Raw genomic sequence first — 70927 nt, forward strand, 5'->3', positions numbered from 1 at the left:
GCAAGGCCATCAGTTGTCATGAAAGGAATGGGTGGGGGTGGCCCTCAGGCATTGGGCCTGTGAGCAGGGCAAGTTCAGTCTTGCAGTGGCCGAGGTGATGTTTTAGCTGGACTCAGTGACCTGCAGGAAGGCTACTTCGGTGGTTTGGAACCATTCTCATGGCATGTGAACACACAGGGCCAGCCCACTCACAGGGTCTTGGTTCAGTAGGTCTGGGGTGGGGCCTGATAGTTTCTATCTAACAAGCTCTCGGGGGTACTGAGCCTGTGGTTTCCTGGTGGTTGGACCTTCTCCAAATGGGTGGAGGATCAAGATAGGTGTGGGTCAGGAATTCAGAGAAACACAAGGAGTGGCAGGGAAGACAGGCGCTGGTGGCTCAGGGTCTGTGTGCAGGGCTCCCCCAGCCTCTTCCTGTTTAACACTGCCTCGTCTCAGACTGCTTCCCTGACTGTTCTGCTCTGATTTCCACCTGGGTCCAGTTTGCTTGCAGCCCCACGCCCCTTCCATAATAACCTGTACATTCCTTTTTGGAGCTTGGAACAGTTTGAATTACGTTTTGGTCTGGCCCCACGAGAATGTCCGCTCCAAGCAGGCAGGGGCTGTGTCCGTTTCATTCACCACCGACGCTCAGGGCAGGGCCCGACAAAGACGTGTGGACTGAACAAGTGAACAGAAGAGAGTGGAGCTCCCCTGGGAAGTAGAAGATAGGACTGGATTGGAGAATCTAGAGTTCGACGAGGGACATCTTTGGCCCAGACAGTGGCCAGCCTGTGTGAGCACGGCCTGCTGGCCTCCCTGATCCGGGCCGGCACCATCCTCCCATCAGCCCTGGGAGCACCTCTGCAGCCTCCGCCCAGCTAAGCTGATCTTCCCACCTGTGCCTGGCCGCCTCCTTCCCTCTCAATGCCTCTTGCACATCAGGCGCGGAGCTCTCCCTTTCAGGGGCTTCCATTTAAGGCTGCATGTCTCACCTACAGCTCCGTGACTGCTTGGGCCTGTGCTGCCTCCTATGCGGTCTCCCAGGCTCCAGGAGGGTGGTCAGATGGTTTTGATTCTTGGTCTCCAATGTCTAGGAGATAGAAGTACATCCCCCTCAGCCTGGCATTTTCCGCCTGAGCAGCCTCCCGGCCCAAACCAGGCTGGTCACTTCTGTGCCCCACTGAATCTAAGACACAGCATTACTTTATGGGCCGCTAACTAAACTATGACGAGCCGTCGCCTATGAGACTCTGACTTCTTTAGCCTGAAATGCCAGCCAGGGGTCTGTACCCACTGTTCATCCATCCTTCAAGGTCCAACTCGATGCATCACCTCCCCCAAGCAGTCTCCTTCCTCTGAACTCACACCGCTCAGTCTTAGTGTGTGCACCATTTCCTGCCTGCTATTACAGGGGCTTGGGGACGTGCCCTAACTGCATTATTCTGTGTTTCTTAGGGGCAAAGACCGTGTTTTATTTATGTTTATACCCCCTGCCCCATCAGCCCGGCGTCTTTCCTCCATCAGAGGTGATCTTCCCAAGATACAAACTGCCCAGCGTGGCAACACCTCCACTGTATTCCAGTCTCCCCTGCTGCCTCCCCATCCTTGCACAAAAGTAGAGAAGAAAGCAGAACTCTTTAAGATTATAGATATGTCATTAGTCTGAGAAGAAATCAGGTTCTGCAAGCAGAATATCACCAGAAAATAGAAAAAAAAAAAAAAACAAAAAAAACCCCAGAATTAGTAGTATGTGTGCTACGCCCTTTGGGACCTGGCCTGAAGGATTCTGTGAGTGTGAGCTGCAGGCAAGTGGCCCTTTCTGCATCATCTCATGGAGTTTCCATCCAAACTCTTTTGGCTGACTGTCACCCAGCTTTTGTCTTATGTCTACGCCACTGGGCCGGATCACCCCCTTGCCACTAAAAACGACAACAGAACTCTGTTGATAAAGAGAGAAATGTTTTATGAAAACACAATGCAGGCAGGTGCACCAATGGTTCCTGAAAGAGAACTTGGAAGCCTAAGGAGTTGAAAAACCAGCAGTCTTTTTTTTTTTAATCCCAGGCACTGGGGGGGATTACAGTCATTGAAGCTTTAAGTTTTTGCTCTAAACTCAGTGTCGATATGAAATGTACATTTGAAATCCCGCCCGTGTTTACAATGTCTGCTTCCTTCTAGAGTATTTTTTTTTTTTTTTTTGAGACAGAGTATCACTTTGTTGTCCGGGCTAGAGTGAGTGCCCTGGCGTCAGCCTAGCTCACAGCAACCTCAAACTCCTGGGCTTAAGCGATCCTCCTGCCTCAGCCTCCCGAGTAGCTGGGACTACAGGCATGCGCCACCATGCCCGGCTATTTTTTTCTATATATATTTTAGTTGGCCAGATAATTTCTTTCTATTTTTTTAGTAGAGACGGGGTCTCACTCTTGCTCAGGCTGGTCTCGAACTCCTGACCTTGAGCGATCCACCCACCTTGGCCTCCCAGAGTGCTAGGATTACAGGCGTGAGCCACCGCGCCCGGCCCCTTCTAGGGTATTTTTAAGACTTAGTTGCTTGAACAGGTACGGTGGCTTCGCTCTAGTATCGGTTTGCATGGAGATGGTTCTTCATCCCCGTTATCAAATGGCTTGTTTCTTCCTACCGCTTCCTCAAGGTCACTGGAATGAAATGGGTGACTGCAAAGGTGGTCTTTGTGATGAGGAACACAGAAAAGAGGGGACTGGGGGAGAGAACAAAAAGTCAAAAAAAAAAAAAAATGAAGCTGCCTGCTTTAAGAAACCCAAATGCAATCCTGTCAATGAGGAAATGCCGTGGCAGGGTGTGCTCCCATCTAACTAGGAGGAGCTTTCTGAGCATAAGCTCAGAAGAAACGCACTTGAAGGATGTTAGTTCATTGGTCCACAGGGGCACAGTTATTGGCTGGCGAACATGGTGAGGGCGCCCAGTCTCCAGGTGCCTCACTTGACCTTCCGGAGGTGGTGAAAGCTCTGCACGGTCCTCTCCACGGCGTCATCCATGGTGACCAGGGGCCGGTAGCCCATGGCCTTTTTGGCTCTCTCGCAGCTGTAGTAGTGGAATGTCCCAGCTAGCGCAACCCGCATCGGGGTGAAGGTGGGCTGGATCCGGATGACCGGACTAAGCACCACCACCAGCAGGGACAGCAGGAAGGCCAGGCAGTAGGCCAGCCAGTAGGGGATGTGGTACTTGGGGGCCTCGTAGTTGAGGCCCGTCAGGATGCGGGACAGGAATGTCCAGAAAGGGATGGGTTCGTCATTGGTGATGTGAAATGCCTGGTGAGAGAACAAGAGAGAACAAGAAGTTAGAAACGCAAGCTGTAGGCTCAGCCCAGAGATCCAGAATGAATGCTTTGGGAAGCTAGCAGCCATCCCTGCCTGCCTGCTCCAGCTCTTCTGCAAGGCAGCTCAAAAGTGAGGTGTACGTGAAGCCTGTGCAGACCGCACCCTCATGTGCCTCACTTCTGCAGCGTGTCACGTGGTCTGCCCCCCACTCTGCAATTGGGCAGTGTCAGCGCGTAGAGAGGGAAGGTGATGAGAGTTTTATCTATGGGCCGGGATTTGAAGTGAGGCTTAGACTGCACTCAGGAAGGTACATTTGTTAATTTAATAATTGTTAGTCACGGTAAAACTCACCTTCTTATCTCGGGGTGTAACGAATGGGTCATATAACATTTCTCGGATGTGCTGTGTTTGTTCTAAATCAGAGGCCAAAAGCCCCCACTCTCAACCACTGTGACAGTTATGAGTAGGGAAATGGCAGAGGCCCAGGGGAATAAAAGAGGACCCAGCAGCGAGGGGGGTCCAAAGCAAGGGATGAGAAATGAAGAGGATGGGGCCTTTGGAGGGGGAGGAAAGGGTGACGGGGACCCACATGTCCACCCTGCTGCAGAGACGGCCACCATCCCAGCCCTGTTCTGCCCACCAGCAGCCAAACGCCAACAGATTCCAATACATCACTCCTCTGGAGGGTGAGAGGCGACAGGGGAAATGGAGACCTGAGGAACAAGTGGGAACGAGGGTGAGCCACGGGATCCTGCCCCAAGTAGCCACAGCGACACGTGGGCGGCCAGGTCATGGTCGAGGGAAAGTTGTGTCCTGAACCTGTTCAATCCCAGCTCATTGGCTCCCAGATGCTGGCTGCCCCGAGTGCTGTGACACTACAGAGATACCATACTTCCCATTAGAGGGGCTCCACCTCAGCACAACACGGTCCTAAAGTGGAGCCTCCATGATGCAGGATCATAGGGGCAATTTGCCCGCGAATCCATAGCAGGGAAGAGAAACCTGAAGGGAGGCACCCATGCAGAGGCAGGGCGTGGCGGGCCATCTGCCCCAAGCTGGGGAAACGGGCGCCTTACCTTCCCGCCCAGGGCTGTGTCTCGGGAGAGGTGCTCTGCAGCCAGGATATGTCCATGGACCACGTTCTCCACGAAGGTGAAGTCCACCAAGTTCTCCCCGTTTCTGCAGGTGCACAAGGAACAACTCAATTCATGCTGGGGGCGCTCAGCTGTAAGCCCAGCGGAGACCCTGCACGTGGGCCCGGGCCACTCCCATGTCTCAGCATTTGAGACACTAACTGCAGAATGGCTGCCACCTGCCTTGGCAACGCCAGCCGCCGGCACACATGGACGCCTGTACTGGTTAAAGATGTGCACTGGGCCAGGACTTCTGGGGCCCCCAGGGGTAGTGGAATATCTAAGGGCCAACCAGTGAATCTGAAAGCTTGGTGTCGCGCCCAGTCCATCCTAGCGTGGCCAACACTGGTGCTGTTTGCTCTGGCTCTGACGTGGGCAGCAGCTCTTCAACCCCTTCCCACGATACACTGGGCCAATGCCTTTCTCTGCCTCACATTTTCCAACCAGTCGCTTCGCAGTCTCTCAAAGTGGCAATGAGGCTGAGTACGGAATGGGAAGGTCAGGCGCAGGGCAAAGACAGGGAAAGAAAGGGAGGAGAAGGAAGAAGGAAATGAAGGAAGAGAAGGCGTATTTGGGGTATTTGGGAGACGGCTGCATTCTGTGGTCACCTGCAGAGGCTCCTCTCCCTGCGCTTTCCTCAAGGAGGAACGTAAAGCCCCCACCTGTCTTCCTAGATGCAAGAGCTGAGCCCTTTACCCCAGGCCAATCACTTTCCCTCTGAGCTTCGGTTTCCTCATTTCCAAACAGGGACATAAATATTCTCCCAGCCTATCTGAGAGGGCGTACTGGGTTGGATAGTGTCCTACCAAAACTCAGGTTCCCCTGGAACCTGTGAATGTGACCTCATTTGGAAATAGGTCTCTGCTGATGGACTTAATAAAGCTGAGGTCATACTGGAGTAAGGCGGGCTCTAAATCCCACGACTGATGTCCTTATAAGACGGGAATTTGGACACAGAAATCAAGGCGCGCCAAGGATCGCCAGCAAACTGTGGAAGCCACAGCAGGCCTGGAACAGCTTCTCCCTCAGCATCTCCAGAAGGAGCTAACCCTGCCAACGTCTTCACTTTGGACCTCTGGCGTCCAGAAGTGTGGGAGAATCAATTTCTATTGCTTTCAGCACTATGTGTGTGCTAATTTGTTATGGCGGCTGCAGGAAATGTATACAGACCACAGTGAAGAAGGTCACTGCTATGGTCTGAATGTTTGTGTCCCTAGACATGCACATGCTAAAAGCTAATCTCCAATGCAACGGCATTGAGATGTGGGGCCCCTGGGAGGTGATTAGGTCATGGAGGCTCTTCCCTCATGAATGGGATTAGTGCTCTGATAAAGAGGCCCACGGGAGCCTGTTTGCCCTTCCACTGTGTGAGGACACGTACCAGGTGCCACCAATGAGGAATGGGCCCTCACCCGACGCCCAATCTGCTAAAGCCTTGATCTTGGACTTCCTAGATGTTTTGCTCCAGAACTGTGAGCAAAACATTTCTGTGGTTTATAAATGACCCAGTCTCAGGTATTTTGTTATAGCAGCACAAATGGGCTGAGACAGTCCCATCACAAAAGAGCTACAAAGCTGCGTGGCTACTTGCAAGGTGCTCTGTGATGGTGCAGGGATCGGGGAGGGCTGGGGAAGAGCCACTGTGGGCTGACTTACCCGATCATAAACTTCATCTTGCCATTCCTGGCTGCCTCGATGAGGATGGGGACCAACTGGGGGTCCCTTGGGCCAAAAATGCCATGAGGGCGGATGGCTGTGGTGAAGAAATTCTTCTCAGGGTCATTGGCGCCCAGCACCACCTAGAGGAGAGAAGGAGCAGTTCGCTGCAAACCTGTCGGCCTGAGCCAGGACAGTTCCTCACTGGGTGAGCAGCACCTGCGGTGGGGGACAGACGACAGTGGTATACTTCTGGGCTACCTCTCTATCCCACCCACCCCCCACCCACATCTGAAAACGCAGGAGGGACAGCCGGGTGCAGACCAGTACGATCCAACAGAAAGGCCTGGGTGTGGGTCCAACGGCTAAAAGGTGCAAACCCAGCCAGAAGACGAGCCTCGGCAGCGGTCTGCGGCAAAGATCAGAGGGCTCCGGTTACCGAGTTAGTCGTGAGCCTCCCGTGAGCTGCTGCCACCAAAGGGGTCCTGACTTGAGCTGTGCGTGTGGCTGCATGTCCCCACCAGGCCTGGGCTGCTCCAGGAAAGGACTCTGACCAAGTCCAGTGGGCCAGAAGGAGGTCTGAGAAGGGAAGGGGCTGAAGACCAGGCCCCTGGAGAGGCAGGGCAGCGGCTGGGCAGCGCCGGAGGCGAGCTGGCACGTGCAAAGGGCCGGAGCAGGCGCTCCAGCAGCCGCAGCTCTTATTCCCGTTACCATTGTCACAAAGGCACGAAAGATGTCCTCTGCGTGGCTTGCTGCACAAACTAAAACTCAAGAGCCTGAAAACAGATTTGCCTCAAAGTAACAAAACAAAGGATTTGGGTATCATCAGTAAAAATGTGGATCATAAAGGCGCCGACTCTGAGACAGGGACGCCATGTCGGTTGCTTCAGCAAGGTGAGTCTAGTCACTGCCATATCATGTCTTCGAGGCTTTCTACTCTAAGGTGGCAAAATGCTTGTACATGTTACGGTCCCAGCAATTGTAAGTTAATCGATGACTGAGTCTGTAATAATCAGAGCTGCCTAACAATGGAGAAGCGGCTCTGTCAACACATTCCCAGAGCTGCCCCTCCTCTGGTCCCCACGCTGATAGAGGAAATGACTAAATAAGCCTTCAAATGACCGATACCAAGGCTCGTCTCTATGACTAAAGGGAAGAGAGTTGAACTTACATTTCCTTTATTATCAGGAAAGTGGTTTTAAAGCCAGCAGTGGGTGCTGACCTTGGCCGAAGGGAGGCTGCAGGTGACTGACTAGCAGGGTCATTTGCAAGCTTCGCTTATTTCCAGTTGAGCACCCAAACGTCGGTGAAAGCAAGACACTGGTGGTTGGAGCCAAGGCTGTCATCTGGAGCTCCTGAGCCTACATGGGCTCAGCCCCGGTGCAGTCCTGGGCACCTTGGGTGAGAGCGCACAGGGTCTCCATGGTAACTGAACATCTTGCAGGGCCCAGTGGAGACTTTAGTGCTCCTTGGACCAAGTCTGAGCATAGCCTGGAGATAGACAGGACTCTGGCTCGCCAAAGGCCAGGCCTCTGCCCCCTGGTCTGGGGCGGCCCTCGTGCCTCCCTATGGACCGGTTCTGCTGGGACTTTCTGAGCTGAAGTTATAGCAAACAGTCAAGAGGCAGCCGGTTCTCAGGCAGCACAGGGGGGCACGTGCCAGTCGGGTGCTCAGCTCCAGTTCAATAAGTACTGGCTTTGAAAGAAAACCTCAGTGAGTACAATATGCTGTAAACAGCTGGGAGAGGTAAACTCAGCTACCCAGCTAAGGCAAGTTGTCTGGGGCTCAGGAGACCCCTGGCCTGCAGGTTAGGATGGCCTCAGGGCAGCGTCCTCCACCAGGAGCTAGCAGCTGTCAGCCGCAGCCCTGCAGCCTGAAGGCTCAGAGGCTATCGCTCAACTCACCAGGTGTCCCCTGATGTAGCTGGTTTGCCAAGTGGAAAAGAACTTTTCCTTAAAATAAAGCAAGATCCTTCCATTGTTTGGTTTTTTAAAAAAAGAAGCAGGCAAGAGTGCCATGAGGAAGGTGCACACAGCCCGAGTCCTGCCTGCACACTTGTGGTCGGCGCTCAATTCCCACAGCAGGCGAGGAAGCTCGTGTGGCAAAAAGCGCGGGCTCTAGAGAGAGACTGCCTGGGGCAGCCACCTGCTAGGTGCACGGCCTCAGGAAGGTTCTGAATCTCTCTGTGCACAAGTCCTCATCTGAAATCTGGTGGCGGTGGGATTGTCGTGACGTTTAAACATGGAAAATCCCCTTGGAGAATATTCAGAAGTATCTGGCCACATGAAGCTATTCTGATATTACTGTTAAAATTTAATTTTACCCACAATGTTTACTTCCTAATTACACACTTAGGTCTCAGAATGCTAACTTCATAAGCTCACAAAGGTTTTCCTTAAGAATCTAAACCCGTCAGACGTCCCCACACTGAAACAGCTCTAAGTACATACTCTCTCCTGTAAGATCTTAGTCTCTGTGTAGTAGTCAATGGGTTTTACGGCATAGGGGAGGTCTTCGGTTCCATTCTTGATGTCGACGCCCTCAAAGACGACACTGGCACTACTGGTTAAAATGAGTTTCTGGCAGAGGAAGATCAAAAAAATACCAGTCAGGCATTATTGCTGTTCAAACAGTCTGATGAGCCTGTGTGAAAGAGAATCACGTGGCAGCTCTTTGCTACCCATGCATTCGAGGCCCTCCCTGCACAAATTATCTGCTGCAATGCCTCTGCCTTTCATGCCTTCTTAAAGTAATCCAAAGATCACCATCTTTTGCAGCTGTGTGGATTCCAGACACGTTATGGTCTTACATTCTAAAACAGCAGATCTCACATTTTTTTCTATCCTATCACATGTGCGGGACAGAACAGACCCCCGTTATGCATGGTATCTCACCGCAAGAATGATTTTCCATGGGGGCAAGGTGGCCCACAAACTTCTAGAGGGAGGTCAGTTTGAAAAAGATCACCGGTTGTTCTGATACTGACTGTGTGAACACATGCATGCGTACTCGCATGCACGCACCTGCTTAAGAAATGCTATTCTTGGCCGGGCGCGGTGGCTCACGCCTGTAATCCTAGCACTCTGGGAGGCCGAGGCGGGTGGATCTCTCAAGGTCAGGAGTTTGAGACCAGCCTGAGCAAGAGCGAGACCCCGTCTCTACTAAAAAATAGAAAGAAATTATATGGACAACTAAAATATATATATACAAAAAATTAGCCGGGCATGGTGGCGCATGCCTGTAGTCCCAGCTACTCGGGAGGCTGAGGCAGTAGGATCGCTTAAGCCCAGGAGTTTGAGGTTGCTGTGAGCTAGACTGATGCCACGGCACTCACTCTAGCCCGGGCAACAGAGTGAGACTCTGTCTCAAAAAAAAAAAAAAAAAAAAAAAAAAAAAAAAAAAAAAAAAAAAAAAAGAAATGCTATTCTTAAAGGAAGATGCTCTCTTCTGAGGGTCCCCAGCACCCAGCCTTCTGCTTAAGGGCAGCTCATCTAACACTGGACACTACTGGCTTGAATCACGTCTCTACCACTTTTATTCAACATTGTACTAGAAGTCCTAGCCAGAGCGGTAAGATAAGACAACCAAAAATTTATAATGATTTCAAAAGAAACCAAAGTGCCCTCACTTGCAGATGATAGAAATGTCTACACAGAAAATATGAGAGCAGCAAAGGTGTTGAATTAAAAATCAATATACAAAAATTAACTGTATTCTTATACATTAGCAACAATTTACAATATAATATAAAAGTTATTAAATAACAAAAAAATGAGGTAAATAGGAATAAATTTAACAAGAGATGTATACAACCTTTATGAAGTGAAGTATAAAGCTCTATCGAAAGACACTAAAGAGAGAGATAAATGGAAAGAGCCCATATTTATGGAACGGAAGGCTCAATATTGGGAAGATGTCAATTCTTTCCAAAAGTGCCTACAAGTTCAATGCAATTACAATAACAGTCTTAACAGCCGTTATGAAAGAACCCAACAGGCTGATTCTAAAACCTGTGTGGAAGAACTTGGCTCAGAATAGCCAAGTGGATTTTGAAAAAGTTGCTCGGTGGGTGACTTGTCCTATGGGATACTGAGACCTATCCTAAGGCTATATTAATGAGGGCAGAGCTTCCCGGCACGGACACAAAGAGGCTAATGGACCAGAGGAGAGAGCCTGGGGACAGGCCTATGGAGGATATGAACACCCAAGACATGCTGTGGGTGGCGTTGGACAGTGGGGAAAGGATGGGTGAGGCAATAAATGGTGCTGAACTGGTTATCTATATGGAAAATAATTAGATCTCTACTTCACACCATATGTAACCATAAATTCCTGGTGGATTAAAGATTTAAATGTGGAAAGTAGCACTGTAAACTTTTGAGGAAAAAAATACTTTAGAGAATCTTTTGATCTCACTGTTGGAACACGTTCCTTAGATATAACACAGAGATCATTTCCTACACCCGTACCCACTAAGCCAATCTGCCCTTTCAGGGAATGAACCAGAGCCACACATACCAAGCTCAAAAACATAACGTTGGGGGAAAAAATGCAAGTTACAGGAGGATACATTCAATAAGATACCATTTTTATAGGGTTTATAACATGCGGCTGCACGTGGAGCAAATAGAAATGATAAAACCAAATTCAGAATATTGTTGCCCACGGCCAAAGGAGGGTAATGGCATCGAGGATGGGCACACGGGGCCTTCGCCTCCACTGGTAACATCACTTCTTCAACGCTGCGATGAGTGTCAGGGTGCTGTATTATTCCTGAATCTTTTTTGTATGCCATTCAGATCTTCCATTTAACAAAGAACAACAGTGTACTTCCCAGAGCTCCAGCTACACCAGCATGGTGGAGTCCAGACAGTGTGGGATTTCGCATCAGCAAATCTACTTCAAGTCCCACCTCTTCCATTTACTAGCAAAGAGATCTCACTAGCCAATGAGGAGCAGATTAGGTGATAATTGCAGCAGCAGCAAAGTGTCCTGTCAACTGCCAAGTGTAGGGTCACTATTATTATAAGTGATCCTTTCCAGGACATGGAGCCCAGAAGACCTCCTGCCCCTCCCATCCCTACTGGGGCAGCTGATGCCGGGGACTGGCCAACAGGACTCCCCTCCCCCGGCTCACTTCAGGCTTTTCTGTGGCATGTGTCACTGTGAGGGTCAGGGTGCTGGGCTGCGAGGGAGCTGTTTCACACAGTGGCTGGCATCCTATAAAGAACTAGAATTTCTAACAATGCAGCAAGCTAAGGCATGGTAGAAATTTGCATCCCCTCGGGCCTGAGTTATAACATGCTTCTACTGGCTAAAAGTAAACAGTTTGATTTTTCTTTTAAGACATAAGCAAGGTCTGGAAAACAGCGTGGTAGTTCCTCAAAAGGTTGCATACAGCATTACTGTATGATCCAGCAATCCCACTTCTGGGTATATCCCCAAAAGAACTGGAAGCAGGAACTGGAACAGGTATCTGTACACCATGTTCACAGCAGCATGGTTCACAACAGCCAAAAGGTAAAAATGACAGCAATGTCCCCTGATATGTGCATGGATAAGCAAAACATGGTCCATCCATACAACGGAAAGGACAGGAAGGAAATTCCGACACACACTGTGACATTGATAAACCCTGAAACATTATGCCCAGTGAAATAAGCCAGACACAAAAGGACAAATACTGTAGGATTCCACTTATATGTGGGGCCTCCAATCGTCAAATTCATAGAGGCAGAAAGTAGAATGTGGTTGCCAGGGGCTGGGGAGAAGGGGCACTGGGGAGTTGTTTAATGGGTACAGAGGTTCTGTTAGGGAAGAAGAAAAAGTCCTGGAGGTGGAGGGTGGTGATGGTTGCAGGACACTGTGAATGTACTTAATGCCACTGAACTGTACGCTTAAAAATGGTTAGGATGGTAAATTTTATGTGATGTATATTTTATCACAATAAAAAACTAAAAGCAAATGTCTAAATTCTGTAGCTCTTTAACCAAAGACTAACAGCCTTAGGGTCCTTAGATGGTCTATTTGTATGCATTATAATTCAAACTGGCCTTGGCGAGCAGACCTTCACGATACCCAGCGACTTCTAGAGCTTCATTTCCAAGATCTTCACAACGCTTTAAGAAGTAATCCTGGCTAGGCCCAGGAAGACTACAAGAAGAACCACGGCCTTCTGGCCCTGAGAAAGGGCCATCAGTGTTCCTGACAGCACTTACCCCAGCTTTCCCCTTACCTGAACCCCAGCCTCTTTGCAAGTTTCAATGACATTCTTGGTGCCAATGTAATTCACTCTATAAAAGAGTTCCTTGTTGTTACTGGCTGGTGGGGGTGATGCACAGTGGAAAACTGTGCTTACGCCTTTCAGAGCTGGGTACAGGTCCTGGAAAAGCAAACAAAGACAAAATAGTCACTCCTGCTCGGGCGGGTCGACGACCGTCTCACATTCTCACTGTCCAGCCTGGGGCTTGCGGGTTTCCTGTCCTTTTATAATTCTACAATCAACATGCAAACACATTCTTATAAAAGATTCAACAATATAGAAGTCTATGGCATAGAAACCAAGTTGTCTCTTTAATCACCCCTTCCCCATTAACCAGTCCCCGATCAAAAGGGGTCTGGGGCACAAGAAGCCTGTGCGATCCAGACAGCAGCAACACCGCTCTGGGTGTTCGGGGCACCTGGGGGTAAAACACCTGGGGAAGGTGAGCGCATAGACAGAAATTATGAATGCTATGAAAGCGTTCCACACCATTAAAGACAGTGTAAACAGCCAACACACCAGCATATTCCTTCCTGGGAAACTAGACATGATACGGCAACCTGAAAGGGATCGTCCAATAGGTCTAACTTACTGCTAAAAGGAACCAGAGCTCCTGCGGGAAATGGCTGATTGCAGATCTGGGGCAGAAAATACACAGGATGAGCCAGGAATACCTTGTGGTACCCAAAAGTCAGGAAGCCAGCCAAGACTACCAAGGTCACATGAAAAGGACTCAAGGGCCAACCTGAAAAGGCTCCCACTGGCCAAAGAAGGACAAGACAGTTTGATTACCAGTAAGAAAAATAAAGGGAAAGAATCAAGCATTTAATCTGCACAAGGTACAAAGATTTGAGCCACTAAATGAGGAGGAAATGATAGCATGTCACCATTTTGCCAAACCTTAAGTAAACAGAATATGCTTTGTGGTGGTCACCAAAAGAAAGACAACCGTGAATTATGTGCTTAGATTCACTAACTAATATTTTGCCACAAAGTCCTCTCTCTACATACACAGAGACATGATTTTTTCTGAAACCATTTGAGAGGAAGTTGCAGACATTGTGCTGCTTTGCCTCCAACCTCTTCACCAGGCATCTCCTACATAACCACAAAACAATGACCACACTCAAGAAATTCGACAGATGTGACATTCTTATCAAGTAATTAGTCTATATTCAAATATCTGCAATTATCCCAACGATGTCTTTTATAGCCATTTTTATTTTTGGTTCCAAGACACAATCATGGATCACACACAATATCTAGTGCTCATGTCTCTTCCATCTCTTTTAATCTGGAACAATTCCCCATCTTTTCTTTTTTGTCTTTTATAACTGCCATTTTTTTCAAGGCTTCAGGTCGGTTATTTTATAGACTGTCCCTCAATTTGGATTAGTCTGTTTACTCACTACTAGATTCAGGCTTAATAGTTTTGGCAGGAATGCTGCACTGGGGGTTAGAAGGTATCCTTCTCAGGGCATTACCCTAAGAGGCACGCGTTTGTCCCGCTGCTGGTGATGTTAAATTGGATCACTTGGTGAAGGTGATGGCTGCCAGATTCTAGCCATCAAACAGGTACCTTTTTCCTGTTGTAATTAATAAGTAATCTGCAGGGTGATAATTCTACAGATCAATTTCAGCATTCATTGATGGTCCTTGCCTGGAACACTAACAATGCACTAGTTTCAAAATGGTGACATTCTAATTATAGCATGGCTTTTACATCTATTAGCTGACATTCCTCTGTAAAGTACAGCTGCTGCTTCTTCTGACACCAATTTTTCTTTTCAGTATTTCCATGGTCCCATGTATTCTTTTATTCAATGCATTACAACCTACTATTGTTATCCCTTTTGAGGTTCCAAATGTCCTAAATTTGACCAGTGGAGGCTCTTCCCTTGGCTCCTGTGTTCTTTTGACATGTCATCATTAATTTGGTCCTAAGAAAATGCTCCAGGCTCATTTTGTATCACCCTTGCCCCAGAGTGCTAGAATAGGCTATTTTCCCAAGGAGCCCTAGTTCCTTTAATGGGAAATGCTAGTAGAAACCAAAGTCTGGGCACTAGGCACGCTTATTACTATTGGGGTACCAGCCCATGTTGCCCCAGAGGTAAAAACTGATCCAAATTCAGATCAAGTCTTTAGTCCAACAGAATATAATAAAGCCACAGATATGACTTTAAATTTCGTAGTAACTACATTAAAAAGTAAGAAGAAACAGGTAAAATTAGAATAACTTTAATATATTTTATTTAATGTATCTAAAGTATCATTTCAACATATAATCAATATAAAATTATTAACGAAATATTTACATGCTTTCTTTCTGCACTCAGTCTTTGGAATCTGATGTAGGAGGGAGTGAGGCCATACAAGTCTTAGGGGCACACCACTCGGGGCCTCGTGGGTGATTATACAGGCCCCTGCTGTTTGCTCTACACAGGACCGGACACCAAGGGAGGCTTCTATACAAGGAGCAGCGTGGTCTGATTTATGCGTCAGAAGGGCCCCTCTAACATCTAGGTGAGAGGTGATGGTGGCTTGGACCTGAGTAGCAGCAATGGAAGAAGTGAGAAGTTGCTGGATTAGGGACCTATTTTGAGAGTGGAGTCAACAAGACTTGCTGGTGGATGGGATGGAGAGTACGGGAGAGAAAGGAATCAGGGATGAATCTAAGACTTTTGGCCAATGCAACTGGAAGGACAGAGTGGGTTGTTTATGGAGATGGAAAAGACTTTAGCAGGAGTAGGTTTGCTGTGGTGGGGGAACGACTTGCGGCAGGAAACCAGGAGCTCAGTTTGGGACATGGCAAGCTTGAAATGTCTGCAGGTATCCAAATAGGGCCATCCAGCAGGCAGCTGATATATATAAGGCCAAGGAGCTATGGGTTGGAGATATGACACCGGGAGCTTGTCAGCTTCTAGACAGTGATTGATCCATGAGATACTCGAAGCCTGTGGCCATGAAAAAGGCAAGAGGCAGCAGGCTCGTGTGCTCCTCCCCAGCCCTGTTCAGCCGCCCAGAGATGCACAGGGAAGAGAGGTCCTGATTTAACCAGGGCTGGGGTCACAATGTGACATACAACGTGATGGGGACTTCTTTGTGTTACCTGGGCCAGGGTCTAGTCCCCACTGATCCCAGCAAATACCTGTCTAGGCATTGCTGTAGAGGAGTTTTGTAGCTGTGGTTGGCATGTTCAATCAGCCGGTTTAAAGTAAGGAGATCACCCTTGATAATCTGGATGGGCTGTATCCAATCAGTTGCAAGGCCTTAAGAGCGAAACTGAGGTTTCTGTAAGGAGAAGTTCTAGGACTGCAGTGTCCACTCCTGCCTGAGTTTCTGGTCTGCCCTACAAATTTCAGACTTGCCGAGCCCGCCTCCATGATCATGTTAACCAATTGCTTGAATTAAATCGCAGTTTCTCTCTTGTTCTCCCTCTCTCCCTGTCTCTCTGCTCCCTCCTCCATATACTCCTCTACTGGCTGTTCCTCTAGAGAACCCTGAAGGATACATACAACAGAAGATAAAGGGCAAGGGGTGACGACCGTACAAGACAGCAAGTGGCCCCCAGAAGCAAAGGCAGTGAGGCACGAATGGGGCCACCGAGAGTAGGTGTGGCTGGGTGTCTGGGTGGGGCAGAGAACTGGCACAGCGCAGGCACTAGAGGGCGTGAGCTGGAAAGACAGGAGGTGGCGCTCAGAGTGGAATGCCTGCAATTAAGACAGAGGAGAAGACACATTTACTGGTGATGGCAAGGTGCAGGTCTAGGGAATGACAACGGAGGACAGGACAAGGTCATTGGGTGAGAGGCAGCCAGGGCTGAGAGGGGCAAGGGTGTACGTAGGGTCATCTGTGTGAATGCTGTTGACGAGGCTGACATTGGCCAGGAGATGAATCACTGAGGAACGAAGTACAGTCAGTCACCCAGGAGAGGGAGCAAGTGGCTGTGGATGGCTGCCACGAGGAAGGCTGCTGGGGTTTGTGCACTCTGATGGTATCATCTTCAACGTTGGACAGGGCTTAGGGCAGAGTACGGGAGAATGCTCTGGGGGTAGCAATGACGAGCAAGGAAGATGTCTACGCCATCTCCAGCCCCACAGGTGTGAGCGGTGTGAGAAAGGAAACAGCTAGAGAAATAATGGCCTTAAAACTTGAACCACAAAAACAAGACCAAAAACTGTACAGCAAATGGCACCAAAGGCAAGAGTAAGAGCCCAGCGACAGGCTGAGGGGAACCATCTGCAATACGTGCAAACATGCAAAATGCTGGCATTCCAGATAGGTCAATAAGGAAAACAAGGTAACCCCAAAGATAAATGGGCAAAGGACGCATGCAAGCAAGTCACACAGGAGGAAACCTGAATACCCACCAGGAAGGGCACAGTGGCCAGTCATCTGGTCAGGGAGGACACATGACTCCGATCATCACTGAGGTACCATTTCATACTCTTCAGAATGGCAACACCAAAAAGTCTAATTATGCCCAGCGTTGGCAAGGATGGGGAGCCATGGGGATTCTACCACACTGCTCATGTGAATGCAAAACTCACACGGCGGCTTCGTCCAGCCGTTTGGCAAAACCTAATAAGATTCAAAATACTAACACCCTTGCAATATGGATGAAGCTTGAAAACATTAGGTTGAGTGAAGAAGCCAGTCACAGAAGTCCAATCCACAGAGACAGAAAGCAGATCACTGGTTGCCAGGGGCTGGGAAGGGAGGAGAAGGAATGGGGCCCCAAGGGGGGCAGGATTTCCTTCTGGTGGGGGATGAAAATGTTCTGGAATTAGATAGTGGGAGATGACTGCCCAACTTTATGGGTATAGTAGTAAAAACCACTGAATTACATACTTTAACATGTGAAATTTATGGTATATGAATTATATCTTAATAAAAACACCCTGTGGCCCAGCACTTGCTCTTTTGGGTGTCTACCCTGGAGCAGCAGTCGGAACACTACAGCTTTTTTGGTAAAGTTTGATTGGCACATGGCCATGCACATTCTTCATGCGTTGACCATGGCTGCTTTCACGGCAGAACTGGGAGTTGCAACAGAGACAACAGTTAGTCATTCTGAGTAGTAAGAATGTGGTGTGTGCTAAACTGTCCGGTAACTTTCAAATTTTTCAAAACAAAACAATTTTCTCGAACAACATATTGGCTGTCCTCTAAGCACAGGAAGTGCCATGGTTTCCCTCTGGGGACCTGTGTGAAATCAGCAAGGCTGCCTGGTCCATTACCTGTTGGCTGCAGAGGTCACCCAGAAAGAACTGTACCCGGGGATTATCAAACCCTTGCCGGATATCGAATACATTGACAGCATAGCCTCTTGCCAGCAACTGCTCCACCATGTGCTGCCCCAGGAATCCAGAGCCTCCGATCACTGTGCATTTCTTAGCCTGTGGAAAGAGGGAGGGTGGGGAGGACCGGAAGTTATAAGGAGCCCACTTACACATGCCGAGCCACTGCAATGGCAGATACATTTGTTTTGCTCGTAACTCTTCCAGAGCCAAGCTGGAAGCTTTATGTAATTCTGCTGTTCTATCACTAATGCAGCCTCCTCTCCTGGGATCAGTAAGGAGGGAAGAGAGAACAGATGATACTGAGATAGACATTGCTTGGATTTGATGACAAGAACCATGTTTTGTAGTGAAAGAAAATTAAACCACCGATGATCAAAACCGGACACTTGGAAAAAACAAACAAACAAAAAACCCAAAAGTGATACCTTCTTGGTCCCAATATTTGATCCCTGGGCACTTCTCTAAGGCCAAAAAAGGAAAAAGGGGGAAAAAAAAAACCCAGCCATTTGATAGTTTCCACTTAAAACATCAAGTGGAAACTATCAAATGCTTGCAGGACAAAGTCAGTCCCTTTTTCTCCCTGACTACAAAGGGGCTGTGGTCACCCATCCCCTTCCCGCCTCAGCCTAGCGATCTAAGACTGCCTTGATGGGATCACCCTGTAGGGCTGTAGCGAGGATGGGTGAGCTGCTCCTCACCGGGCCCGGGCTCTGCTTTCCTTCCTCTGAACTTCCAGGAAGTTGAAGAACCAGAGGAGAGCTATGTATGGTGTTTATACTTCAGCCTCCCCAGTGTGCACAGTTTCTTGAGTAATTCCCACGCTGGTACCTGGGATAGTGGAAAGCCAGAGTACCACACGCAGGCGCTTAAATATTCTGAGTCCAGCACGTCAATGCAAAATTGTGGCTGCTGCATGCTGAATAGGCTGGCCACAAATGTCCCCAAAGGAGGGCCTGTGATATCCCTCCTCCCTAGGGTCTTTCTAAAACTGCATCTGGGCTTCCTTAAGATGACAAACCCTCATTTTCTGTAGCTTGTGTACAGTAAATCTAAGTTGGGTAGGTAGAAACTAATTATTTTAAAGAAATTCTGGCCGGGCGCGGTGGCTCACGCCTGTAATCCTAGCACTCTGGGAGGCCGAGGCGGGTGGATCGCTCGAGGTCAGGAGTTCGAGACCAGCCTGAGCAAGAGCAAGACCCCGTCTCTACTAAAAATAGAAAGACATTATATGGACAACTAAAAATCTATATAGAAAAAATTAGCCGGGCATGGTGGCGCATGCCTGTAGTCCCAGCTACTCAGGAGGCTGAGGCAGGAGGATCGCTTAAGCTGAGGAGTCTGAGGTTGCTGTGAGCTAAGCTGACGCCACGGCACTCACTCTAGCCTGGGCAACAAAGTGAGACTCTGTCTCAACAAAAAAAAAAAAAAAAAAAAAAAAATTCTGTTCCTGATTAGAAAACAGACCTCCCTAGACTTATTCCTTAAACATTGACACAATTGAGCTGGGCAAGAAACTCAGGGATGCCAGCACCAGACACCTCCTACAGCTCTGAAATGGCCCTTGTGCTAGATTCCAGCAGGCCCATCTGGAGACAGCGCTATAACCTTGGCATCACTTGTTCACGCGTAATCCACTGACACAGTCGGCCCTGCCATTCTTCTGCCCCCTCAAACTAACTTTCCATCCTTTTCTATGCTTCGTTCTGGTTATTCCTATATACATGTAATCACACCATGGTAAATAATTAGCACCTTGGCTGAAATTGATAATATCTCCTCAGGTCATAGCCAAGTTAAAGGCAAAATTCCCATCAATCCCCTTTCTGGCAACCCCTTTCTTCTCCCCTCTTCCCCAGTCACCTGCACAGGCAACCTACGGTTATTTAGATTAACTCCAAGCTTCCCCGTTTTCCAACCTGCATTTTCTTGGTTTACTAAAAGTTTGTAAAAGAGGGTCAGAACGAGACACGTTTGACAGCATCCTGAAGGATTTCAGCTTGCCTCATTTATATTATCTGGCACCTCTAGTTACAGGTGTTTAGTCTAATTTTTTCAAAAAATAATTAACCTTGCCATTATTTCTAATGTAATTCCATTTCACGATTTTAAATGCGACTTATCAGTATTCTACACTTGGACAGGATGCCATGGATTCTTTTATTATACTGAAATGCTGCACCAACATTGCTTGGGATGAACGGGCCAACAGCAGTTCCATAGCGAGCTTTGTAGTGACGGGAATTAAACTAGCCTTTACCCCTGAGAAGTCTATGTGTGATGGGCTGATGTCTTTATTTTTTATTTTTATTTTTTTATGTTTTTGAGACAGAGTCTCATTCTGTTGCCTGGGCTAGAGTGCCATGGCGTCAGCCTAGCTCACAGCAACCTCAAATTCCCGGGCTTAAGCAATCCTTCTGCCTCAGCCTCCCGAGTAGCTGGGACTACAGGCACGAGCCACCATGCCCGGCTAATTTTTTCCATATATATTTTTAGTTGTCCAGCTAAGTTCTTTCTATTTCTTTCTTTCTTTCTTTTTTTTTTTTTTTTTAGTAGAGATGGGGTCTTGCTCTTGCTCAGGCTGGTCTCGAACTCCTGAGCTCAAACTATCCACCTGCCTCGGCCTCGCAGAGTACTAGGATTACAGGCATTAGCCACCGCACCCGGCCCGGCCCGGGTGATGTCTTTAATCACATCTATAATGCTATGCGGTTAGAGGAGATCATGTGAAACATCCATTTAACTTTTCATGGCCACAGTGGATGAGAAAGAGTACGTGCTAACAATTCAGAATAAAATTCCAGACTAGAAACAGCGGGTGGGACTCAAAAACAGGTTACCGAGGGGAGTTATAAAATCAATGTCTTAGAGATAGTGTTAAGAATAGGAAAGAGCCATCTACACAAACTAATTTAATTGCAATATAATCTTGACATAAGAGAATGGTCTAGGCCATTGTGTTTTTCCCAACCTTTCTTGTTTTGCTTTGTCATTAACACTGGGACTCTTTTTTCAGAGAGATCTTATGCAGAATATATAAGTTGAGACAAAAGTATTCTTTTTATTTTAGTAGTTTAAATTTAGAACTTTTACTTCCTATAAAGTCAATCAATTAGAAAAAAAGAAGTTATTTTGAAGAACACAAAAATTTGACACTAGAGGACAACGGCAGTTTGCAGTAACCATTGGAATCTAGACTTTTTTTTTCTGGTTGCTAAGTAGCAATAAAATCCTAATTTATCCACATAAGGGATTGCGGATGACAAGTGGCTCCAACCACAGATGCCCAGAGGAGGCTTTTCTCTGAGCTCTATACCAAAACCAGGGTGATCTGGTGGCCCAGAAGAACCTCTTGGCCTTGGAGATCTTTAATTTATTAACATTTGATATAAATACATTTCACCTTGGTGCGATTACTTTCTTGAAGTATAACATTCATTAAGAATGAATCAAGCCAAGCCTTTGCAGAACTATATGAAGTCTCTCCAGAAGGCCCGACAATGACTGGGCTCAACAATTCCTTCGAGTCTTTTCTGAGACTTATGACGCTAGAACTTAGGAGGCTTTGCAACTCCTGTTGCTGCCCTCTGGCAAAGCTTCTGCCCTTCTACCAGGAAGCCCAGTCTGGCCTACTGGAGGCCTCATGAAGGTAAACTGAGGTGTCCAGCTGACAGCCAACAGTTACTGCCAGATGTGTGAGTGCAGCTACAGGCATGAGCTCAGGGGAGACCAGCCCAGAACGCCCCCAGCTGGGCCAACCCCAAACCACAGAGTCGTGAGCTCTGAAACCACTGCATTCTGATGTTTGTTACACAGCAATAAGTGACTGATAAATGTTAAATAGAGCTATATATTAATATCTTATATAAAAAAACCCTACATTGAATGATTTAATAAATGTACAAATATAACTTTTGACTCACAGATAAAAATCAACAGCTTGCTGCTATGCACGTGTCAACTTCCCCCTTATCTGATTTTGATTAACCTTTCCCCATGTCAGTACTCACTTTGGGGAGGTCCTCGGTTACATGTGTCTGCACGTCCTGGCCTCTCATTGGCTCACCAACTGCTTGTTTCATTTTGATGCAGAATGTGGTTCTGTTTGCAGTCAAGTCTTCTTTTCTTAAAGATATATTTAGAGACAGACGTTAATGTTGCATAAGCCAAAATAGCTTTAGCTGTTAGTGTTCTGAGTGGATGCCATCCTCCCGTTGAGTTTTCACAAATAGCTGAGCCATGGCTATCACTGTGCAAGGAAGCGTGCAGCTAACATTCCTGTGATGTTTGCTATTCTCTTACAGATGGGCATTGGTGGGCCCACAACTCACCATACACTTGGATAGAGGCAGAATGGGAAGCCAGTTAAACCATGTCATCTTTTGCAGTATAGCTTTTTCCACGGCATGCACATGGTTCGATTATCCTCAAGTTCTCTCGTGGTGCACATTAGACTGCGCCAGTGCGCAGGCCTGGGAAGTCCTGGTTCCAGTCCTGGCCCTACTGTGAACTGTGTGAATCTGCTCCAGTCACTTCCCTCGGCTGCAGCACAGTTTCCCCATCAATGAGATGAGCTCGTGGGCGCATCCCCAGGATGTCAGGGCATAGGATGCTGGGGCGGGGGGTGGCCAGAGCATAATGGGAGATGGGGCTCTCCTGCTTGGAGAAGTTAAAGCCACCCTGACTATGTGTGGAAGAACCGAGTGTCTGGGGCCACCAGAACCCTTGGGAAGTGGTCAGAGTACGATGGGGACCCAGCAGTTCACAACCAGGAGGCAGTAGTGACAAAGTTTGACAATGCTACCAAACAGAGGAGTCCGGCTTTAGTGAGAGTCCCCTAGAGTGTGCTCCTCCCTTCAGCCACCTGCGGTGCTGAACTGCGGACACAAAGACGCCATTTGATTAGGACGCATTTGGCCTTGCACGTGTGTTTTCTTGGTAGTGGCCAATTTACTTAGTTACAGATCCCCTGGCACCTGGAGATGGCAAAAGCCGTGATGGGAAAAGAGTGTAACTTTGCTCGTGAAAGGCTAGATTCTGAGAACACTTCGGTGAGGAGGCAGCAGGCGGCAGGCAGCACCATGACTGCTCCCGTCCCAGCCCACATCTCTAGTTCTAGACCCCTCTCCACCTCTGACCAATGGACGCGATCACGTGTCCCTGTAGGGTGCTAATTCTGTGGGCGTGTTGAAGCCCAAAGTGGCCTTGAAATGGATGTTTGGACCCTCAATATCTGATGAGGCCATTTGGGGGAGCATTTTTCTGAACTCATAATGAAAGTTATTAGGACAGTACATTTTAAAACTTGACTTTTCGGGGCCCTTTTTAGAATGCACACGACGAATAAGCAAAGTTAACCTGTAGTTCTGTGCTTGTCCCAACCCTCCCTTGTCCCCACAGTCCCCTTCACGTTGACAGGGGCCCTGTCATCTGCTCACCCTACACAGATGTGGCTGAGGTTTGGCTCACTTGGTCCAATGTGTACCAGGACCAAAGTTGTTGGAGAACAAGGGTTTTCACGCCTCGCTCACTGCTGTATCTTGGGCGAGAAGCACACAGTGGGCACTCACATATCTGCCGGCCTCATGACTACTGTGGTGTTTCAGTGGGGCAGGTGGCTTTGTTATTGATTTGTCTGGTGGTGCTACAATCCCGAATATCCACTGCTAGCTTCTTACTCAATTTCCCCAGGTACTCAGACACACGAGCGAATGAGAAGGCAGACAGCACCCACGGGGCCAAGGAGCTCCCTCGCATCTGGCCTCTGACCCCTCTAAGGTCTTAATGCCCTCCTGGGGCAATGAAGGGACTCCAGGAGGGGCTTGCCAGGCTAACTGGGAGCCTCTGCTCACCCTCATCACCTGCCAAAACCACAAATCACACCACTCTTCAATGCAGTTGGCAATAAATTAGTGAACCCAGAGCCTACTGCCTGGGTTCAAGTCCCAGCTCTCGTCCTTACCAGCAGGGGGGCGTCGGGGGAGTTATTGAAAAGAACTGAGCCCGCAGCTCCTCATCTGTAAAATGAATGGCCTCATAAGCTCATGATGACGATTAAATAAAGTAAAAGGAGAAAAGGTGCGCAAAGCCCTCAGCACAGCGCCAAGCACCTCTTAACACCCCATTAAAGGCGGCTGATTTTATTATCATCGTAAACGTTACTTCCTCTGCAGGAGTCGCCCTTTCCATGCCTCCTCTGTGGCCCTCTTTGGAATCCCTCTGCCACTTCAGACCTCTCCTGCTGTTCCTGCTGCCATGCCCTGTAAGCTGGGACAGGCAGGGGCTGGCCTGTCTGTCCTGGAAACGCTGCCCGGTTCTGCCTAAAGGCTAATTCCTGGACTTCTCGCAACAACCAGATACTGGCTAATGAGGAAGTTAATACAACCAAGGATTTGTTTTGTAAAGGGTACACTCAGCAGTAGTTCAGGGCAGGGTGTGAAGAGGAAATAACACAGAGGGAGACTCACAAGCCAACTATTCCCCTTCTTGCCTCATTCGGGGAACAGCATAGCGACTGGCCCCAAACACTTCCCTCGGCTCTTCTAAATAAACATCGGAGCTGAAGGACAGATTTAAGCACTTCCACAACCTCAGTCTTTGCATGAGAAGTAGGAAAAGAAATGGACCAGTGGAGGGGCTGTTCAGGGTGTCTAAGGATGACAAAAATCCTTCTGAGGCCCTTTAATGATGGGAGGAAAATAAGTGGCTTTTTTTGCTTAAGATCTCTGTGGCAGTCACAGGGTGGGAACGCTCTTGGCACCTTGGTGGCTGGGCTGGTCCGTAGGTTAACACTCAGGACACCGGAGCACTTGTTTCAAAAGAATCAGGTGACAGTCATCTCTAGTGAATGGACCCCTCTGCACAGGGATGGTCCTCGGGAGGGGTCAGGAGTGTTCTCTGCCAATGAAGGGGCACAGGGCTCTAAAGAAACACCACGGCCTCCTCCTTGACAAGTGAAGACAGTTCTGGACTGTTGTAGTCAGGTGAATGGTGGTCCCCCAAAAGGTCTGTCCACGGCCTAATCCCTGGAACCTGTGAATATGCCCTTATATGTAAAAAGAGTCTCTGCAGATGTAATGAAGTTAAGGATCTCAACATGGGGAGATTACCTTGGTGGGCTCTAAATCCAACGACAAGTGTTCTTATAAGAGACATACAGAGGAGAGATACAGGGAGAAGAGGAGGAGGCCACGTGAAGTCAAAGGCAGGGATTGGAGTGATGCAGCCACAAGCCAAGGAACATCTGGAGCCACCAGAAGCTACGAGAGGCAGGAAGGATCCTCCCCTAGGGCCTCTGGAGGGAATGTGGTCCTGCTAAAACCTCGATCTCAGACTTCTAGCCTCCAGAACTGTGAGAGAGTGAATTTTTGTTGTTTTAAGTAACCCAGTTTGTGGTCAATTGCTACAGTAGACCCAGGACACTCATAGAAGTATTGTTTATAGCTCTGAAATCCACACAGCACAGCTGCCAATCCCATAGGTCCCCGTACTACTAGCAAAAGCAAGAAGCTTCAGTGCCTATACTGCTCCTTGCTTGCTACAGGAGGATGCCAGAGGTGAAAGAAGAAACACGTCCTGCCCTGATGGGACTGTACTGTTCAAACAATGATCACACAATTCTTAGCAAACCAGCCTACTGTCAAAACAAAACCTACTTTACCTCAAATTATGCACCAATTCTTTTAAAGTTTGTAAATATTATAAGTCAGATAAGAATTTTGGTGACAGCCTAGTTGTCTCTAGAGAGTGGGGTACCCAGGACTAGCCTAGAGAATGAGCCAAATTCCACCGGCAACCCTCCTCCCCTGCCTGCCCACCTACATCAAACGTGTGATATACACTCAGGTTAAAATGATCAAGAATAGCTCTGATTGAACAGACATTTCTCCGAAGAAGATTTACTTTACAGAAGGCCAAGAAGCATATGAAAAGATGCTCAACATCACTAATCATTAGGGAAATGCAAATCAAAACCACAATATCACCTCATACACATTATTAGGATGGCTAGCATCAAAAGCCAGAAAACGGAAAGTAACAAGTGCTGGAGGGGATATGGGGAAATTAGAACCCTCATGTACTGTTGATAGGAATATAAAATGGCACAGCTGCCATGGAAAACACTATGGCAGTTCCTCAGAAATTAAAACAGATTACCAGATGATCTAGCAATTTCCATTCTGGGTATACATCCCCCAAAACTGAAAGCAGGAACTTGAACAGATTGTTGTACATCCACGTTCATACAGCATTATTCATGAAAGGTGGTCTTACTAATAGCCTATGTACAAGGGTTAATAAACTACCAAACAGAAAGTAAGAGAAATAAACTCACAACACAACTACCCTTTGTTTAATTAAAACACTGTGGCCTAACTTGTTATGTCTGAGTTCTTTCTCAGCCTTGAAAAAGTTCCTGAGCGGATGGTAGGAGTGCGAGCTTCCCCCGCTTCCTCAACAAGGAGAGACGGCACTGGATGCCTCCCGCTATCAAGAAGAAAGAAGAAACTCAGTCTGCTACCAATCTGCTACATGAGAGACAGAAAAGGCCAACACAGCAGCTTCACAGCCGCTTTTGTTATCAGTCTCCTGAGGCAGAGAAAAAAAAGCCATTTCTACCCTTTAAAAGGACCAAGCAGTTTTCCTCGTGGTCCGACATTTTTTTCCTCCCTCTGTGTGTTGTGGGCACACTCTCACTCTCTCTCTCCCCCCTCTTTCTTTCTCAGGAAAATAAATAAACTTTTACTTTTGGATATCCTAGTCATTGTCTGAGAATTCTTCCCCCCCCCCCAATACAGACTTCACGGCCTAACCATTCGCTATAACCAAAAGGTGAAAGCAACCCAAGTGTCCGTTGATAGAGGACTAATATTCAACCATAGAAAGCAATGAAGTTCTGACACATGCTACAACACCGATGGACCTTGAATACATTATGCTCAGTGAAATAAGCCAGCCACAAAAGGACAAATACTGTAGGATTCCACTTATGTAAGGGACCTAGAGTTGTCGTCAAACTCCTAGTGACAGAAAGTAGAATGGTGGTTGCCAGGGGTTGGGGGGAGGTGGAACGGGGAGTGACTGCTAATGGGGACAGAGTTTCAGTTTCGTAGGATGAAAAGAGGTTTGGAGCTGGATGGTGGTGATGGTCATACAACATGGGAATGTACTCAATGCCACCAAACTGTGCACCTAAAAATGGTCACTATGGTACATGTTGTTATGTTTACTTTACCACACATACACACAGAAGAATAGCTTGAACTATTGAAAATAAGACCCCAAAGAGCACTGTTCTAGGGGCCGGTGGATTGTGAGGGCTCACACAGCAGAAGCCTCAGGTCATTTTCCTTCAAGATGTTAGGTCTTTGAATCAATTAAAAACCAATGTGTGCATCTACTGTATACATTGAGACAAAGTCTTATGCTAAGAAGCATTTAGGAAAAGAGACCCATCTTGTACTGGCAAAGCTGCCGGTAGGATCTGATGAAAAGAGACTCCTGGAGACGAAAGAAGAGACAGTCTGTCTGTTTCAAACCAGACAGAGAGATGAGAATGTCTCCTCCTCCTAAAAAGTGTTAGCATGGTCTCTTTGTAAAGGGGAAAGGTCATGAGAGCCCTGCCTTCCACGGAGTCCAGTGTAGGAAGCTGGAATGTGGCCACCGAAAGCTTGTCACTTCAGTCCGCAGGCAGACAGCACACTCCTCCCAAACTCCTCAATCAGTAGAGTGTGGCTATCCAAGAGAAGCCAAGGAGCATTTCTCAGACTTTTCTTTGCATTCCTGATATGGGGAACGGAGCCTGGGATTGTAAAAGAGGATGTCTCCTGTCACCTTGTGCCTTGTGCTCAGCCCCCCTGCAAGCCTGGCCCTGGTGATCTAATGGAAAGAGAAGAGTTCACCTGAGGCCAGCACATGCCTTCATTATGGATACATTTCTTTGAGAAAATTATGTAAAGCAGGAGTTCTATGAGAGTAAAAGCAATGCTTACCTTTCAGAACTCAAACATATGATATGGGGAAGAAAACACAGGGGTTAGGACCAGTGAGGACGATGGGTAGGCGGTCATTTCTCTTTAGAGCTCTCAGTTTAGCCCTTACTACGCTGGGGCAATCCAGCTCAACCTCACCCTCCCACAGACCTGCGGTATCTGTATGTTTCTGTCAGTCGTTTGTCTCTTTGCTCGTCTATTTTTGGACATAGTAGGCCCCGAGCTTGGATTTGTGGAGGACCACTCAGAAACCCAACAGCATGCCTGGGACCCTGACTCGTGCTGTTCCCTCTGCCTGGAAAACCCTCCCTCTCCCCTGCACAGTGAGTCTCTCCTCATCCTGCAAGGCCTAGCTCAGCTGCCCCCTGTGAAACCTCCTCCCCCTCCCTGGGAGAGGTGAGCTGCGTCCTCAGCCCCTGTTTATGCTCTGGTCCTAACACTTAGCGCACCGCATTAGACTTTTCTTCATGCCTGTCTTGACCCAATGGGCTGTGAGCCCCTGGAGGCCCAGCAGAGAACCTGGAATGGAGTGTGGGTTTGAGTGACTATCTGGTGAATTGTGTCACTGCTGCTGGCGAAGAGGCCTCATCTGTAAAACAGCAATTCTTCCTGCCTGCCTCAGAGCTGCTGTGAGACTCAAACAAGCCCCCGGGTTTAAAAGCAGAGCTGAAACGTATAAAAAGAACCCCCTAGGTGTCACCTCATTCATTCATTCCCAAGTCACCACATGCTGGCCACTGCCAGGCACAAGCTCACTGAGACACAGTGTCAACCTTCAAGGAGCCCACCATTTAGCGCAGGAGACAGGGAGTGACCAAAGAATCACAGAAGTGTATTTGCGCTCCAATGCAGGGCGCCTTCCCCAAGGTGGCCATCCCAGCCGAGTTCTAAAGGCCCAAGAAGAGTGAGTCTAACAGAGGGCGAGGGTGTCCTGAAAGACTCCGTGGTCGGGGTGGGAAGGACGACGTTATGGCACACAGCCAGTGTGTTCTGGCAACTGTGATGAGTTGTGTAACAGCAAGTGTGAAGCCAGATTGGGAGCAAAGCTGAGAACACGCAGGAGCTGTGTGCCATGCTAAGGCATGCCCTGGGGGAAGATGGGGGAGCCCTTGGAAGTTGTAGACAGTGGTGTGTTGTGACCAGAAAGATCACTCTGGCTGCAGTGTGGGGAAGAGATTTGGGGCAAGCCTCAGGCTCCGGGCATGCCAAGCATGGGGAATGACAAGAGCAAATCAGAGACCCTTGAACAATGCTGGAGTTACGGGACATTGATCCTCCGCACAGTTGAAAATCCATGCATTTTGACTTTTGACTCCCCTGAAACTTAATTACCAATAGGCTACTGTTGACCAAAAGTCTCACCGATAATGTAAACAGTCGGTTAATACATGTTTTGTATGTTATATGTATTATATACCATATTCTTACAATAAAGTAAGCTAAAGAAAAGAAAAGGTTATTAAGAAAGTCACAAGGAAGAGAAAATATATTTACTACTCATTAAGTGGAAGTGGACCTCATAAAGTCTTCGTCCTTGTCATCTTCACACTGAGTGGGCTGAGGAGGAGGAGGAAGAGGAAGGGTTGGTCTTGCTGTCTCAGGGGTGGCGAACGCAGAGGAAAATCTACATATAAGTGGACCTGTGCAGTTGAAACCCGTGTCGCTCAAGGTCAACTGTAATCCTGCCTGAAGCCCTGCTCACCATCGGGCCCTTTTACACGTGAGTACATGATCCCATTATGATCCCAAAGCATCCAGTCAGGTAGACAGTTCTGGTTTCAGTCAACAGATGAGAAACTGAGGGCCAGAGAAGTCAAGTGACTTGCCAAAGTCACATAGCCTGGATGGAACTTCTGTTTGTTCCTTGTACTCTGAGAGTAGACCAAATGACTGGGAAACAGGGTGTGGAGGGACAGGAAGGGCGAGCATTGGCAAACCTAGGCAGGAGGCTCCCCCGACAGGCTGCGGTGCCTGGACTTTACCTCATGGTCATGGGAAGCCTCCAAAGGCTTAGGAGCAGAGAGCTGACCTGACTAGAGTTGACCACTGGGAAGAACAGCCTGGTGGAGCAGGGGGGCCTAGTTAGGTAAGAGGCAGGAAACCAGGACTACTCAGCAGTCATTGGACCAAGAGTCACTGAGCACCAAATATGTGCCTCTCTCTGTCCCAGGTCCTGGAGCACCAGTAGTGAACAAAACAAAGATGCCTGTCCTCAGAGAGCCTGTCTTCTAGTGCAGGGGCAACAAAGAACAAAACAAATAAATAAAATATACAGTAGGTTAGAAGGTGGTAAGTACTAAGGAAAAAAAAGTAGAGCAAGATGAGGGGCTTGGGTGTACTAGAGGCTTGCAGTACTTAAATATGGTGCTTAGAGTGGCCTTGCTGAGGTGACAGCCAAGGAAAGATCTGGAGGAGGGAAAGATACATGCCAGCAGGCAGAGGGGACAGTGAAAGCAGAAATTCAAGGCAGAAGTGTGCCCGGCACATGAGGCCCAACAGCAAAGCCAGTGTCCTGGGGCTGGAGGGAGCCAGAGGAGAGGAGTAGAAGAGCAGGTGTTGCATGATGTGAGGGGACATGTCCTGCCAGGCTTTGCAGACCGTGGTGAGAACTCTGGCTTGTACTACTTGGGAGACTGATGATGAAGGCCTAAATCAGGAGAGGAGCATCAGAGGTAGGAGAGAGAAAAGAAACAGCACTTCAGGGTCAGAACTAATAGGACTTGGAGGCTGGATGTGGGGGAGAGGACAGGGAAAGAAGGAGTCAAATATCACCCAACTGTTTGAATCTGGTTCACTGTTCAAAGGGGAGGAGGGCAAAGGGCAGAAGTTCCATTTAAGAGGTGCTAACAAGCCTCAGCCCTTTCTCAGCCTGAGAAACTTGTGCTTTGCCCTCTGCCCCCCTGAGTTACTGCCCTAATGCCCGGAGGGGAAGCAGGTGAAGGTCAAAAGCCACAGAGCTGGCTAGGGCAGACTCTGGACCTCCACTTCTGCAGCTCCAGCTCAGTCCACAGCCTTGCACACGTGCTCCCTTTTAATTCTCCAAGCACACCTCTCACTTCCAAAACTCCTGCGACTTTGCTCAAGACAGCCTGTCGGCTTGGAATGCTCCTCCCTACCTGCCTTGAGCGTTTGGGTGTCAAAGAGTATATACTCTGATGACCTCTCCTAGCCCCTCATGCTCACTCATATGCCTTCACTCCTTTCAAAGTCCGTTCCCAAGGCCACCAGCTCACCGTCCTGGTCTGCTTTTAGCCAGGTGAGACTAAAGTGATCCTCTCTTGGAACCTGGTCTGGGGTCTATTCATCTAGTCTAGGCTGGGGGTGCTCTGGAAGGGATACCCTCAAAGAAAGAGCCTCAGCTGGATTCGGTTTTTAAGTCCCACCCATCCAACCTGTGCGACGACACTTAGCATGCCCCTTCCCCTCTCCGTGTCTCAGTTGCTCCGTGAGTACAGTCCTCAGGATGCACTCTGTCCCTAACTCAGTCTTAAGAGCACAGCAGAAAGGACCCGACCCGGGCCACCCCACCGAGCCCCTCGCCCTCCCATCCTGCCCTGTCGCCGACACAAGGCGGCCTCCAAGGGCAAGGACACTACTCTTACCCGTCCGTAGGTTCCCCCCTTAGCCGGGCTTAGCTCGCACGCAGCCTGCACCCACCTCCAGCTGCGGACCTCCACGCCTTTCTCCCCGCCCGCATGAGCCGAGAATCGGCCGAGCTTCCTCAACCAAGAGGATTGGCCCGGCTCGGCGCGGGCTCAGCCAATCGGCGCTCGTGGCGTGATCTTACCCAATGAGGCCTGCCTCTGTCGCCAGCGCAGCGCCTCCGACCCTGGGTCTGGGCTTTGCCAGGTTAACCCCACCTACTCCGACCCCACGCCAATGGGGAGCGGCGGCAGCGAGCAGGCAGCCAATGGGGAGCGGGGCCGCGCGCGCGGGGCGGTGGGAATGGCGCCGAGTCCGTGTGTACGTCGGTTGCCGTAACAACGGCCAGCGGAGTCGGTCGGTTATGGTGAGTGCTGGCCGCCCCATCGCGCCCTGCACCTAGAGGCTGAGCCCTTCCCAGGCCCCTTCCCGGCCACGCCGCCTCTCCTGAGCCTTTCTCAGCTTTGGCGCACCCGCCCTTCCTTTGAACTCTTTCCCGGAAGGGTAGGGTAGAGACGTCAGCCGCCCCGCTGGGCCTGCGCTTGCCTGATGTCTCCCTTTCACCCACAGCAGGCCCCCACCCGCCCCTCGGGCTCCCCTGGCCTTCCCTGGTCCCCTCGGTGACCCTTTCTGGGTAAAAAAGACTCGAGTTCCCCACAGGCCCAGACCCCTCTCAGACCGTGGCCTCCTGGCCGCCTAGCTCTGCCAAAGTTTCCAGGAAGAGCTAGGAGGAGGTTTGTTGTGTTCTGATTGTTAATATGTATTTCACAATTTAAATACAGAAGTCTTCAGGAAATGCTTTGGGCTTCTTGGAGAAGACTCAAAGGTGCTGAATGCATTGAGTTTTATTACTCGATAGGGACAGTATACATGTTAACAACTTAACTAATACTTGGCCAAATCTAGAAGTAATTGGAAAGTCGTAGTACTTATTGGGAAGGAGAGTACTGCGAGTGGACGTTGCAAGGTCGTTTCCAGAACCAGAATCCCCGCATATAGGGAGAGCTGATTATCTCTAGTCATCCACAGTCAGTTCCTTGATTAGCTCTTTTGGGATGAGCTCTCATTCCGGACGGTTTTCAATAAGAGGTATCCAAAAAATCCCAAGTGATCTTGCTTCTAGAAACAATAGTAAAGAAGAAGGAGGGATAGAGGTTCATGGAAAGATTCACTGTTATTTCCAGTAAACCCTGTTATCTCTCTCTTAAGCTTTAGAATTAGTTGATATAAACTATTTTAAAGATAGAAATGGATGACTGTAGCTATCTTACTTTAAAAATGGACTACATTACATAATATAATATGTGCTTATGTGTTTGTATAATGTGTAAAGGCCTCCAACTTTAAGAAAGGTAACATGGCATCAAGTGCCCAGCGAAAAAGGATGAGTCCTAAGCCTGAGCTTACTGAAGAGCAGAAACAGGAAATCCGGGAGGCTTTCGATCTCTTCGATGCTGACGGAACCGGGACTATAGATGTTAAGGAACTTAAGGCAAGCTCCACACATTCCTGCTGTACTGCCTTGCCTTTCCTCTGCATTTGCCTTGTTTTCTCCCTGTCACTGCTCTACTCCTTTTGTCCTCTTCTTCCTGCAAAAAGTAACAAGGGAGGTTGTACTGTGCTGTTTTCTTGTCTTTACTTACCTCAAGAGTTATTAAATAAAATTGATTGCAAATGTCTATTAGATCAATGTTACAGTCTTCCCCAATCATTTTAACATTATTGTGTCAGATGCTAGCTTAATGTTCTCAACACTGTCATTTTTGCTCCTGCTAGGTTTAGATGTGCATATTGAGACAATCCTGTTTTCATTATAGGTGGCAATGAGGGCCCTGGGCTTTGAACCCAAGAAAGAAGAAATAAAGAAAATGATAAGTGAAATTGATAAGGAAGGGACAGGAAAAATGAATTTTAGTGACTTTTTGACTGTGATGACTCAGAAAATGGTAAGTTAGCTAAGACAATCAGCATATTTTCCATCCATAATGGTAGATAAATTTGAATCTATATATGGAAATGACTTCATTGAAGAAGAGTCAATAAAAACTGGAGAGTTTACCTGAGAAAGGATAGTATTTATGACTGATAATTAAGATGCCTAAGTTCTGTTTGGGTTTCTGCAAGGTCATGAGTTTACAAAAGACACTTTACCCTCTGTCATTTTTTGGTTATTGTCTTTCTCTAACTGATACATCAATATGATAACCATAAGTGGTGAAACCTATAAATACGAATAATTTTTAAATGTCTCTCATTTTGACAATACAGAATCCATATACTTTATTTGTTTATTTATTTTTTTTGAGACAGAGTCTCACTCTGTTGCCCGGGCTAGAGTGAGTGCCGTGGCGTCAGCCTAGCTCACAGCAACCTCAAACTCCTGGGCTTAAGTGATCTTACTGCCTCAGCCTCCCGAGTAGCTGGGACTACAGGCATGCGCCACCATGCCTGGCTAATTTTTTGTATATATATATTTTAGTTGTCCATATAATTTCTTTCTATTTTTAGTAGAGACGGGGTCTCGCTCTTGCTCAGGCTGGTCTCGAACTCCTGACCTCCAGCGATCCACCGGCCTCGGCCTCCCAGAGTGCTAGGATTACAGGCGTGAGCCACCGCGCCCGGCCTGAATCCATATACTTTAAATTTCAAACTTCCTGTCTCTCCAATTTTTTGTTCAGAGCAGTCGTGCTTTGCTTTTTCCTGCAACAGGGATGTGATTTTTTAGTGCTGCTAAGGTTGATTTCATCCATCCCTAATCTCTCAGGTGTCACCCTTTTAAAGGGTTCAAAGGGCCAAGAGAACATAAGCTATTACCCCACCAGGAGGTCTGTTCCCACTGGGCCAGCAGCTAAGTAAGGTCTTGCTCCTTCATGGGCCTCATGGCTCCTCCTTAGCATGGCTCATCTTCCCTCTACTTGCTTGTTTCCCATGGCAAAGGCTATCCCTCTGTCCCTACTCTAATAATTCTCTTGCTTTGAAATCATCTAATCATACCTTCAGTTTTCTTTGTGGCCCCATGTAAGAGATCAAGAGGCTCAGCATCCTGTAACCACCTAGTAAAGCTATCCCACGTTTGAGGGTGGTTCCCAAATTGCTCTTCTTAGGCAATCTCTCTACCTTTAGCTACTGGCAGGTGCCTTTCAGTAATATCTGGGGTTTGAGCTCCTGGAGATTTTACTCTCTTCTTCTGTTAGAGTACTTGGGGCCCCAGTAACACTCTGTGATCTAATAACAAGTAAAATAGCCCTCTCTTTCCACCCTGCCTCCTCCCTCCACAAGAGGATCCCTCTTCCACTAGCATAAGCAGTATATTTTCCCCAATTTTAACTCTACTCACTGCTTCTATATTTTAAAAACGAATCCACTTGCTTCTTGCGTCGTACAGACAGAATGTTTTAGGTACAACCTTTTACATTTACTTTTAAATCTCTGGGTTTGTAATAATTTTATTGAATTTATTGTTTTTTTCTACCCTGGATAATATTTGATCTTTTGTGACCTAGGACCCATTATATCATGAAGGCCATCACCAAGACCATGTGGTGATGTGGGGGCAGGGTGGAGGGGTTAGGGAATGAATCTAAGAAGTTAGTTCCCCCACAGATCCCTCCTTGGCTTTAGAACACTGGATTAAGTTCTTAACAAGAGAAAAAAAATCACAATTAGGAGCAACTGGTATAGATGCCTAGTGATACCTGATGCTGCACATGGAAAAGCCAAGCCCCAGTCCTCTGCAGAGGCAGAGGCCCAAGCCTCTCCCAGTTAAAGCAGTCATGTGACCAGACAGCAGTTAAGGCAGCAGCTGCACCAGAAGGCCTGCCCTCCCGTTATGTTACTCTGGGCCCCCAAAACAAGTCCTTGTGCCTATTTCTCAAGATTTATTGGCTTGTGCACTAAGCAGACACCTTACCTCACCATTTATGAAATAGATATGGGCTAGGGCAATAGTTAGGGAGCAGACATCACCTCAGATTGGAGAGCCTGGTTTGCCTGGCATGGCTCTGAAGCCAAACTGGGCGTCTTAACACTTGCCCCAAATCTAGACTCGAGTTATGTTGTTGAAAAAGAGAGGGTGACTGGGCAGAGGTGGGGATACAAAACATGAGTAACTGTAGTATCACCCTACTCACGCATTTTATGTTCTACTTGTTAAGTCTGAGAAAGATACCAAAGAAGAAATCCTGAAAGCTTTCAAGCTTTTTGATGATGATGAAACTGGGAAGATATCATTCAAAAACCTGAAACGCGTGGCCAAGGAGTTGGGTGAGAACCTGACCGATGAGGAGCTGCAGGTTTGTAATGTGTCAGACTGGGATTCAGGATTCCCACCTTTAAGCTCTCTGTGACTTTTCTTTTTTTTTTTTTTTTTTTTTTTTTTTGAGACAGAGTCTTACTCTGTTGCCCAGGCTAGAGTGCCGTGGCATCAGCCCCTAGCTCACAGCAACCTCAAACACCTGGGCTCAAGCGATCCTCCTGCCTCAGCCTCCCCAGTAGCTGGGACTACAGGCATGCGCCACCATGCCTGGCTAATTTTTTTATATATATTTTTAGATGTCCATATAATTTCTTTCTATTTTTAGTAGAGATGGGGTCTCGCTCTTGCTCAGGCTGGTCTCGAACTCTTGAGCTCAAATGATCCACTTACCTCGGCCTCCCAGAGTTCTAGGATTACAGGCATGAGCCATCGCGCCCGGCCTCTGTGACTTTTCTGAGTCACATTTTCTCTGGTGTGAGCACCTCTTTGAAGGAAAGCTAGTGTACCCTTGTCCCTCTGCTGACAACTTAATTCTCCTTTGATAGTTTGACAAACCGATGAACCTTGCTTCCAGAAAAATGTACATATGTACAATTCTACTTGCTATTTTAGGTTTCAGGAATCCCTCTAGTCAAGATGATCTTCAAGCTGTCTTCCAGATGCTATGTATGCCAAAGTATGACTTGGTTTTCAAGTAGCTTTTCAGGAACGGAGCTATTATAAAAAGTGGCACATTGACATTGAGCGGACTACAATTATCTATTCACGTAGCATTATTAACAGTCTGTTGCTTAATTGCCTTTTAGTTTAGCTTACGAATTAACCCAACCTGAATCGAACTGTCATGCAGGAAATGATTGACGAAGCTGATCGAGACGGAGATGGAGAGGTCAATGAGCAAGAGTTCCTGCGCATCATGAAGAAGACGAGCCTGTATTGAGATCGGCGTCTTTTCGACCGCAAGCACATGAGATGAGATGTAGTGCCTGCCATTGTGTGAAATCTGGCTTTTGAGAACACAAACTTTTTCCTTTACTGACCTCTCTGTATAACTTTAGTAGTGACCTCGAATGTATTTTAGACTTTTGGAAGTGTTCTTTGATATTAAAGTTCCTTGTAAAGTGACCTGCTGATTACTTTAATTCTCAAAAACAAAACAAGAGCACATTAGACTGGAGAAAAAGGTCATAAAGCTTTGATCACCTGCCATTTTGCCTTGCACTGCTTCATTCTTGTCACATATTCCCACATGTATGCAAACATAGAACGACTTCTTAGACAAGCACATGTTGTACCCATGTCACCACAAGCAGTTGGTCATTCTTCAGTAGTTCTAGTTTTTAGTTGATGTCTGAGTGTAATTTTCTCTCTTATAAAATTCAGTGAACTCTTGCACTGGCATTTGGGTGTGTGTTAATGCTATTTGTTTTGTCTTAAAAATAAAACCTTTCTTAGTATGAGCCTTTGTTCTCTAAGCGTGAGTTCTGTAGGCCTGATTATGAGTTCATCTTCTCAACCATGGTATTGAAGGCAGCCTGTTAGATACACAACTCCTTACCAGCCTAGGGACAGAAAATGAAATATTCCTTTGCTATTTTCCTGGCATGAATTTCTAGCCTTGGGAACCCATGGATTTGTAAAACTAGTACAATTTCCCTTTCACCTAAGCATAAATGATGCCCTTAAAGGTGTTTTGGCAAAAGGTAAGGCCAAAAAAGAGTCTTTTTGGTAATTCATGTTTGAATAAAATGGGAAAAGCCAGGCTATTCTGACGCTATTCTGACAGATTCAGCCAACCTCTGGTGAGTTTATGTGCTTACAGTGTCTCATAGACTCTTGGGGTCAGGTCGCACTGAGTGACCCTGTCCAGCTGCTCTCCTGGCCCTGCACAGGATTATCTGCAAGAGAAGCCCTGGTACATGGCGTTAAAGTCTCTGCTCCGGGGTGAGGGTGGGGAGCTAGAAGGGATGAGGGGGATGGAAGATGAACAACAATGATGGAATGTTCATTTGTCCACATATGACTTCTGGGGGCATCCTAGTCCCCCGGGCGTAAGGTTGCCTGATTTAGCTAATAAAAGAAGAACATCTAGATAAATTTGAATTTCTGATCAACAATGAATTTTTTTTGTTTTTAGTTTAAGTGTGCCCTATTTGGGCTTTTGTTATTTGTTTATTCATTGTTAACCTGAAATCCAAATGTACCTCGGTGTCCTTTATAGCAACTGGCAACCCTACTTGGGGAGCATGATAAAGAGTCCTGGCCCTGGTATCCCGGAGGACTTGGGGGCCCAGGAATATGAACTTGACTGTGCCCCCCAGATGAGTCTCATGCAGAGGGACCATTCCTTGAGAAACACTGGGGGAAAGAGCCCAGACTAGCCTCAATGTGGGTCCTCACAGTGCTCCCCCATTTCCTGGCTGGGCCTAGAGTTTCTTCTCTCTGTGATGAAGAGAAGAGTCGTGCTTAACTCAGAATCACTGAGGGCCAAATGAAAACTTACACAAAGGACCTGGCTTTAATGTGTTCAGGAAGAAGAGGTTCAGAAATGTTCAGTCTTACTCTCATTCCTCATTATGGTTATCACATAAGCTTTGTTGTTCAATGTGGGTTCATGACGTTTTTATAATTAGTGTCCCCAAAGTCAGTTGACAGCATTTCCTGGGAGGATTTGTCCTTTGTCATCTTGCTATTTTCTAATAAGAGGCATATGGTCAAGTAAAAGACACGCAGCATTGGAAAGGAGTGGAAAGACTTGGCCCTGCCTCCCGTTTGCTCACTGTAACCCTGGAAACATTCTTTTTAGTAAAACAATTAATTTTTAAATTTGACAAAATTGTATATATGGTATGATGCTTTGCAATACGCATACATTGTGGAATGGCTAAATCGAGCTAATTACCCTGGAAACATTCTTGTTTCCTCCTGCTTAATTGTTCCCATAAATGCGACAAAGTCCCTTAGGAATCTCTTGACAGAGAGTGGCCAGTAACATGCTATCCCTAGGGCCAGAAACAAGCATTAGGTGCTCACCACATCTGTGCCTGGCAACCATCTTAAGACAGGTCTGCAGTGGCTCAGTAGGGCACCGGGATGGAGAGGGAGCGTGAGTCAGTGAGTCAGTGTGAGTCAGTGAGGTGGGGCTGGACCAGGGAGTTGAAGGGGGTGAGGAAGATGGAGCAGAGGGAGCTGGGGAGTTCATGCGGAGGCAGAAGACAGTGCCAGAGGCGGGTGGGCAGAGGTGGATGGTGAAGGAGCTGAGGTCAGTTCATGCAGGACAGAACTAGGAGACCTAGGGGAATGGTGGGGAATGGGGACAGAGAAATAGAGGTTGGTGCGTGTGGGGTGTCCCTGAGGGGTGTAGGGGAGTGTGGGGGCGTGGGGAGAGAGTGAGAGGGAGCAGGTGTTTCCTTGAAAGGACTGTCCAGTGCATTAGTCTTTTCTTTGCTGCAAAGTGTTAGAGCCGCTGTGAACAGCTGCATGCATTGGTGGACACACTCAGGCTTGGTATGAATAGACTGCAAGGAAGTTGCTTAAAGAGAGAAGGCAGTTCGGTTGCTCTCACTGTAAGACGCGGAAGAGCTGCCAGACACAGCACCTCAGCAAGCACTGAAGGGCTGAAATGCACACTGGCTTCCCTAGGGCCCGCTGGAGGGCCTTTCACCCTCTACCAGATTTTACTTTCTTTGTTTTGAGCTGTTTTGATATTTTAAGTTCTAGGATGACCAGAAAGAGAGAAAAGAACACGTGTGTTACTGTTTTCTTGGCTAACGACCTCTTTGGGAAGCCTAGTGTTAAATAGACTGTGAGGTTGGACCCAGGTCTGTCAGGGACCACGTGGCCACGTGAAAGGGCTAAGGGAATCTCCACTCTTCACTGGGAGAAATTTCCCTCAAGTTAAATCTGGCTTCATACAATTCACAATAGCAAAGATGTGGAAACAACCCAAATGCCCATCAATACGTGATTGGATTAGTAAGCTGTGGTATATGCATACCATGGAATATTACTCAGCTATAAGAAATAATGAAGATACGACATCTCTATGGTTCTCCTGGGGAGAGTTGGAACCCATTATATTAAGTGAAGTATCCCAAGAATGGAAAAACAAGCATCACATGTACTCACCAGAAAATTGGTTTCCCTGATCATCACCTAAATACACATCTGGGAACGACTCCAATCGGATATCAGACTGAGGTGGGGGGTGGGGGAGGGGATGGGTGTATGCCTACACAATGAGTGCATTGCGCACCGTTTGGGGAATGGTCACGCTTGAAGGTGCTGACTCGGGAAGGGGGGGTGGGGAAGGGAGGGATATATACCTACATGATGGGTGCAACGTGCACTATCTGGGGAACAGACACGCCTGGAGCTCTGACTTGGGGGGAAAGGCGGTACATGGGCAACGTATGTAACCTGCAATTCTGTATCCTCCATAACAATAAGATGAAATAAAAAAAAAAATCTGGCTTCTAAGAGTGTGACCTTCCAAACACAACCTCAAGTGCCAGGATCCCTGACTCTCCTTTGGCTAATCTCAAAACTCAGTCCCAGACAAACTCTCCTCTTGAGGGAGCTCCTGCTCTGGACTACGACTGTGTGCCAGGGCTGCTCAACTTTATTTGATGTTTTCGCCACACTTTCAAATACTAGAATTTTGGCAGTACACTCAAAGGAAGCAAACTGGAACTGCTTGCTGCAGGATGGTGCTCACTCACAGGGCAGGAAAAGCCCCTTTTTGAGCCCCTCCATCACCACTGTGCTGTGTCCTCCACTCCACGTCTCAGTGCACCATCCTACGTGCTGGGAGTCGCTGGAACAGCCTGCATCTTCAACTGGAGCGAAAGTAGTCCATCTGCACTGACAGCAGTTCTGAAGCAGTGATGCCATCCTAGTGTGCTGTGCTGGAACATATCAGACACACTTGATGACCCACATCTCTGTCAGCAGCCCCCCAAACTCTTACAGGGGCTCTAGGCCCATTTCCAAGAATATCACCTTCAGCACTTGATGTATCTGGAGCTAAAGTCGCCTTCATCTCTAGCTTCCCCCCCTGACTCCCAGTCTTCTTGCCTTCCAAGCCTCCCCTTTTAAACAATTTATTTATTTATATTTTTTTTTATTTTTCAAATTTCAGAATATTACGGCAGTACAAATGTTTTGATTACCTATATTGCCTTGCACCGCCCAAGTCAGAGCTACAAGCGTGCCCAACCACAGACATCCCTCACTGCACCCATTAGGTGTGAATATACCCATCCCCTCCTCTCCCCGACCTGCCCGACACCTGATGAATGTTACTACCACATGTTTGCTTTTAGCTTTCTGATGTCAGCTTCATCTCATTTCTCCTCTTTGTTCTGGATACCTACTACGTCACCAAGACTTTCCCTACAGTATTCACTCTGACCCACCCCTTCCTTTTTCATTTCTGAAGACACCGCCTCGACCCAAATTTGGATTGCTGCAATGTCCTCCTAGCTGAGGTCTCTGTCTTGTCTTTCCCCAGGACAATCTGCAGTGCCATCTTTCCCACGCCATTATCTTGCGCAGGGAAGTGGCTTGGCCTTTAGACTCAGTCACACCTGGTTCAAATCCTAACTCTTGTACTCCGCAGCTTTGGCCTTGGGGAGAGAGAACTTAACCCTCTTGAGTCTCAGTTTGCTCATCTAGAAAATGGGGGTGCTGTGAGGTCAAAGGGAGCTAACAGATGTTGGGTGCCTAGTGTGGAGCCTGATGCCTGGTGGGCACGCAGCAGGTGTGCCGATCCACTCCTCTTGGCCACCAACAATCACTGCCCATTCATTAGCCTGTTTTTCTTTTTTCCATAACTTGAATGTTCTGTCCTTAATAAGTGCCTATGTGGTTACCCTTGAAATCGAGTTAATTTCTGTGTATACACTCGTGCCTCTGCCATTGTCCCCCCATCTTTCAGTAAATATCGTCCTCCTGATCCTATCCCCAAATCTGTGATTTTCTTCTTATGAAACTCCTCCTTAGAGCTCCCTCCTTCCAGAAACTTTTTGTTTGGAGTAGAGGACTAGTACCCAGCTGGAATTCCAGGAGACCGCAGTCTTGCAGATATGTCCCTTGCCACTAGGTGGGGTGCCAGGACAGAGGCCCCAAGGCAGAGCCCAGAATCTCTTGAGCTCAGCAGTGATTTAAGCTGGATCTTCCTGGCGCCCCTAGAGGGCTGTGGTCCTGAATAGCCTTGGAGCATGATGGAGAGGATGCCACAGTGGGAAGAATCTTGGCGAGGCTATGGGCCCCTTGGAAAAAGCTACCAGCTGTGGGCACTGATGGAATGACAGCTCATTTGGATGGATGCCCTATTAAGTCTAATTAAAAGAGAGAAAAATGACATGTTTGCATTTCTGAGTATGTGTGATCCAAATTGTTTAGCTGCTACATGGACTTATCGAGACTCCCCAACTACACCAAGCACTTCTCAAGGCAGAGCAGGGGTGCCTTTGATTTCTTTAGAGCTGGGCTTTGTGCCTGCTGCGAAACTCCGTCCATCATAAGCATCACTCTTTCACTAAGTTTGTCGATCCTATAGCAAGGATTTATTACCTCATTAAAATTTTCTAGCTTTTTGTGGCTCTTTTTCTTCCTGACCATTATCCCTTGTTATGGGTTGAATTGTGTCCCCTCAATACCTATGTTGGAGTCCTAACCCCAGGACCTCAGAATGGGACTGTTAGGCTTAAAGAATTCACCCTCCCCAAACTTCCATCCGAACCTCCTATAAAACCCACCGCTCTCCCCTTCCTAGGGATGTATTAGGCAGGAGCCTTTGCCAGACCCCTGGGAGATAAAGGAATGGAATTCGAGAGGGGAACTTACTTTCCTCAACCCTCCTGATAAGGACAATGCTTATCCCTCCCTGTTGTTTGAAAAGAATTCATTACAGCAGCTGTTCTGGCCCAGTTGCTCACTCCTCCCAGCAAAACCCTCTATAAAACCCAAGGGTCTCCCCTCCCTCAGCGTGGATGCTCTTTAGGCCTCCACCCATCAGCACCCAGATGCTCAAATAAACAGCATTTTGCTACACATGAGGCTTTCTGTGTCTCCCTCTCGGCTTCGGACCTAACAGGGACCTTATTTGGATCCAGGGTCTTTATAGAGGTAATCAAGTTAAAGTGAGTTTATTACAGTGGGCACCGTTCTAATATGACTGGTGTCCCTATAAAAAGGGGACATTTGGACACAGACACACACAGAGGCAGATGATGTGAAGAGACACTGGGAGAAGACGGCCATCCACAAGTCAAGGAGAGAGGCCTGAATAGATCCTTCCCTCACAGGCCTTAGAACCAAACCTGCCGACACCTTGATCTTTGAACTCCAGCCTCCAGAACTGAAAGATGATCCATTTTTGTTGTTTCAGCCCCTCAGTCTGTGGGACTTTGTTGTGGCAGCCACAGAAGAGGCCTACATCCTTCTCTCTTACTGAAGAACTCCCTCTGTTAGCTCCAAACTGTCCTGACCAGAAGAGTACACAGTGATGCTGCGGAAACAAAACCTGAACTTGGAATCTGTGCTGCAGAACACACTGCTCCGTGGACACTGAACGTGGCTGCTCCTGCGAGGTCAGTGAGCACCTGGGGGTGTGCAGCATCGCCACCTGAAAGCTCGTTTTTCTCACCTTGGAGTCTGAGCTTGAACATGTATGTGAGGCCATGTCTTGTGAGATGTTGGATGTGGGAAAACATTTGTGCAGCCCCTCATGCAAATAGATCCAAAATGATTAAAAACTGAGTCAGCAAAGCATGGGAAAGATGAATGAGTGGAGGCAGGGTGACAGAGCCTCTGGATGTCACTGTGGCAGGTTTGTAGTTTCTAATCTGCTGTATATAGTTTAAGAGATATGCTGTCAGGATGAACCAGGCTATCTGAAAGAACAGACACCAATCTTGTAAGAGGCATTGTGGGGTAGTGGTGAAATGTCTCTGGAGCTGGACTTCTGGGGTCCATTGCTAGCTCCACTCCCACTACTGAATGACCTCCAGTAGCTTACCTAAAGCCTCAGTACCTCGTTTGTTTCATCTGTCAAGGTGGCAGGAGGGTATTAATATAACCCACCTCAAGGGCAGTTGTGGGGATTAAATAAGCTAACATGTCTAAAAAGCTTAGAAGAGAGCCTGGCACAATAAATATCTGTTGAATGAATAAATTGAGAATTTGGCTGTAATCTTCAACTCTAGGGTTCAGGAGTTATGTCATTAATCCCAGTGTTGCAATTTAGGGGTATGTCTTTAGAACAAAGCTTCTTAACCTGGGGTACCCAGGCTTCAAGTGTCCATGAATCACTCCGAGAAGGTTCTTAAATCTTCTGAAATGACGTGCATGATTTGTGAGCAATTTTTATCAGATTTATTCAAAGAGTCCATGAGCCAAAAGGGATTCAGACCTGCTGACCTGGAATTAGACATGGCCATTTGGGGCATGGAGAAAAAGATGCAAACCCATAGCATTGTGCCATAGTAGCGTGTGTGTGTTTGGAGGGAGCACCTGGTTTTGAGATCCTTTGTCCACACCAGCATTCCCTGAGATCTGCCTGTTTCCTGGTCCCGCCTGGATTTTTCCAGTGAGGCAGCTCGAGCATCATTTCTATGCTATGCCTGAGGGTATGAGACTGCCACTTCCTTGCTGCTCCGGGGCCTGGGGATCTCTAGGATGCTGTCTCTGTCCCTATCTAGATGCTCCCTGCAATCCTTCACTCCGTGGAGCCTCTGGGATCCAGCAACCTCACCAGCCACCTGGATTTCCCCCTCTTTCACCTCCCTCCCCTCCAACTTTTTTTAGCTTGAAGATCAATCTTCTTGAAGGAAAAATGCCAACAAAAGAGAATTTATTTTCTTCCAAGAAATTGCTCTCTCACTTCCTTACACTGACTAAAGCCATTTTACTTCTCTGTCTTCAGCATTTTTTGAAAGCCTCAATTTATTTTCGGCTTCAGCCTTCCCAAAATTAATTATCCTTTAGGATCCACATCACTGTGTGTGTGCTTTTTAACCATCATTAGATCTGTTCTCTCCTTCTAGCTTTTGCATTCATTCATTTATTCACTCACTTAGCATTTATTCTGACCAGGCTCCGCGGTGACAAAAATAAAGTCTCCGGCCTCATGAGATTTACAATGTAGTGAAGGGGACAGACAGAAAACAAGCTCAAGAAAACAGAGAAACGTAAGGAGGTAGAAAAGGATGGAGGGGGTGCTATTTTGGTCGAGGTGGTCAGAGAAGGCCTTGCCATGGAGATGGTATCTGAGCAAAGAGCTGAAGCCCTGTGGAGAACTGGGGAAAGGCTGCCGAGGCAGAGGGAGCAGCAAGTGCAAAGGCCCTGAGGCAGCAACAGGCTTGGCACAGGTGAGGAACAATGAAGGAGCCTGTGTGGTTGGCAGAAGGAAGCAGGGGGTGGGTGGGCCTCATAAAGCTCTTAAGTTCCATGGGGGATGGGGAGCCATCATGGGGTTCTGAGCAGGAAGGTGGCATGACTTGCATTGGCACTGCCTTTTCTTTCTCTCCCGTTTGACTTACATGCTTTCTTTTTTTTTTTTTTTTTTTTTTGTTGAGACAGAGTCTCACTTTGTTGCCCAGGCTAGAGTGAGTGCCGTGGCGTCAGCTTAGCTCACAGCAACCTCAGACTCCTCGGCTTAAGCGATCCTACTGCCTCAGCCTCCCGAGTAGCTGGGACTACAGGCATGCGCCACTATGCCCGGCTAATTTTTTCTATATAGATTTTTAGTTGTCCATATAATGTCTTTCTATTTTTAGTAGAGACGGGGTCTCGCTCAGGCTGGTCTCGAACTCCTGACCTTGAGCAATCCACCCGCCTCGGCCTCCCAGAGTGCTAGGATTACAGGCGTGAGCCACCGCGCCCGGCCTACATGCTTTCTTTTCTTAATTTATCTTACTTAGAATTTTTATTGCCTACATTGCCCATTAGGGCAATTGCTTAAATGCACCACAGCCTCCTGCTATGGATTTAGGCCCCCCAAATGGCCCATATGTCCAGCGTGATGATTGATTTTATGTGTCAACTTGGCTGAGTCACAAGGTGCCCAGATATTTGGTCAAACACCATTCCAGGTCTATCTGTGGGGGTGTTTTTGGACGAGATTAGCATTTGAATTGGTAGACCGAGGAAAGCAGATGCCCTCCCCAACATGGGTGGGCCTTATCCAATCAGTTGAAGGTCTAAATAGACCGAAGAGGCTGACCCCCTACCGAGTGAGAGAGAATTTTTCCTGCCTGCAGGCCTTCAAACTGGGACATCAGCTTTTTCCTGCCTTTGGACTGGAACTACAGCATTGGCTTTTTCTGAATCTTTTTCTTTTTTTTTGGAGACAGAGTCTTGCTGTGTCACCCTGGATAGAGTGCAGTAGCATCACCACAGCTCACTGCAACCTCAAACTCCCGGGCTCAAGCGATCTTCCTGCCTCAGCCTCCCGAGTAGCTGCGACTACAGGTGTGTGACACCATGCCCAGCTAATTTTTCTATTTATAGTAGAGATGGGGTCTGGCTCTGCTCAGGCTGGTCTCAAACTCCTGAGCTGAAGCAATCCTCCTGCCTTGGCCTCCCAGAGTGTTGGAATTACAGGCGTGAGCCACTGTGCGCAGCCCTCTTCCTGAGTCTTGAGCCTGCTGGGTTTCAGACTGCAGCTAGATCACCAGCAATCCTAGTTCTTAGGTCTTCGAACTAGGACTGGAACTACATTATTGGCTCTCGTGGGACTCCAGCTTGCCAACTCACCCTGCAGATCTTGGGACTTGCCAGCCTCTATAGTAGTGTTAGTAAATTTCCTGTGATAAATCTACCTATCTATACGTCTCTCTCTCTCTCTAAAATATATATTATGTAAATATATGTTTATATTTATAATGTCTTTATATAGTTAAATATATATTATTCTTTTTTTTTTCAACAGATTTTCTGGGTTTTCTTTTTTTTATTTCATCTTATTGTTATGGGGGATACAGAATTGCAGGTTACATACGTTGCCCATGTACCGCCTTTCCCCCCAAGTCAGAGCTCCAGGCGTGTCTGTTCCCCAGATAGTGCGCGTTGCACCCATTATGTAGGTATATATCCCTCCCTTCCCCACCCCCCCTTCCCGAGTCAGCACCTTCAAGAGTTACCATTCCCCAAACGGTGCGCAATGCACTCATTGTGTAGGCATACACCCATCCCCTCCCCCACCCCCCACCTCAGTCTGATATCCGATTGGTGTCGTTCCCAGATGTGTATTTAGGTGATGATCAGGGAAACCAATTTTCTGGTGAGTACATGTGATGCTTGTTTTTCCATTCTTGGGATACTTCACTTAATCTAATGGGTTCCAACTCTCTCCAGGAGAACCATAGAGATGTCGTATCTTCATTATTTCTTATACCTGAGTAATCTTCCATGGTATACGTATACCACAGCTTACTAATCTAATCATGTATTGATGGGCATCTGGGTTGTTTCCACATCTTTGCTATTGTGAATTGTGCTGCTATAAACATTCGGGTACATGTGTCTTTGTTACAGAATGACCTTTTTTCCTTTGGGTATATGCCCAGTAATGGGATTGCTGGATCAAATGGCAGGTCTACTTGAATCTGTTTAAGATACCTCCATAATGCTTTCCACAGGGGTTGCACTAGTTTGCAGTCCCACCAGCAGTGTATTAGTGTTCCTGTCTCTCCACATCCACGCCAACATGTGTTGTTTTGGGTTTTTTTTTTATAAAGGCCATTCTCATTGGGGTTAAGTGATATCTCATTGTGGTTTTGATTTGCATTTCTCTGATGATTAGGGATGTTGAGCATTTTTTCATATGTTTGTTAGCCATTCTTGTATCTTCTTTTGAGAAGTTTCTATTCATGTCATTTGCCCACTTTTTGATAGGGTTGTTTGATTTTTTCTTGCTGATTTTCCTGAGTTCTAAATAGATTCTTGTTATCAGTCCTTTATCTGGTGTGTAGTATGCAAAAATTTTTTCCCATTCTGTGGTGGTCTGTTTATTCTCGTGACTGTTTTAATAATATTAAAAGGCTGTGCAGAAGGTTTTTAATATTATTCTTTACAATATCTCTATGTGTCTATTGGTTGCTGCTCTGGAGAGCCCTGCCTCACACAGCCAGCACAGGGCGGCTTCTCACGAACACTGTCTGTTTCCCATGTCGGTCCTGTTGGACAGTTGTTTTCTTCAAAGAGGAGAAATCCTTCCTAATTCTTTTTTCTTTTCAGACAAAAGAAGGCAATTTCAGAGAAAGAGAGGAGTTGTTGGTGTATGCGAGAAGAGAAAGTCAGTCCATAACAGGCCCGAGATGACCTAGGCAATGCATGTGGCGTGAGGGAGACAGCAAAGCTCTGCTGCTAGTGATGTGAACCGACACAGCTCACTCTTCCTGGAAATGAAATACAACACTACAGCCAGTGGGGTAAGCTGTAGGGCGCAGTGACAGACGTTGAGCTTCTCTAGCAGAAAGAACAGTGGAGTGGGTGAGAAGGAGGAGGGACACTGACAGTGCTGACGGAACAGACGTGTATGCATTATGCATGATGTCATCTCACACACACGTAAGAATAGAACTGCAGAGAACAAGGTCTGGGAGAATCCACACCACATTTTTTTTTTTTTTTTTGAGACAGAGTCTCACTCTGTTGCCCAGGCTAGAGTGAGTGCCGTGGCGTCAGCCTAGCTCACAGCAACCTCAAACTCCTGAGCTCAAGCAATCCTCCTGCCTCAGCCTCCCGAGTAGCTGGGACTACAGGCATGCGCCACCATACCCAGCTAGTTTTTCTATATATATATTTTTAGTTGTCCATATAATTTCTTTCTATTTTTAGTAGAGACGGGGTCTCGCTCTTGCTCAGGCTGGTCTCGAACTCCTGACCTTGAGCGATCCACCCGCCTCGGCCTCCGAGAGTGCTAGGATTACAGGCGTGAGCCACCGCGCCCGGCCTATACACCACATTTTTAACAGTGGTTTTCTCTGGAGAGGGGAAGGAGCTTGGAGGTGGTTATGGTGAAATGAATTGTCTCCTTTTATTCTGTTCTGCATTGAATTTGTTAGAAAAAAGTGTATTCATGCGTGGCTTTTATATTTTTAAAAAATATTCTTAGATGCCACTTCACAAGTGCTAGGATTGCTATACTAAAAAATAAGGAAAACAGCAAGTGTTGGCAAGGATGTGGAGAAATTGGAACCCTGATTCATTGCTGGTAGGAAAGTGAAATGTGGCAGCCACTTTGGAAACAGTGTGGTGAGTCCCCAGAAGATTACACAGAATTCCCATATGGTCCAGCAGTCACACTTCTGCGTATGTATCCAGAAGGATTGAAAGCAGGGACTTAAAGAAGATATTTGTACACCAACGTTCATGGCAACGTCATTCTTCACTGTCGCCAAACTGTCCATTAACAGATGAGTGGATTAGCAAGATGTGGCCTAGCCGCACAGTGGAACATCATTCAGCCACGAGAAGGGGTGAAATTCTGATACATGCTACAACGTGGGTGGAATATAAAATCATTATGCTTAGTGAAAACAGCCAGACACAGAGGACAAATGTTGAATGATTCCGCTTACATGAGGCACCCAGAGTAGGAAATTTGTAGAGACAGAAAGTAGAATAGAGGGTACCAGAGGCTGGGGCGAAGGGGAAAGAGGAGTTGCTATTTAATGGTGTAGAGTTTTTGTTGGTAATGGAAAAGTTTGGGGTATAGATAGTGGTGATGGCTACACAACGCTGTGAATATGTTTCATGCCACTGAATTACATACCTACAAATGGTTAAATGATAAGGATTAGGTTATATATATTTTATCACAATAAAAAACCTGAAGAAAATTCTTAAGAGAAAGGGATGTTATACTATTACATCAGCTGGACCCTTTCACAGAGAGGGAGAGAGTGGATTCCAGGAACTACAGGGGGCAGCCCCAGTGTTACAGGCGGTGTGTTTGTGTGAAGTTTCTCACAGCTGGAAATATAAGCAGACAGGAGGATCTGCTGTCATCCAGTTCGCAGTAAACTCCCAAGTGCATGTGCTGGTTCTGTCATTGCTCGTCACTGCAATCTTAGTGCCTAGCACGGCGTCTGGTGCACTGCAGGCACTTGATAAACGTTTGTTGATGAATGAATGAATGTATGAATCTCTGTGACTTCCTAGTAATCTCTCTCTATCCTATCAGTTTTGGCCCTATTGTCAATTATTTGATGTACAATTGGAAGCACACGCCTGGTGTTCAAATACTTGGTTGTCATTAGCACAGAGATAGTGTATTAGTTGGGCCAGGCTAATTGCATCAAACAATTTCTGTATCTCAGTGACCTGACTCAATAAAGGATTATTTTTCACTCACGTTATAGCTCAAAACTGGGGGAGGTGGGTTGGGGTAGAGGTTGGGCTCTGCTCTATGCTAGCTATTGGGGGCCCAGCTCTCTGTTGTCCAGTAGCTCCAGGGGCCCCAAGGCACTCAGAGATCTCCACTGGGTTTTTTGCACCTGGCCAGCAGATAAGTGAGGAGAGAAAATGTGGAAGATCATGCATGAAGTTTGAGTGGCCAGACCTGCCAATGTCAAACATCTCTTCTCCCAACATCCCATTGGTCAGAACCAAGTCACATGGCTACTGCACATAATCCAAAGGGATTCTGGGAAATGTGATCCAGCTGCACATAAAGGAGGAAAAGGAAATGGTGTTTGGTGAACATGTAGCATGGCCCATCTCACAGACAATGGTGGAAACCATAGATGAGGGGGAGTGCTCCCAGGGAAGCTGTATAGTGATCATGCTAAGAGAAAGTAGCCCTGCACTGAAATCCCAGGAGCTTCATTGTTTAAGAAATGGGAAGAGGAGGAGATTCAAAGGAGGGAGATGGAAAATAAGGAAAGTGACTGCAGGAAACCCAAGAGGACAGTAGCAAGGGGAGAGTGTGTCAAAAGAACGGAAATGGTCAACTGTGTCAAGGTGCTAAAGGCTAGTATTTTCCCATTGGATTTAGCAACAAAGATTTCATTGGTGACCTTAGCAAGAGCAATTTCTGTGGCATGGCGGGAGCGGAAATCAGATTGCAGTGGCTTGGGGCTGCAAAGTGGGTGAGGAAATAGAGGACCATATGTAGAATCTTTTTGAGAAATTTGACTGTAAAAGGGTGGCAAGAGATAGGATAGTAGCTAGTGGCCATGTGGAGGTGGCATGGGGGGATTATCCTTTTAATGGGAGACACTTGAGGTCTTTGAATGTTAAAGGAAAGGAACCCTAGTAAATAAAAACTCTGGTATAGGCCCAGGAATGAGTAAACGGACTATTGGAACAGAAAAAATAGTCTTGAAGCAGACTCAAGTGTGTATGGTAATTTGGTTTATGGTGTAGGTGGTATGAAACACCGGTGTGAAGTGATAGACTGCTTCTGAGGCAGACAGGCATGCATCTATGTGTGCAGTTGTCTCTGTATATGTGTATACTTTTCTTTTTCCAAGAAAGGGTTTAAAACAGCTTAAAAAGATACATTGTAGACAGCAGGATAAAGCAAATGTTTAAGGAGGGAGAAAATGACATGTCGGGACAATGAGGGAAACAGGCATTTAGATTTTATACCTTTAAATATCTCTTTGATACGGACTGCTTTAAACATCAGTGCTGAGCTGATTGTAGATACCTTGATCAATTAGTGCTGTGATCTATTGGATGGATAATTTTGTTTATGTAAGTTGCTGTGCAATGTCCCATTTCAGGCAGAGATTTGCATTTATTCTGGATGTTGCTCTGAAAAATCGCGCAGTTCCTGCTCTTTGCTCCATGTGTTGGGCAACGGCCTTTGACCGCAAGCAATGAAACCGGACACGGACATGAGACAGGCACTGACTGTTCTGGCCTCAGAAATGGCTGCTAAGTCAGACAACAAGCTCGATTTCATTTCACCATGATCATATCTTGTCCCTGAGCCCAGATGGCACCCTACGAGCCATCTTTTGCCGTATTTACTCTGAACTCTTTCTCCTAAGCCTCTGGGTACCCCTAAGCCTCTGCATATCCTGGTGTGAGCAATATCCCTTTATTTCCTGTCTCCTCTTAGCAGACTCCATATTCTACAAGATCCAGCTTACCTGTCACATGCACTAGGGAATCAATCTTTCTTTCTTTCTTTCTTTCTTTCTTTCTCTCTCTCTCTCTCTCTTTTGTAGAGTTGAGGCCTCACTCTGTTGCCCCAGGCTGGTGTGCAGTGGCATGATCATATCTCACTGGACCTCAAACTCCAAGGCTCAAGTGATCCTTCTGCCTCAGCCTCCTGAGTAGCTGGGACTACAGGTGTGCTCAGCTACACCCAGCTAATTTTTCCTATTTTTTGCAGAGACAGGGTCTTGTTATGTTGCCCAGGCTGGTCTTGAACTCTTGGCCTCAAGCGATCCTGCGGCCTCAGCCTCCCAAAGTGCTGGGATCACAGGTGTGGGCCATTGTGCCCGGCTCAGGGTGATCTTCAGGGACTCCTCTAGGCTGGACCTGCACTCCTCTCTGTGCTTCCCGAGCCCTTGTTCCTGTCTTCTTTGTCATAGCTGTTGTCGTGCTATGACATAGCTGTTGTCCTGCACCTCATCATCTGCACAGTCCCCACTGACCTCATCCTCCCCACTCTTCCTCATCCCATCACGACCAACTCTTCCTCCTTCCCCCTCACCTTCAGCTAAGGGGAGCGGCTTCCACCTAGTCAGCAGTCCCAAAGTCAGATCATTAAAGATTCTCGCCATCATTTAACAGACTTCCTAAAACTCTCACGTGTGTCTCCACCTCAGCACCCTCCCCACAGCAGACAGAATTAAGTAACTGGTCCCTTCTTTTCTTTTGTTTACTTGGTGCTTGTCCTCAATAGATGCTCAATAAGGTTTTGCTGGATGAATGAATGAAGGAAGGAATGGATGGATCAAAATACCAGAGGGTCCCATTGGCCGATTCAAAGTGTGGAGCCTGCCCCCCGCCTGGGCCTTCTGCCTTCACGGAAGGCACGTGCCACAACTGCTCATCTGTCTTCAGAATTCCCCTGGACTGTCCCTGAGAGTGTCATCCTGGACGTCTCCTCCCCAGGCCCAATCACTCTTTGGAGGTGTGGATGCTGCCAGTAGGATGAGGCCTGATGCTTCCTGCACTGGGCCTCACACATCCCAGTCAGTGGGACAAGGAAGGGTGCCACCTCCTTTGTCACAGGACATCCACAGCCAGCCCCTCATCGGTAGAGTCTGGGGTGATTAACCCCTGGCCGTCCTTCCTCCAGTTTCCCCTCCAAGCAGCGGCACTGCTGCCTTCCCCCGCCCAGTGCTCTTCCAGGCCTGTCTCACCTGTCGGTATCGATCGCAAACCCACCCACCCACGCAGTGGAGTTTGAGGGGGTCCAGGGTACACAGGGGATGAAACCCCGGCCCCCACAGGTGTCGAGACAGCTCCCAGCCTGGGACCCTGGCCAGGGTGCACTGGACCACTAGAGGGGTCAAGGGACTTGAGGGGACTCACCCAGAGTGATGCAGGGCACCAGCTACGCTCTTCCCGACAGAGCTGGGGGCTCCTAAGGGGGCTAGGGTGTCTGCATCCACTGAACAGGCCTGGCCAGTCAGATCACACTGCAGCTTCCAGCTGGGGACGAACGATGGGCCCCCGATTTCCCAAGCCCATTCATGGGCCTTGTCCTGTCGTCCCTCCTCCCTGCCCCTTCCCTCCCTCTGTTCCTTCCCCACTGGGCTGAGCTCTGGAGCCAGAGCTCTGAGTGCCAGCCTGCCTGGGGCTCTGTGGCCGTGGCTTTGCACCTGGTCTCTCTCCTGGACTCTGGCCACTGCTGTCCTCGGGATCGCCTGAACACTCATCACTCGCCAAGGAGTCCTGTCTGCTCTCCTTCCCTGACTCCTGGTCACTCTGACAAAATCTTTCCTTCTCTAAAGGAAAAGGTACGCTGGCATTTCAGATGCTTAAATCAAGCCTAGAGGAATGGTCTTACTCAGGACATCACTGCCTGAATCCAGCTTCATCTGGGGGAGGAATTAACCTAAGCAGAGACAGTGGAGATGCAAATTAAAACAACAGTGAAACAATATTTCTTCACCAAATTTTATTCATAGTTTTCACCAAACTTTAAAAGATTGATAAAATAAGATATTTGTTAGCGTGTAGGATATTCACATACATTTCTGAGAAAATACATTGGTACAGTATGTTTGGAATAAAATTTTGACGATACTTGTAAAAAGTTGAGCAATTCATACCATTTCGTCTTTCAGCCAATGTCCATGTTAATGTATCTTTCTTATTAGAAAGCATGCGTATTTGCCCAAGAATTTCAGGTTCAGAGATATTATTTCAGTTCTATAAATCATAGCAACAAATGGAAAGCAGCTTATGTGTCCATCAGGAAAAGAAAGGTTTAGTTAAGTGTGACACACAGCTACTTTGCAGTTCTAGGGAGCAGTTACAAAAGTGAGGGGGAAGGTCCTGCACCCATATTATTAAGTGGCAAAGGCATGTGATAGATCTATATGTCCATCATACCTGTGGGTATGTAACAGCACTGTATGTTTTCGTAGTGCACCTACGTCTATAAATCCTAGAATAAGGCTTAAAATAATGCAAACCGTATTACTATGAACTGTAGCGGTGACCTCTAAGGAGGGGACTGAACTGTAGGTGAACTCTGTAAAGAGAGGAATTGTGATTCATCTATATTTTTAGAAGTTTTTGTAAGAAGAATACAGGCACTATTCCTTTGCAATTGAAATATCTAAATAATCTTGACACCAAAAATAGTAGCTGCGTATTATTTGAAGTAACCACAAGGTGATGCAAGAAACTCTGAAATTTGAATGGCTTAACACAAGAAACGCTTATTTTCCGTGCATGTAAATTCTGAAGTGGTTTGTCAGGGACTCTCAAGTGACCCGAGGGCCCAGGCTGCTTCCTCCTTGTGACTCCCCCATCTCACATGGAGTTGCCTTGCTTGCCATTGAATGGAGGGAGAACGCGAGGAAATGGCGCCCTGGCCCTCCAGTGCCTGGATGGGACACACAAGGCCTCTGCTCGTGATCCAGTGAAAAAGGAAAGTCACATGACCCTTCCTCGTTACAAGTGGACTGCACTGTTCCCATGTGTCCAGGAAGGAGAGGAAGACAAGATGTGTAAGGGCACTTCAAATCCTTGCCACAAACTGTTACATAGTAGGTGCTCAACAAAAAGCAACGGCTATAAGGTGTTATGACAACAGCCTTCACTGCTGGGAGGAGTTTCTGAGAAGGCCAGATTTTGCCCAAGCTCTCCAACTGTTTAAAGTGCCTACTACATGACAGGTGCTTTCAATTGCAGGCTCACATGTATTTTTCTAAGGATCCTGTAAATCTCAGCAGGAAGGCTTTGCCGTCTTCACCCAATGGCACTTTTCTGCAGTACCCTTTGCAGCACCATCTGTCATCCCAGTAGGCTGAGGACTTTCTCTTTCCATTTGACGTAGGGACACAATCTTAACCTGTGAGTCTCTGCTACCCTCTGCATGACTGAGCATCTGCACAGGATGTCCTTAGACACACTGAAAGCCAGGACTTTCCTATGGGGCAGATACATAGAGCAGAAGCAGTGGAGAGACGATGCTTATTCCTTCATTTTTAATCTGAACTGGCATGTCCACTAAGGAACCAGCTTTTACTTCCTAGCAGGATAGCAGCATTTTAGGAATTCAGCTGCAGGAGATATTTGCTTCACAGTGATTTCCATAGTCTTTCCTCATTTACCAACATAAAGGAGATGCTATGAACTGAACTGTGTCCCCTTGCCCCAAATTTATATGTTGAATCCCTAAGCCCCAATGTGAGGTATGTGTAGATGGGGCCTTTCAGAAGTAATTAGGGTCAAATGAGGTCATGAGGATGGGGCCCTGATGATGGGATTAGTGCCCTTATAAGAAGAAACATCAGAGAGCTTTCTTGCTCTCTCTGTCTCTCTCTGCCATGTGTACACACAGAGAGGGCAGCTGTCCACAAGCCGGGAAGAGAGCCCTCACCAGGGATCAAATCTGCCAGTACCTTGATCTCAGACTTCCCGGCCTCCAAACCTGTGAGGAATAAATATCTGCTGTTTAGGCCTCACAGTCTATGGTATTTTTTTCTGGAAGTCTAAGCTGACTAATATGAGAGGCTTTGGTGTTTGACCACCCCGGAAAGCTGTTTGATCTATGTATGTGATCGGTGGCCAGTTCAACTAAGGCACCCCATTAAGACCCTATCGTAAATATCATGGGGTGGTTTAAAAACTTTCCCTCTAACTTCAGGGTTATATCTCAGGAACTGGTAAATTATGGGCCAACTCAGACTCCACACAGCAGCTTATTTGGAAAACATTTGCGGAATGTGTTGAAGACATCCAACAGGACGATCGGGTGTTGAAAGGTTACTATTCAAAGTCAAAGGGACCTTTGCTATCAGAGGGGCTCCAGGGTGAGGGAGAGGGACAACTAAGGGACTTCTGCAGAGAGTAGAAATACTCTATGTCGGGGGAGGAGAGGTGACTCTGGGCAGTGCCACTGGCAGCAGGACACAGCCTTTAGAGGACGCAGCCACAGAGAGCTGCGCAGCAGGCCAGATTCCAGAGTTGGACACGCCGGCCCATGGGGCAAGACTCAGGAAAGGGCACGGTAATGCAGTAAAGTACTGGTACTGCACAAAAATGCTGGCATCTGGGCAGGTTTGGCTCTCAAGGAAACACATACAATCCCTAAATTGTATTTGGTTCACATTGCCATCCTCCTTCTTGTCTTAGTCATCGCAGGCTGCCATAAGGAAATGCTATAGACCGGGAGCTCAAACAACAGACATTGATTTTCTCATAGTCCTAGAGTCTGGAAAGTCTGAGACCAGGGTGCCAGGGTAGTGGGTGTCTGGTGAGGAGTTTGTTTCTGGCTTACAGATGGCCACCTTCTCTGTGTGTCCTCACATGGCAGGGAGAAATAGAAAGAGCAAGCTACTTCTCTGCTGTGTCTTCCTGTAAGGGCACTAATCCCATCATGAGGGTTCCACCCTCATGGACTCAACCAAACCGAATTACCTCCCAAAGGCCCTATCACCAACGACCATCACATTGGAGCTTAGGGCTTCAACATATGAATTTTGGGGGACACATTTCACTCCATAGCACCGTTTTGGGCCTGCTTTTAGTACCTGGACTGCAGTCCTTGTTTTGTTTGGCTGAGAAACATTATGGAATCATGAGAAGAGAAATGAAGCAAGACCAAGGTCTGCTTCAGGTTGGGAGGGGTGGGAATGGTGTGGGCTCTAGATGAATTCAGATCATAGGTATTAGTTTTCTCAGGCTGCCATGACAACGTGCCATGGACTGGGGGGTTTCAACAACAGAAATGTATTGTGTTGTTGTCCTGGAGGCTCGAAGTCCACGATCAAAGTGATGGCAAGGTCGGTTTGTTCTGAAGCCTCTTTCCTTGGTTTTGGAGATGGCTGTCTTCTCCCTGCGTCTCCACATTGTCTTTACTCTGTGTGTGTCTGTGTCCTAATCTCCTCTTCTCATAAGGACACCAGTCATTAAATTAGAGGCCACCCTAATGACCTCATTTTACCTCAATGACCTCTTTAAAGACCGTATCCCCAAATACAGTCACAGTCTGAAGTACCGGGCGTCAGGGCTTCAGCATATGCATTTTAGGGCTGACACCATTCTGTCCATAATGGCAGGGGATCTATTCCCGACCCTGTTGCTTACTAGCCACGTGGTTATGGGAATCTACAGCGCCCCGTGAGCCTGAGTTTCTTTATCTGCGAAATAGTTTTGATAGGATCTGTCTGGTAGGACTGTTGGAATGTGTGCAATGTCTGTAAAGCACCTGACACAGTGTCTGGCATATGTTAGATCTTTCCTGCTTGACAGTTATTTGCATTACTAGTATATTTGGACCTCAGATCCTACTACACTTACCTCTGGGAATTTTGTTTTTGCTAGTGTCGTTATTATCTAGGAAACGTCTGAGTATGCAGCGCAATAGGACAGGGAATTCCTATTCAGCCCAAAATGTTGCTTCATGGATAAAACTCAGTAAAAATTCCCTCCTAGATGATTTCCTATTTAATGTGGCTGTGGGGGAGTCTTCCCCAGCTGGATACAGCTGAAAACTCCTGGCATCTGAGTCAAGGACCAACTCCTTCCCTCCCTCCCAGCTGCTTTTCCAGCCAAACTGCTATTTTCATCCATTTCATCACCACTTCAAATGTAAGCCCTTACAGTTGGGCAAATTACACTTGAGATAACCTAAATAAAATGCCTTTTTAATAGTGTCAGCTCTGGCTCTCCCAGCCAGGCAGATGTGCACCTGGCTAGTGGCTTGGGGGCCTCACTTCATGGGAGATTCACCCTTATCTCTCAGCAAATCCCTGCAGAGGACAGTTATCGATCACCTGGCTCTGGCACTGTGCTCAGCCGCAGTGGGACAAGAGCACAGGACACCTTCCGCATCTGCCCCACCTGGAGATTCCTCTCTGCTTTGCTCACCATCCAGAAGGAACTGCTCAGGGCAGTTCTCCCTTCCAGGCTTTGCTCTCAGCCCTAAGTCATGAGTCACATGGTCTGACAGTCTGGCCCTGCCCCCACCCGGCTTCATCACAACCAACTCCCACAGAAGGAACTGCAGTTTCCCCAAGCCCCAAACCGCCCTGGCTCAGGGCCCTCACACCCCACTGCTCTCAGCAGAAGCACCACCCTCAACCCTTCCGTCACTTGTTCTTTAGGACTTAGAGGACCTCTCACCACCTTAATTATATGACTGCAGCTCGCAGACTCTCTAATTCTATGGGCAGGGGTGGGTCTGGCTTACCCTAGTGTGTCTGTTAACCCAGGGCCTTTCAAAGAGCAGATGGTCAATGAATATTTGGGGAACAAATGTGCCAGCGAGCAGGGGTCTTATTTATTGAGATTAAATTTCCCTACGTTCTCAGATAAGCCAAGCAAATTCACACACACACACACACACACACACACACAAACATGTATTTTAATTTTATAGAAAAACACGTGTAAAAGGATAAGATGGCAAGAAGTAACTGTCTTTAAATTTTATTTCTCTATTTCATAACTCCACACATTTAAATGCAAAGTTCTTTCACATTTCCAAGAAAATTCTTATTGCAATGACATTCCAATTCCACCTTGTTCCGAGCAGCAAAATGAAATGGAAGGTGACTCCATTTCTTTTACAAAATGGCAAACTCTTACTTTTGATAAGCAAAATTACATGTGTGGTCAATATCATTCCCCAACTTAGATGCTGAAGCTAATTAAATCTTCTATGAACATGAACAAAATTTGAAAAATTCCAAAAGACAAACAAGATCAATATGCAAAACACCCAAATGTAACAGGGACACAAAAGGTTATGCCCTGGTGGTTTCTCCAAGCTACTGGGGCCCTCCACTTCTTTAAACACTGACTGCTCTCTTCAAACACAGAGTAAAGAAAGGACTCCTTTCTCATGGGGCAGGAGGAGCTGCTGGAAGGGGACCTGGATGTGCACTGGCCCTGTCCCCCCATCGGCCCTGCCTGCCACTCCTGCTCACTCCCTCTCTACCTCATCTCTCAAAGTCTCTTCATACAGGAGTGCGAAGGATCTGGGGTCTGTACGATTGAACCTGGCCACATACTCCAGGACTTTCGTCTTGGTGGTTTCAGCGTGGGCCCTGGGACCCCACAGGAACTCATAACATGCAGGATCGCTGTTGGGCACCTGCCGGTACTCCAGGTACCCTTCCTGCACCCAATCCTGGGTGATGAGCTTCCGGGGCTCCCCGTAGATGTAATGCTCACTCCCAGCATGCACCCCCATGATACCCAGTGCTTCCCAGAGGACCTCCTCCCGGGCACGGTCGCCCTGCAAGTGAATGACACCCAAGGTGATTATCAGCAGGCCGACCTTGGGAAAGCGCTGGGTATCATTCAGCTCCTCACTGTAGGTGAGGCCCAGGGCGGTGACAAGGGCATAGCAGTGGCTGGCAGGATCCACTTCCTTCACATCGAGGCCAAAGATCATATGCATGCAATCGGAGGCTTTCTCGAAGATCTCAGGGAAGAAATCTTGGTAATCTCTGATGACAATATTCAGCATTTCTTCCTGGGTGGTCAGCTCCTTCATTCGATACTTGAGGAGCAGGAAATGAACCAAATCAGACATCTTGTCATTTAGCTCCTCTTGCGGCAGGGACGCCGGGACTGCCGGGTGCTGGGAGGTGCTCAGCCCCTCCTGTTCTCCGGTGATGGAGCCTTCATTGGAGTGGTGCTCTGGATTGGAGGCCAGGCCAGTGGGAGAGAAGCAGGCTCCCTGAGGACTCAGTGTTGCAGCAGCAACCTCTTCCAGGGTGCCCGGGGTGACAGTAGAGGAGGAGGCAGCCGCCCCCTCCTCCTGACCCCCGGGAGCCTGTGTACCCACCAGGCCCTGCGCCTCTGTTTGGGCCTGAAGGCGCTGAATCCTCTGAGAGCGGCGGGGAGGCATGATGGCTCTGGTCAGGGACAGCAGGCAGGAGTGCGGGCAGGAGCTGGGTGATGGGGACCCACAGACCTGGGAAGAGAGGGAGCCTGTCAGTGGCCTCAGTGAGAACCACACCCTGGGGGCTCTTACAAAGTGCAACCTACAGGCCTTCTCCTTAGGTGATGCCCTGGGGCCTCCCAGGGCTCCTCTCCTCCTGGTCAGCCTGTCCCCTGAGCACATGAACAAGAAAAGGAGATGGCTCCTCAGGCGCAGCTGGCCTGCAGAGTGTGAGGCTCAAGAGCTGCTAGTCAGTGGGTGGGGCCGGGCACTATTGGGTCCCCTCTGTCCTGGGGAGGGCAGGGCCTCTGGCACACATTCACAGTGTGTACCTCACCTTGACTCCTGGCACGGCCTGGGCCTCCTCTGCTCTGTGACCTGAGGACACCGCCTCAGACCAAGGTCTCACAGTGGGTTCCTGGATCCCCTTTAAGGGGAAGTGAGGGGCCCTCAGGCTGCAGACACACCCACAGCCCTGGTACCCCCAGTGCTGTCAGGAGGGTGGGCCAGGCTCTGTGAGGTCCCCACCGTTCTGGGGCCAGCACATCTGGTCACCCATGCTTGGGTCCTCCCAGGGCCAACAACTGGCTTAGGGGATGGACAGGCTCTCTCTATCGGGGGTACGAGGTCCCCTCACTCATCCCCCTGTGTCCTCACCTTGATGATGCCTAGCAGGCCTGGACTCTTTCCTGTGCCGACCTGGAGCTGCAACCCACAGACCAAAGTTGTAACCACACTCAGCCCCTTCAGGCAGTAGTGAGGGAGCAGCAGGTCTGGCCATCCTGCCTGGAGCCTCCAGGGCTGACTGTGGGGACAGGGTGTTTCTGTGAGGCCTCCACTGTTCTGAAGTGGGGTACCCGTGGTCCTCCCTCACACCAAGGTGTTCACCTTCCTCATGGCCGTAAAGAAGTGTGGATGTACAACAGGTGGCCACCCTGCCCAGGGTCTCCCAGGGATGAAACCAGGGGCAAGGTTGGGGCCCCTCTGTCCTGGGATCCTGGGTCTCTGTCCACCTCTTGTCTCCCAGCAGGGTCTGGGCATCTCCCTCTGCTCACCCGAGGCCATGCTCGAGATACCAAGCCCCTACCCTCCCTCAGACCCAGAGGTGGCTGTCAAGACGCACGTGCCAGGCCACCCTACACGGGGCCTCCCAGGGATGACGGAAGGACAGGCATCTGTGGGGTTCCCCCCTATCCTGAAGTCTAAGGCTCCCTCCCCTCCTCCTTATCTGTGTGTTCTCATCTTGGCTGCCTGGTACAGCCTGCATCCCTTCCACTCACACCAAGGCCCTTACTTCTCTCTAAGCTCCGTGGCGTAAGTCAGTGTACGTCACATCTGGATCCCACACCCGAGGCTTCCCAGGGTTGACACTGGGGGTGGAATGGGATGGGCGGTGGGAGGCTTCAGTCCTTCCTCAGGGTCCTGACCTTGATGCCTGGCAGAGCCTGGATCCCCACCCTCTACAGCCCTGACTCAGCCCCAGGTCACAGCAGGCTCTGACTCCCAGAGTCCCCTGAGGTGTAATGGGGAGGGCCTCAGCCTGACATGTCTGTCCTGGGCTGGCCTAAGGCTGACAGCAGAGACAAAGCTGGATTATTTGGGACCCTCTACTTGGAGTGGGGGCCTCCTCAGCCCACCCTCATCATCTGATCTCATTCCTAACAGAGCCTGGGTGCTCTCCCCTACATTGACCTTAAGTCTGGATCTCAGACCAAGGGCCTCGCCTCTGTCAGCCCCCCAGACGCAAGTCAGTGGACGTCACATCTGGCCCCCTACACCGGGGCTTTCGCAGGCTGACAGCAGGAACAAGGATGGACTGTGGGGCCCCCTAACAGGAAGTGGTGCAGCCTGGATCCCCGCCTCTATGGACCTTAGTCTACCAGGCCACACCAACGCTCTGACTCCCAGAGTCCCCTGAGGAAGAAGGTGGGGGGGTGGGCCGCAATCTGACATGTCTGTGGGGGCGTGGTCCATGGCCGACAGCAGAGGCGGGGCTTGATTATTTGGAGACCCTCTACGTGGGGTGGGGGCCCCCTCAGTCCACCCTCATCGGCTCACCTCACTCTTAACAGAGCCTGGGCCCTCTCCCCTCTGCCGATCTGAAGTCTGCCCCTCAGACTAACGGCCTCGCCTGTCAGCCCTCCAGACGCAAGTCAGTTGGCGTTGACCTCTGGGCCCTGTACGCGGAGCTTCCTAGGGCTGACAGTACGGGCAGAGCTGGATTATTTGGGGACCCTCTACGTGGCGTGGGGGCCTCTTCCATCCACCCTCGGCGTCTCACCTTGAGTCCTAACTGAGCCTGGGCCCTCTCCCTTCTGCTGATCTGAAGCCTGCCCCTCAGACCCAGACCATCCCTTCAGTCAGTCCCCTGGTGGAAGTCAGTGGACGTTACATCCAGGCACCACACCCATGGCTTCCCGGGGCTGAAGCAGGGACAAGGATGGACTGTGGGGCCCCCTATCGGGGAGTGGTGCAGCCTGGATCCCCGCCTCTATGGACCTCAGTCTGCCGGGTCACACGAACACTCTGACTCCCAGAGTCCCCTGAGGAAGAAGGTGGGGGGGTAGGGGTGCAAGCTGACATGTCTGCCGGGGCGTGGTCCATGGCCGACAGCAGAGGCGGGGTTTGATTATTTGGGGACCCTCTACGTGGGGTGGGGGCCCCCTCAGTCCACCCTCATCGGCTCACCTCACTCTTAACAGAGCCTGGGCCCTCTCCCCTCTGCCGATCTGAAGTCTGCCCCTCAGACTAACGGCCTCGCCTGTCAGCCCTCCAGACGCAAGTCAGTTGGCCTTTACCTCTGGGCCCTGTACGCGGAGCTTCCTAGGGCTGACAGTACGGGCAGAGCTGGATTATTTGGGGACCCTCTACGTGGGGTTGGGGCCTCTTCCATGCACCCGCGGCGTCTCACCTTGAGTCCTAACTGAGCCTGGGCCCTCTCCCTTCTTCTGTTCAGAAGCCTGTCCCTCAGACCCAGGCCATCACTTCAGTCAGCCCCCTGGTGGAAGTCAGTGGACGTTACATCCGGGCCCCACACCCATGGCTTCCCTGGACTGAAGCAGGGACAAGGATGGACTGTGGGGCCCCTTAACAGGAAGTGGTGCAGCCTGGATCCCCGCCTCTATGGACCTTAGTCTGCCAGGCCACACCAACGCTCTGACTCCCAGAGTCCCCTGAGGAAGGAGGTGGGGGGGGTGGCTAGGGGCACAGCCTGACATGTCTGCCGGGGCGTGGTCCATGGCCGACAGCAGAGGCGGGACTGGATTATTTGGGGACCCTCTATGTGGGGTGGGGCCCTCTCAGTCTACCCTCAGCATCTCACCTCACTCCTAACAGAGCCTGGGCCCTCTCACTTCCGCCGATCTGACGTCTGCCCTTCAGACCAATGGCCTCGCCTCTGTCAGCCCCCAGATCGACGTCAGTGGATGTCGCAGCTGGACCCCCACACCCGGGCTTCCCCGGGCTTCCCCAGGGTGACAGGAGAGGCAGAGCTGGATTATTTGGGGACCCTCTACCAGAAGGGGGCCCCCTCAGTTGCCCCTCAGCATCTCACCTTGACTCCTCACCGAAACTGGGGCCTCCCCTCACGGTCGACCGGATGCTCGGACCTCAGACCAAGGCCTCCGCCTCTGACAGCCCCCCAGGAGCAAGTCGGTGGACGTCACATCCGGCCCCGTACCCGGGCTTCCCAGGGCTGACAGCAGGAACAAGGATGGACTGTGGGGACCCCTACTGGGATGCGGCAGAGCCTGGATCTCCGCCCTCTACGGCCCTTAGTTGACCCTGGGTCACATCAACATATGACTCCCAGAGTCCCTTCTGTTCTAAGGGGGAAGGGCTCAGCCTGACAAGTCTGTCCCAGGGTGGCCCAGGGCTGACAGCAGGGGCAGAGCTGGATTATTTGCGTCCCTCTGCCTGTAGTGGGGACCTCCTCAGCCCTCCTTCAGTGTCTCACCCTAACTGTTAACAGAGCCTGGGCCCTCTGCCCTCTGCCAAGTTGAAGTCTTCACTTCACACCAAGGTCCTCACCTCTGTCAACCTCTAAGGCAGAAGTTGGTGGACATCAGTGATGGCAGAGGCAGGGGTGGAGCCTCTCTGTCTTAGGGTCTAAGGTTCCACTAGTCCTCTCTAGTGTCTCACCTTGACTGTAAGCAGAACCTCAGACTCCATCCACACTGGCAAGGGGATCTCCCACAGCTGACCACTAGTAGAGTGCTGGGACCTCTTCCATTCTGGAGTCCAAGGCTGCCTTGGTTCCTGGTCAGGACCCTCACCTCGATTCCTACTGAGGCATGTGACACCTCCCTGGGCTAACCTGAGTATGTCCCCAGTAGACTAAGGCTTACACTGCCCTGAATGCCTTGAGGCAGAACTTCACTCATACAGGTCAACGCCTGTATTGTCGACAATTGACAACTCTGCCTGGAGTCTTCCAGGACTGACAGGGCAGAGATGGATTCTTTGGGACTCCTATGTTCTCTGGTGGGTGGACACCTCAGTTCTCACTCATGAGAGCCCTCATCTTGGCCCTTGGCTCCTTGATTAAATGCTCCATGGGAAATGTCCTCTCCCTTCCACGTTGGACCAATTGTCCAGCTGCAACCCTTGTTTTTTTTTTTTTTTTTTGAGACAGAGTCTCGCTCTGTTGCCCTGGCTAGAGTGAGTGCCGTGGCGTCAGCCTAGCTCAGAGCAACCTCAAACTCCTGGGCTTAAGCAATCCTCCTGCCTCAGCCTCCCGAGTAGCTGGGACTACAGGCATGAGCCACCATGCCCAGCTAATTTTTTCTATATATTTTAGCTGTCCATATAATTTCTTTCTATTTTTAGTAGAGATGGGGTCTCGCTCTTGCTCAGGCTGGTCTCGAACTCCTGAGCTCAAGCGATCCGCCCACCTCGGCCTCCCAGAGTGCTAGGATTACAGGCGTGAGCCACCGCGCCCGGTCAGCTGCAACCCTTGTAAAAAATGACTTCAAGTCCCCGGGTATATGTTAAATGGGGAGCTGTTGTATCCACAACCAAGGGTGAGCAGGCATATATGTAGTGTTCTCTTATTCAAATCTCTTCTGTATCTATGTTTTGTACAATGTTAACTTCCATTGTTTATGCTTTTTTCTTTAGTAATTGATCCTACTTGGAAAAATGTCTATTTTGTAAATATTTTCAAAGAATTGTGTTTTGTCAGTTATCTCTACTGTTATCTGCTTCATTATTTCTGCTTTTATCTTCATTATTTCATACCTTCTACTAACTTAAGTTTCCTATGGTATTTAATCTTTAGTTTCTTGAATTGTGCAGATGTTTTAAATATTTTTATTGTCTCATATATTTAAGGCTATCCATTTCCCTCTGAGGATCACTTGGGCTGTATCACACAGTGAGTGTTCTGTACCTTCATGTGTATGACTTGAATTTTTTACAAGTTGAATATATTATTCTATTACTTATGGTATTAAAATTTTCAATATATATCCCCAAACGAGGGGTGTAAATTTTTTTTTGAGAAGGCTGTGAAGAGGACGATAGCAATAGAATTTCACTTGGAGGAGATTTCAGGTTCCAAAGTCATTTTGTGTTGTTTTATTTTTGTCATTAGTTAAAGAACAGTTTTAAATACATTTACATGCTGTTGACAGAGTTGGGTTTATTGCAGGAATGGAAAGAAGTTTAACACTAGAAGATCAATCAATATAACTGGCCATGTGTAAGAGTCAAGGATTTTCTAGGAAAACAGAAAATTCTATCAATATTTAATACAGAGGCAACTTAATGCAGGGGACTGATTACACAAGTGACGGAGAAGCCAAACGAGGGAGAGTTGGAGAACCCAATAATTAGCCACACGAGGAAGTCAATCTCACCTCTAGGTCGGAAGGACAAACAGGAATTTAGCATTAATGGAGCCTAGGTATTGGGTTCAACAGGATCTGGAATCATGGTGGGACTATCTGATGGTGGCTGGAGCCATGGACAATGTAGCCACTGAAGGAGAAGTCACCTGATACAGAAGAAGGAGGAGAAAGAAACTCTAATCCCTCTATCTTCCTGAACCAAAATGGAAGCCAAATGTTGGTTAGCCTAGGAATTGGAGCCTTCAGGAGTCTAATCCTGTATAGTGGAGAGCAGAGTAGGGGAAAATGAGAGATGGATCTAGGAGCAAAGAGTCCCAGGACAGCTAAATATAGTAACAGATTGAATGAGACAGATCATATCTATAGTAAGCTTATTAATTTTTATAAAATTTAGAGTTTTGGGGGGTACAAGTGGAATTCTGTGGTACGTATATATTGTATAGTGGTGAAGTCTGGGCTTTCGGTGTACCCATCACCTGAGTAGTGTACATTGTGCCCCATAGGTAATTTTCCATGCCTCACCTCCTCCCACCCTCACCCTTTTAAGTCTGCAATGTCCATTATACCACTCTGTGTGCCCTTATGTAGCCATAGTTTAGTTCCCACTTATAAGCGAGAATATGGAGCATTTATTTTTCTGTTCCAGAGTTACTTCACTTAGGATAATGTCCTCCAGTTCCATGTTGCTGCAAAAGACATTATTTCACTCTTTTTTGTTGTTGAATAGTACTCCATGGTGTGTGTGTGTGTGTGTGTATCTCAATTCCTTAAGCCATTCAGTTGATGGGCACTTAGCTAGATTCCGTACTTTTGCAATGGTGAAGTGTGCTGTGATAAACATATGAGCAGAGATGTCTTTTGGATATAATGATTTCTTTTCCTCTGGGTAGATACCCAGTACTGGGTTTGCAGGATCAATGGTAGATCTACTTTTCATTCTTTGAGAAAGTTTCATACTAATTTACATCCCCACGAAGAGTGTATAAGTGTTTCATTTTCACTGCATCTACACAAACAACTAATGATTTTTTTGACTTTTTAATAATGGCCATTCTAATTGTAGTAAGATGGTATCTGATTGTGGTTTTAAGTTGCATTTGCCTGGTTACAGTAATTTGATACATAATTGTATTCAATAAAAATTGACATACATTCCCAGTAAAAAGAGATATTTCTCAAAGTATAAAATTTTTTTCTGCCCCACCCTCTCCCTCAAAGTATAAAATTTATATCCATGAGTCTCTGCTGTTAAATAAATGACTGAATACATAAACAGGGGGAGTATAGACAAATCTCCTGTGCAGAAGAATTACAAATCAGTTATGTAGATACTCTATACTTTTCAAGTGTTGGCTGGGCACAATGACTTCCTCCCCAAGAAAATACAATGTGGAAAAGGGGGAAAAGAGTAAGTTTACCTTGAGGAAGCCTGAAAAACTCTCCCTCGTCCAGGTGATCAAGATTGATATCCACAGTGATAAGTGTCGGGCAGGTGGGAGGGGGAAGGAGGGGATGGGTAAATTTCCACCTAATGGGTGCAGTGCGCTGTCTGGGGGATGGGCAGACTTGTGGCTCTGACTCGGGCAGTGCAAAGGCAGTATATGTAACCAAAGTGTTTTCACCCCCGTAATATTCTGAAATAAAACAAAAACAGTGAGAAGTCATTGATGATGGTATGTATCTTTGATATGATGTCATGAGAATAGCACTTTACCCCTGTGGTCCTCCCCTTTCCAAACCCATAATACCAAGGTAATCATGACACAATCATCAGCAAAATTCCAAGAGAGGAGCATCCTACAATATGCCTGACTAGTACTCCTCAAAACTGTCAAGGTCATCAAAAACAAGGAGTACCTGAGAAACTGTCATAGCCAAGAGGAGTCTAAGAAAGTGTAATGGCTAAATATCCTGTAGAATCTTGGATAGGATCCTGGAACAGAAAAAAGACATTAAGTAACAAATAAGGAAATCTAAAGAAAGGGTGGACTTTTGTTAATAACATTGTATTAGTTTATTAGCTGTAAACAATGAACCATACTAAGATGTTAATTAATAGGGGAAAGTGAATGTGGTCCATGTGGGAACTCTCTGTACTATGTTTGCAATTTTTCTGTAAATCCAACACTACTCTAAAATAAAAACTTGTTAAAATGGAAAAAAAGAAAAATTAGTCAACTAGACAAAGGATATATGTGAAAACCATATAGCAAATATCATACACATATGGGGAAATTTGAAAGCTTTTGCTTTGAAACTGAGGATTACACAGGCTTCCTCCCATTACCATTTCTCTTCAATATTTTCATGGAGATACTGTCCAGTGCAGTAATGAGAAGCAGAAGAGATAGCAATCAGAAAATCAGAAATAAAGTGTCCATGATTAACAGATGATTAGACTGTGTGTGAAGAAAATCCAAAAGAACGAAGGTTAAACTATTCAATGAATAAAAGTGAATGTCAAGGTTGCTTGGTCTGACATCAATATACAAAAAGTAAACTTTGTTTCTGCAGCAACAAATAGTATAAAATGAAAATGAAAGTCAGCAAAATGTGGCTTGTAACCTATCATACCAATATATTACATATTGAAGAGTAAATCTCGCCAAAGAACGTTTAGGAACTGTATGGAAAAATATAAAAGCACTGTTTAGATAAATTAATAAACACCTAACCTAAAACAAAATTTACTATGATCATGGATATGAAGATTCAGTTGCATAAAGATGTTAGTTCTCCTTAATTAATCTACAGACTGACTGCAATCTAAATAAAAATTCCCAAAGGCTTTGTGGGTGAATATGTCTGTTTATGTGCATATCTGTGTGAAATGTGACCCAATCAGCGTAATGTTTCAATTGGCATGCAACAGGCCAAGCATAGCCAAGACAGTCTTGAAGGAATAGAGGAAGATAAAACTAGTTACTCTACCAGATGTGTAAGAATTATTAAAATGCTAGAGTAATTAAGTTTGTGGTATGTGTGTCGTGGCTGACAAGCAGATCAATGGAAATAGCGTACTCTTGAAACAGATAGGCTTATATATGGACCGTTGCTTTACGAAAAAGGTGCAACGGCAGAACAGTGGGGATTCACAGTATTTTTAGTAAATGACAGCGAAACCACTGGATCTCCATGTAGAAACCCCAGTGCAACTGGAATTCTTCTGAAGCTGCATAAAATTCAATTGCAGAGGGATTAAAGGTCTACTTTTTCAATTGTTGCTATAAAACGTTTCAAAACACACAAAACTATATTGAACAGTTGAATGAACCTAGCGTGGTGGGTCAAGTAGGGCTTTGAAAATGCTGGAGGGGAAAGGACTGAAAGTGTCTGGGGACATCATTCAGTGCCAGAAGGGATGGAGATGATATGAGCTGGGGAGAAAGAGAGGAAATGGCAGCTCCTTCTGCTCTCTGTCTCTGACACAGATGGCCTTGCTACCTTCATGGGCCTTCATTTTCAAGAGCGGGACCTGGTGGCTAGAGGCAGCTTGAGAGAAGGCTACCTAGACCAATGCAATGATGTGCTCATTCCACCTCCCACCGCAAGCCCTGCTGGCCACTAGAGCCCTGGTGCTCCAACAAGTGTGACTTGATGTACGAGTCCAGAGACGCCTGACAAGGGATGTTGGACTGACACCCTGACCAGGTGCAGGAGGCCTTTACTGGCTTGGAGACAAGGCCAGGTTGTCCACATGTGATGGGAGCAGAGTACTGCCTCCCTCCTCACCTGGATGAGAGCTGTTGATGGAGGGAGGGGCTTGGGGGCTTTGGCCACTCTCTTTGTTTGGCTCATTTCAAGGTGTACCACAGATGCTGCTCTGTTGCAGAAATCCCTCTCTTCACACCCCTGCTAGTAGGATTTGGAGTACTTGATGGAGCAAAGGAAGGTATCTCTCCTTCCTGTGGTCAGAGGTACTCTAAATGTGGAGGGGTAAGTATCATGGGATGACATTGAACTCAGTCCAGGTGGGCAGGGGACCTCCAGAGATACCAGTGGGAGGGCTTCCCCTACCAGCACGGGAACTACCACCAGTCTGGGGAGGATTCTCCTAACACTGTCTTTCACAGAGTAGAAGTTTCAATTTTAATAATGTCTAACTTATCAATTTTTTCTTTCATGAGTCATGCTTTTGGTGTTGTATCTAAGAAGTCGTTGCCAAATCCAAGTTCACCTTGATTTTCTTCCATGTTACCTTTCAGAAGCCTTATAGCTTTGTGCTTTACATTTAGGTCTAGGATCCATTTTGAGTAAACTTTGTGAAAGGTGCACAGCAAGTGTCTTTCTCCTTGCTGAGGTCAGGGGTGCTGTAAATGTGGAGAGGACAAGCATCATGGGATGACATTGAACTCATTCCGAGTGGGCAGGTGGCCTCCAGGGATACCAGTAGGGGGGCCTCTCCCTGCAGCACATGACTGTCTCCAGGCTGGGGAGGGGTGTTGCGAAAGTGTCTCAATGAAGACCCTCCACCATTAAAATGGCATTATAATGGGATTTGGAGATCCTGGCTTGAAAGGCTTTAGGCTGGCAGTCAGTCTCTGAATGAGAATGGGGTCACCCAAAATGGAGCCACAGGGTGATGTGCTGAGGGGCCCTGTAGCAGGGAGAGCACCATCTCGATTGTTCCATCTACCCGAGGGTCGTTGGTGGCCCAGATCAACACTCGCTCCCACCTCTGCTCCACATACTTCCTTTCGGCTGCCCTCACTCTGGACAGGGGCCTCGGCAGAATTCAGGAATGCCAAGACTGCAGAAGAGGTTGACTTACGGTTTTGTGAGAGATTTCACTGAAGGCCTGGGTCATCTCCAGATCCACTCTGTTCAGGACCAACTCAGCTGTTGTGGAGTTGAGTTTGCTTTCTTCCTCAGCTTTGGCTTTAGTGTCTCGGGTACATTAGCCTTTGTTGTAGCCAGAATAGGATATACACCTTGTGATGGTTAATTTTAGATGTGGAATTGAAAAGGTTAAGGGATACCCTGGTAGTTGGTGAAGCATTATTTCTGGGTGTGTCT

General features: G+C 47.8%; 2 protein-coding genes across 3 annotated transcripts; one reads left to right on the forward strand and one right to left on the reverse strand.

Moving 5' to 3' along the window:
- Positions 1 to 2237: 2237 nt before the first annotated feature.
- Positions 2238 to 31299, reverse strand: NSDHL (NAD(P) dependent steroid dehydrogenase-like). Of its 2 annotated transcripts, none has more exons than XM_069463068.1 (8): positions 31276 to 31299; positions 21637 to 21751; positions 17567 to 17725; positions 12300 to 12446; positions 8515 to 8643; positions 6065 to 6207; positions 4352 to 4454; positions 2238 to 3266 (listed from the first exon to the last, which is right to left on the reverse strand). In XM_069463068.1, exons 2-8 carry the CDS (start codon positions 21706 to 21708, stop codon positions 2934 to 2936), a joined length of 1086 nt encoding a protein of 361 aa, XP_069319169.1. In that variant the 5' UTR covers positions 21709 to 21751; positions 31276 to 31299; the 3' UTR covers positions 2238 to 2933. The 2 variants fall into 2 exon arrangements, with proteins under 2 accessions (XP_069319169.1, XP_069319168.1); XM_069463067.1 differs by having other exon boundaries at positions 31221 to 31294.
- A 303-nt stretch (positions 31300 to 31602) lies between these two features.
- CETN2 (centrin 2) lies at positions 31603 to 36926 on the forward strand. Its single transcript, XM_069463580.1, has 5 exons — positions 31603 to 31627; positions 32594 to 32752; positions 33078 to 33206; positions 35415 to 35552; positions 36366 to 36926. The coding sequence occupies exons 1-5, from the start codon at positions 31625 to 31627 to the stop codon at positions 36453 to 36455; spliced, it is 519 nt and encodes a 172-aa protein (XP_069319681.1). The 5' UTR covers positions 31603 to 31624; the 3' UTR covers positions 36456 to 36926.
- The last annotated feature ends 34001 nt before the right edge of the window (positions 36927 to 70927 follow it).

Source organism: Eulemur rufifrons, chromosome 30 (assembly GCF_041146395.1).
Source record: "Eulemur rufifrons isolate Redbay chromosome 30, OSU_ERuf_1, whole genome shotgun sequence".
Classification (NCBI taxonomy): domain Eukaryota; kingdom Metazoa; phylum Chordata; class Mammalia; order Primates; family Lemuridae; genus Eulemur; species Eulemur rufifrons.

What these genes read in the sequence shown, in the direction of transcription:
- NSDHL (XM_069463068.1), bottom strand. Translation starts at nt 21,708, where the DNA reads ATGAAACAAGCAGTTGGTGAGCCAATGAGAGGCCAGGACGTGCAGACA. An exon ending in CTAAGATCTTACAGGAGAGA is followed by an intron (nt 6,208 to 8,514) that starts GTATGTACTTAG and finishes TCTCTCCTCTAG; the next exon opens with GTGGTGCTGGGCGCCAATGA. An exon ending in ACACAGCCCTGGGCGGGAAG is followed by an intron (nt 3,267 to 4,351) that starts GTAAGGCGCCCG and finishes TTCTCTCACCAG; the next exon opens with GCATTTCACATCACCAATGA.
- CETN2 (XM_069463580.1), top strand. An exon ending in TAGATGTTAAGGAACTTAAG is followed by an intron (nt 32,753 to 33,077) that starts GCAAGCTCCACA and finishes TTTTCATTATAG; the next exon opens with GTGGCAATGAGGGCCCTGGG. An exon ending in CTGTGATGACTCAGAAAATG is followed by an intron (nt 33,207 to 35,414) that starts GTAAGTTAGCTA and finishes CTACTTGTTAAG; the next exon opens with TCTGAGAAAGATACCAAAGA.